Source organism: Dermacentor andersoni, chromosome 7 (assembly GCF_023375885.2).
Source record: "Dermacentor andersoni chromosome 7, qqDerAnde1_hic_scaffold, whole genome shotgun sequence".
Lineage (NCBI taxonomy): Eukaryota > Metazoa > Arthropoda > Arachnida > Ixodida > Ixodidae > Dermacentor > Dermacentor andersoni.
This window is the reverse complement of record NC_092820.1, coordinates 77,799,531-77,871,619: the sequence shown is the minus strand read 5'-3', so window position 1 is coordinate 77,871,619 and position 72,089 is coordinate 77,799,531. Positions and strand designations below refer to the sequence as shown.

Below are 72,089 nucleotides of genomic sequence, written 5' to 3'. Positions count from 1 at the left end.
CACTTCAGAATGTATGTTGAAGCAGTGCGATAAGACGAGGACCAGAAAAACAACCGCAAGAGGAATAGGGCTGTGGTTGTTTTCTTGTTTTTCTTGTACTCCTCCGGTCGCGCTGCTTCTATATAGCACATTCAAGATGGACCAACTGAACCAGATCAAGTTGTCGCTAATAGAGTTTAGTTAATATTTACAGAAACAAGCAGTACACGCAACTAAAAACTACAAACACGACCAACAAAATGCACACAGGTTGTAAAGAAATCTGTATGTAAAAGCAATGTAATCACATTCAGGTTGTCTATTGCTCACGAAAACATGAAATAAGCGCAATTACAAAACTTACAAGGTGCAGTAATCAGCATCATTATACATCATCTACTACAACTGCTTGAAAACACAAGTCCAAGATTTATATCGAGTTTACAGGATGATACAGGGTTCGGACACAGGAATATATAAGCAGTAAACAGTAAAGTTATACGTAGTAAGCAAATACTTAGCAAAAAAAAAAAAAAAGACATTGAATGGTCACTGTGAAGCGCTTAATTGTTTTTCATAAGTCTACAAAAACGATTTAAGAATGGATTGGGAAGAATACGTACAGGTAAGTCTTGAGTTGTCTAAATGGTAGTGGACACAGAAACGACAATAAATACAGCAAAAGTGCCGTGTTCACCCATCTCGGCATCACTCAATGAAAAACAAGTTTTAAATATTGACTACAGAGCAACGGTTTCTTATACAAGGTTTTTTTCACTAAGACAATCCGTATGTCATCCTCTCACTATGTGCAAAGTTTGGCTTAAGTGCAATGAGCTTTCTCGATTCAATTACAATTTTTTCTTGTACCATTGGAAACACCAAGAGCGATGTTTAGAAATTAGTACTAGAGAAATGCGCGTTCATCAGGCCTAATCACTGAAAAGACGCAATCACCATAAGTCGCTTTTCGCACGTGTGAAGTTTTGATTAAATCTGCAAAGTTTCTGTGGTTAAAATGGCACGTTTGTAAAGCTGTACTAAAGTGAAGCCACATTATCTGGGCTTGTGCATATTATGAGAATATCCAGACGCCCCAAAACAGATGAAATTTGCAGCGTTATGTAAAGCAGCATTTGTGAACGGTGGAAATATATATCTAAAACACCACAGCGTAAACAAAGTCGTCCCAAATTCCTGGTTCTGTATTGTTTTAGCGTTTCAGAATGCCTAAAACGACTTTGTCTTGTGTTTGGTTTTAATATACTGTTTTCTTTACTTTAACATTAACAAAATTTTTATCAACGCCTCTAGCATATAACACAAAAGAACTTATTGAGCTGAATTACTCGAAGAGGCTGACTTTACTTACACTTCAACTCAATATGAATCAACTTTAGTTGATTCAAAATTAGTTGCTTCAGCTACTGTAATACACGATTTGAAGACAAGGATTTCTCAAAGCACATTCACCTTGAACGAATTTCAGAATTACCGCTAGTTTTGAGGTAGAGGTTGTCAAACTAGCGGTAAAAATGCGCTGTTTCATTTATTTCTTAAAGAAAACGCCTTTTTAAGCAATGATGCTCAAAAATTAGTGGAACGCTATTGCACTTACTCGCAAACTTTGGGAACGCGTATCCTGAAACTGCTGTTGCCCTCAGAATTAATTCTAAGCGGAATGAATTCACTGCCTACAAGGAGTCACTGGTTACAATTTGTAAATTCTAATGATTGGCTGCCTCATTGAGTATTTTCGCTCAAGGTTTAGAATTGTGCTCTGTGTCACAGGCACTTTAATTTAAAGATTTGGTGAAGTTAAAAAAAACTTCGTCCCCCCTTCCACACTCTGTGAAGAGGAGCAGCAAATGTGTGGCGTGTTTTACCCTAATCAACGCATCTACGTATATATAGTTGCCATAATAATAATAATAATAATAATAATAATAATAATAATAATAATAATAATAATAATAATAATAATAATAATAATAATAATAATAATTGTTGTTGTTGTTGTTGTTATCATTTTTCTTCTCCTTTTTCTTCTTCTTCTTATTATTGATGGACAGAGACGAGGAATACAAATTTCGACTGAGGAGTGATTCATACTCATTCTTTCATGAGGTATTGACGTGTGCAAGTACCGCCGCATGGCAGACGGGAATTCCCTAATACTTTCAGCTTCACTGTGAGCTACGTAATTAGGAAAACTCGGTGTTATTTTAGAGTCGTATTAGTGGCTAATCGTCATATAATTTGTTTCGACATAGCTTCGATAAAACAAGAGCTACAGCCGTTTTCCGTAACCATACTCCCTACGTAGACGGCCACGCATTGACAGCAGACGGGAATCCTGTAAGGTTTAAACTTCACTGTGGACGAACTAATTATGGCAAGTAAATGAAACTCGGCGTAATGATAGAGTCGTCTTAATGGCCAATTTCTTTATGATTTTTTCCCCCAAGCTACCTAATCTAGATTGAGAGCAACAGATCATTCACGAAAAACTGGAGACGAAATTTTTTTTTTCGTCAACCCAACGGGTAGGTGGACGCTCATCCACCACCAACGAAGATCGACCACCACCGGAGGGTAGATAAATACAGATTCACTATAAAACACCTTGTATATGACGGTGCGGCCAGGTGAGGTGTCTTTTCCTTGAAAGAGTTGCGGATAGATGTTACGCAACTCTATCTAAGATAATGACATGCTGTGCCGCGACATAAAGAAAAAATGCTTCCATGTGGAAATTTTCGTGATCCCAACGCGTGATACAACCTCGAAAATGTAGCGAATGTAAGGCGCCCAGCTCCCGCGAAACAGACCAGTAAAAAAAAAAAATAAAAAAAAGAAACATTCGTCACCTGAGATGTATGCATCACTTGCGTCAGGCGCAAGGCGGACTGCATTAAACAAGTAGCCAATAAAACGAACGCAGTCCGCGGCCCACTTACATTACAAAACCGGTGAAGGTCTGTCCTGCCGACTACGACAACAGGGGCACCGATGACACGGCATTAAAAAACAAAAGGATCGGATCGGATCGGAAAACATTTATTGGGCTCTAGAAACGAGATCTTCGCGGCTTCAGACGGCCTTTTCCATCTTCTGATGGATTCTTCTGTCTGCAATCACAGGGTTGGTGCCCTAGTCCAAGGCTCCACTGAGTATGGCCAACCCGCGAGCTCGCTCTACTAGGCGCTTTTGGCCGTTCAAGCTTACGCTGGAAAGCATACTCTCCCACTGTGCCGCACTCGGGTGCGGAAAGCCAGCGAATGGCCAGCAACATTACGACGACTGCGAACAGCGCATAACGTGATGGTGACCATACGGCGGTGGCCTTGCGTCAAGATCTGCTTAAAAGGATATCTAGGAAACATTTGATCTCCAATAGTATATGTAACCTACGCTTCGGGAAGAACGCAGGGACCACTCTTGCACTGGGTGGAGGCTCGTACCGACAGAATCCACACAAACACTAAAGACGGGTGTCGACGCCACCCAAAGTTTCTACACGAGCTTGCCGTATGTCATGGATTTTGACAACGCCTACTCGGGGCTGCTTGATAGTTTTTCAGTAACTAATCAAACGCATCCCATTCAAAATTAACTAAAGATTCTGCCTAACTATGTTCTAGGGCCCGTGCTCGCGAAAACGTTCTGGCACCAGAACTCCTCGCCCGCCAAACGCTCTGCTCAACTATAAACAAATGCCGCGGCGTCCGCATTTCGATGTAAGCGAAACGCGAAGACACCCGTGTTAGCGTGCACATAGTGCACGTTAAAGAACCCCGGGTAGCCAAATCATTCAGGAGTGTCATCCCGTACGACGTGCCTCATAATCAGATCGTGGTTTCGGCCCGTAACACCGCGGCATATAATTTTTCTGACTACTAGTCAAGGGTAAACATCAGCTACGAAAGAAAACGGTATGAATTCGGCTTCGGAACATTCACTGCGCCAAACCACTTTAGATGCGATAAAAACACATTGCAATCCCAAGACGTCACGCTGACATACCTGCACTGACTTTCGAAAGCGATTTTCAAGAATGCAAAGCAGGATATTGACTTTTTTAAAAGGAATTATTTACTTTGTTTTATCATCAAGTAAAACAACGTAAGATCCGGGAGAAACGCTTTAGCCAAACTAACTTATTGTTCAGTTTAGTCACTTTTTAGGTATGTATAGGCTTGCGCGACTCACCGCTCTCTTGAAGCCGAATGCCGAGTTGGAGTCAGCTTGCGGCACGCCGAACCTTTGGCTTACGGCTCTTGGAACACTGAGCGCAGTCGTGAAGTAGCAGCTATGACCAGAGAGAAGACCACATCTTTCAGCCAGAATATTCATCGCCGTTCTACCATTCAACTGATAATTCAGTGCTACACAAATAAAAAGGCAAACCATTGTCACTTTGTAAGTTCCACGCTGTAGAGGGCGATCGCTTGAACTACGGCGAAGGTAAGCCGACGTCGGATGCGACGGCAAACGACACCTCTGCCACAAGCTCTCGCTGGCCTTGGCGCACACTTCCTTGTCCACTCAACCATCACAGTGACTTCTTGAGCATCGCAGTCACGGCTGCCGCTCCCCGAGAACTGGCAGAGAAAAGCGCCGATAAATTCTAACATACGAGGAACTTGTAATAAGAGAAGTCGTTCCGTTACAGCCTTTAAAGCCAAGGAAATTCAAAGCACGACGCCGTCAGCCCGGTGGTTTTGGCACGAGTCCTTCTGGCAGCATGAAGCAGTTTCAAGCATATCGTTCGCAGACATCAAGTGAGAAAGCGTGTTGTCGAAGTGGAACCGCTGTGCTGTACTCTGTACTACAATGAGCACGAAAGAAGCAGGTGCCACTTCAAGAAGTTTATGACAGGTCAGCGCGACTGCGTACTGCAGCTTGCGGCGGTCACGACGTGCGAACAGAGTGGTAGCTATGACTGTGTGCTATTTTGGGGCGCCTTTAAGCGCTTAAACAGATACCGCGAACCACTGCAGCTCGGCGATGGAGTGACGACGCGTTGCGGACGTGATACCTTGTGTCACATCAATCACGTGATGACTGAGGCGCCCGGTACGCAAAGCAGCTGTGTCGCCTGAAGGAAACACCTGTGCAGTGCGCCAACGCAACAGCAGCAGCAGTCGCAGCAAATGCGCCGGAAGCGCCAGGTCGACAGCGCAAGTTTTGAGGAAGGAATCGCGGGTGTGCTGAAACATACTTACCAACTGGTTGAACGTGCATGTGGGATGCTGAACACGTAAAGCGGGATGTCGCTTACTTGGCTAGTAAACGCCTAAGTGAACTAATCGGTCCTTGAATCTACGCTCAGGTGGAATACAGGTGCCGAGCCGAGAAGCGTTCTGCAAATATGGGGGATAACCTCGCTTCATTTGCGGATTCGTTTGTGATATACGGTGTGCGGAGCACTCGTGAATCATTAAAATTATGGGGTTTTACGTGCCAAAACCACTTTCTGATTATAAGGCACGCCGTAGAGGAGGACTCCGGAAATTTGGACCACCTGGGGTTCTTTAACGTGCACCCAAATCTAAATACACGAGTGTTTTCGCATTTCAACCCCACTGAAATGCGGCCGCCGTGGCCGGGATTCGATCCCGTGACCTGGGGCTCAGCAGCCCAACGCCATAGCCATTGAGCAACCACGGCGGGTACCCGTGAATCATAACCGGCGTGCAACACTTTATGGCCCGTTCGAAGGATCGCTTCTGCGCGATCTTGCAATTCTACGAAAGTCGTGCAAGATCACCTTGAAGCCCAAGTACTGGAATGAGCGGTAATATTACAGCGAAAGTAAAAGCTCCTTTTAATCCGTTAGAATTTTTCAAAGCTCGCACTGAAGCTTATCGTTACTGCCTCACGCGAATTTGATGGCTCTCTAAAGCGATCTGCACAATAGGCTACTAGCAAAATATATCTATTTAAAGAGGAAAAGATCAGCGACTTCAGACGGGACGTAAGACGAAGGAGCGGACAGTACGAGCGGTAGCTAGCAACTGAGGTTTGTTACTATGAAACACAGCATCAAAACGTCTCATCCGCGCGCAGCGTGCCTTGACATACTGAAGAACTAGGTGGAACACAGGTGGCTAAAAGCACCCTAGACGAATATGGAAAGTCCCAAGGGGCAAAAAACGACTATCATAGGTTCATCAAAAACCGGGTTTCTTTATCTGGGAGAGCCACCGAAGGCTAACTTACAGACGTGTCTAGGCCAAGTCTGCGCATGTATGCCACTTCCATAATTTCTCGTCTAGTCTAGAGTCTCCCCGTCCTGCAATGATGGCTCGATTGCATTTGGGGTAGCAACCTTTGCATTCCCTGGTGTGTCTGGGGAGATTGGTGCCGCTATCACCCTTCAAGGAGCCGAAATGCTGTCTCAGTCTATCAGTGATACATTGGCCAGTTCGGCCAACGTAAACACTGCCCCATCGCAGCGGAAACTGGTACACCAGACTAGGGGCACAGTACACGTACTGGTGCTCGTGCTTAATAGTACGGGCGACCTTGCGCGGACCATTTGCCACGCGCCTACATAGTGGGAATAACTTGCAGGGGGCTGAGAACATGAGCCGAATGCCCTGTTTGTTCATTCATTCATTGTTTGGTGCTAACACAAACATGAGCATATGCCATGTCTATATTTTAATGTGCTTCTTACCATTCCCTTTTCATTCCAGGGAGAGAGAGAGAGAGAGAGAGAGAGAGAGAGAGAGAGAGAAACTTTATTTGGTTCTTTCAAGGATTTAGCGTCTCGAGGTCTCCGTCGTCTTCTTGGGCGCCGGCGACTTGGAGCCTCTTCCGGCAAGGGTGGGCCCCTATTCCAGGGCTCCACTGAGCCTAGCTACCTCACTAGCCCTAGCTACCCTTGGGCCGTGAGCTCGCAGCTGGTAAGCCGACTCTCCCATTGCTCCGCACTCGGGTTATTGTGTTGGTGGAATGATTGATTGTGTTTACATTCCCATGTGACATGGTAGAGTGTGGGTGCGGCCCCGCACCATGGGCAGGTGTCTCTGTATTGTGTTGCGTACATTTTGTTTAGGATGTATAAATTTGGGAAGGAGTTTGTCTGCAATCTGCGCCAACTCGTTGCTTCCTCCTTCGTTAGAGCTTTGTGCGGTGGGGGATATTTGGCTCTCGTCCCTCTGTGTAAGTTTAAGATTTCTGTGTATCCTCCTTCACAAGCGTGTGGGTGATACTCCGGGGCGTGCGACTGCTCTGCTCGGTAGGTGGTCTCTCGAGCTAGGCTATCTGCCCTTTCGTTACCCTCTATGCCTGCGTGGGCCGGAATCCAGATTAACTTGTGCGTAACGTTCCTCTCGGCGAAGTTGGCTCCGCCAAGAATTCTGAGGGCGGCTTTGCTAATCCTGCCCCTCGTGTAATTTCTGCACGCTTCCTTCGAGTCTGTTAAGATGTTTAGAGGCCTGCCTGTCCTATATCTCTCTACTGCCGCCAGCGCCACGGCAATTTCTTCGGCCTCCGCTGTGCCGGCTGCCTTTGCCGTCGAACATGTGATCAGATTCCCGTGCCCGTCCACCACCACCGCCGTGGCCGTGCGCTTCCCTTCTCGCGGGTACGTGGCAGCATCCGTGTATACCGTGTTGTCTAGTCGCGCTAGTGTCTTTTCCACGTATTCGGCTCGCGCCTGCCTTCTGCTCTCGTGGAGGTTGGGGTCCATGTTCTTAGGTACTGGCCAAACGCTTATTGTTTTTCTTAGGCAGTCGGGCACATCTGCGTATCTATCTACGTGTCCGCTCGTGTCCCGTCCCAGCCTAGTCAGGAGCGCTCTCCCTGCAGGGGTGCTTTTGAGTCTGGCTTTTTGCCTTTCGAGCAGACTTCCGCCAGTTCGCTGAAAGTGTTGCTGATGCCCAGCTGGAGCAGTTTTTCGTTTGACGTGTTTTTGGCAGATGGAGAGCCGTCTTGTATGCTTTCCTGAGTATCGTGTCCGCCTGTTCCCTCTCTCCTTTGGTCATCGCGTGGTACGGTAGCGAGTAGATGACTCGGCTGACGACCAGGCTGCCGACGAGTTTGAGTGTGTCTTCCTATTTCATGCCGTATCTTTTTTGGGAGACCCTGTTGATCATCCGGCCCACCTGCTCCGTCGCTTTGCTCAGCAGGCTGATGATGTGGCTGCATTTTCAGCTGCCCTGTAGCCACATGCCCAGGATTCTGATCGTGTTCTTTTCCGTGATGTTTTGACCGTCAAGCGTTACTTCCAGTGTTGCTTGGGTGGGGTGTCTACCTACTCTCAGTAGTTCGGATTTTTCTGTAGAGCATACTAGTCCCCCCTCTCTGGTGTACTTGCCAGTATCCAGCATCGACAAGTTCATAGACCAGAGCTTCATGACATTAGCCGGGCAGCGCACGCGGGCGAGCGTCTCAGTGCGCGCTTTCTGCTGATCACCGAACATCGCAGCCCCAACGCCGTAGAAAAAAATCTTCCTCGAGGAAGTGCTTGCTGAACACCCGAGTTGTAGCAGGCGGCTGCTTGTCGGTTCTAAGTTTCGCGATCGAAGCTTCACGCAGCTTCTTGTCCTGCGGGTACGTGTGAAGGCTGACACCGGGCTCCGTTGCGTAAGTCCGGCACTGTGGTACCGAGCAGTAGCCTACCATGCTGTAGGCCTTCAAAGGCAGCCACTAACTATTATAGGGCTTTCCAGTGTTGTTAAGCAGACGCCAGAAGCGGGCAAACCTTCCCATTTAATCAGAACCGTAGTGCAGGTGGGACTTTGAACTTTCGTTTTTAGCTCGCTTCGGCGCTTCCGAAGCACCCGATGAGGGGCACTGTGTCCACGTGATCCCTCATACCAAGCCACGCCGACGGCAGCGCCAGCTTTTTCAGTGGTGGAGCTCGCACGATTTAGCGTGCGAGCTCTACAGTATGAAATGTGTGCTTTGAGAGCGAGCGCATCGCGGAAGCACGTTCAGGGCAGTTCATGCTTTGTACCGTAATAAACCTGGCACAAAGCGGATATGTAAAGCAGGAGACATTTCCACGGCGCACAGTTGATTTGCAACGAAATCTCGGTATAATAAATACGCCTACACAAAGTCTTATCACAAGAAAGAAACTTTGAAAGTTGTCAAAGCTCCAACCAAACGAACATGTTTTAACGCTCATTCTGGCGCTCTTTAATGAAGTCTATTAGACAGGCCTGGTGCCTGGTGGCAAAAGAAAAGAAAAATTTTTGCGAATGTCCCTTATATTCTGGAAGTCAATCTTATGAGGAGCACAGAGCTGGTAGCTGGCTATCTATCACTGTTTAGAGTTCTGCAAAACATTACCACATGGACCAATGACTGAGTAAGGCGGGAAATTGTGTTTGTGATGCGAAGATAGTACGACGGGGACGGCATGAGGAGCGAGTTTTTTCGTTGTAATCCGGCGAAGAAAAGTTAGACCTGGGTCCATGCCGATGGCGCTACTATGTCGGACAGCGTCTACGTTAGAGTGTTAGCTGTGAAAATGAAAGAATTTAGGTATGTGGGCCGATCCGGAAGGTGCTAAGACAGCATCGCAAAACATTAAGTGCCAAGCGGCAAGATTGGGAAAAAGTGGCACCCTCCCGCTAGTGCAACGCTAGTGAAGGCAGTAGCATACTAGATACTATGCGTACGAGTTGGTCGTCTCTCAAAGAGATAGTTGGCAGTGGCACGGAAAACAGTACGCGTACGATTGTGGCCCAATGGTTAGGCCATTGAACTGTAGTGCGCCAGAAGGTGGAAGCCCAATGCTACCATTGGACAAATAAATTTCCTTTTCTAATTGAAGTGACCCGAAACTCTCACCCGCGACCAGAAGCCACATACTGCCAAGAGGCCGGAAAGAGCCAAAGAAACCTACGCGTAAAAGAAAAGAAAGAAAAAAGAAACCAGTAGATTTTCTTTGTACGTCACAGAGGTGGTGCCAATGGTGACGGTGAGAGCGAGAGGAAAAGCGCGGTCCAGTCATATCAGCGTCATAGGCGCTCTCTTTTGTCGCTTTCCATTTCGGAAAGCCTGCGATGGTGAAGTAATTTTTCGCGTAGCTCCCCCACGATGACTTTTATCATAAATCTCATAAGTTTCTCAATAGAAAAAAGAAATGACCGCTGCTAAACGCGAATAAACAGGCCCTCTATTCTGAGCTTCTCAGTAAGGAAAAACTGAGCAAATTGGTCAGGCTTCGCTACTGAACAAGCACAAGGCACGCAGACATGGGAGCGCAGCAGGAGCGCATACGCAGAACACGGGCGCCGTGTTTGTTGTCTGCCTGTCAACACTGGCGCGTGGAATAGCACCTGCTTCCAGTAGCGCGGCGTATAGGTTGAGCCCCGCAGCTTGCGCTCCGTCGCCACCGTTTCTGGGCCGCAGGCCAAAACAAAGGGTCGGCTGCCTGGCAATTGCACCGCAAGTTCAGGCCCGCAGGCGACACAGTACGTTGAAAGAGATGAACCAGCAACTGCACCAACTGAACAGTAAAGGACGGCTTCATTTTCATTATTACAATAAGCGGAGAGCAACGTCTGCTCGTCTAGATTCTGCATTGTGGGACACTTTAAACGCATATACAGATCTTGTTATGCGATCGCCGTTTAGTTTTTACTGTTTGCCGAATTCAAAACAAAATGCCGAAAACGATATGAAAAGAAACGGAGAGGAAGGGTGTTGGCATTTTACAAAACTTTACGTAGAAGGAGGTCCTCATTGGCCACCGTTCGGAAGTCTGCCCGTAAGGGCAGTGATGGTACATGTACTACAATGCGCATGCGCAACAAGAACAGAAAGAGATAGAATAAACACGGAAGGCACAGCAATCTGTTTAACACCTGGGCGTGTTTCTGAAGAATTAGATGACCTCATTGCTTCATGAGATAGAAGGCTGACTGACACGCTGCGCGCCTGTTCCGGTTAAAATGATACTCCTTGAAAATTATTATTTTCGTCGTGTCGCGGTGCCAGTCTAAGGTTACCGCGTTACCTAACACTGGCTCGCATTGATGCTTCGCGTAGTACGCTACAAGATTTGAGAGTATATTTCTCTTCTCGCTACACATGCACATTCCCTTTGCGTTCGCGCCTTTTTGTTCAATAAACATATAGTTGAGAGTCAGCGCTCTCCGTGTCTGCTTTCTTTTTTTTTGTCGCCTGTGTCGTTTCTTGAAATGGAAATACTGTCTGCAGATGAATTAAGACACACTGGCCTGACTTTCAGTTATTCTAAGCGATTGTCGAATTATGCCCCCAAGTCTGTCAAAGATTGCGAAAAAAGAAACAGCGCTTGGAGTAAACTGAGGAAGCGTGTAACTCATACTGTGCAACGATAATAAATGTCGCTGCCACTATAAGAAGTTATGAGCGGCCAGGTTTATTACCACGTGATTCAAGCGTGACTTTCGAAGAATTTATGCGAACGGTGAGAAAATACTTGTATAGTGTAAAGTGCTTTCGTAATTTGGCCCATACTGCAAACTATACCGTCAGTGACATTTAGATGACTGGGATATACTTGTTGATTCAGTTAAGGGACCTAGACTTACTATATATATTGAAACAGTTTTGCAAGTTCGTCCTATCGCTGTACACCTTTCTAGTGCTTAGATCAAGATTATGCGACCGTGACTCACAATCATCTGACTTTTTCCTGTACACTAGGACACGCTTCATTCACACACGAACAAGGTATGATGTAACAATCATACTCGAATCTTATTCATTTTCACGCTTCGTCAGAAGTTCGAGCGGCGCACAGTGAACGTTATCACCGTGATCAGCTTGTCGCGAAAGGCATAGAGTTTCATACAATTATTATAGTGAACTGTGGCACCAGTGTCTACACGGGAGCTAGAAGTATACATAGGACGATTCACCCGGCGTGGGAGAAGGATCGGTTGTACATGCATTTGCCTACACTTCGTCCTCCTGGCTTTAAGTGGCTTGGTGACCTTGCAGAGTGGTCATATTTAGGAAAGTACTGAGTCATAAATAATGAAGAAAACATTATTAACATTGCCCGATGGCAGGATTCGACAACAGGACCTCTAGCGCAGAAGCCCGATATTGAACGATTACGCCACGGACTGGCGGACAAGCGAAACTACTGCAGTTAGACGCGATTATGCGTGCTTGCGGAGCCTTATTATCTTTTGCACTAAAAAATGTGCAACCTGCTTTGAAATTTAGGCTACTTTAGGCTCAGACAATGCGTAATAAAAGAAGCCAGAAGAACGTCTTAAGCCTCAAGCACGAAGTCGAGACAAATCCATGTACTACCCATCATAGGCATGGTGGCTGAATGATCGCAGCGCCAGAGTTCGCTCTAGTAATTGTAGGAAACTCCACGGTGAAAGGTGAGTGATCAGAAAGAAATGCAATAGACGACGACGACTACGACGACGACGACTTCTATTGGCATCACCTTCGAAACGGGGTGGCGACTAATAGTAGCCTAGCCTACTTGAGCTAATGAGGTGTTATATGCATGCATGCATAGCCGTTCAGCATTTTGACTTTGTCTCCTAGATATGTCTGTTCTCACTAAAACGAGTTGCGAAATACTGCGCTCCCTCTTCCGCGCGGCAGCCGTACTACGAAATCTTGTTGGAAAAAGAGGCGCATCTCCGCTGTCACTATCGGTGATATTTGACCGGTCGTCCAGGAGTTGAGTTCGGGCAAGTCACTTGCGTTTTGACGAAATAGCGATAACGCAGCTTGGAATACGCGCTCTTCAGCACAGGTCACGAATGCACTCAATCTGTCTCAAGAAAAAAAAAAAAATGACGAGCGCGTTGGCGCCCATCTACGTTGACTAATTCCGTTTCTTAAAGGGACTGACAACTGGGCGGAATGTGTTGTGAGAAGTTGATGGAAATTAAATGACCATAATTTATAGTGACAGAATCCAGCACGCTGTTCGCGATTTAGGTAAGAATTGTAATTTGAAACTGGCAAAGAAAGTCTCAGAAACCAGTAGGTGGCGAGACCTGGCGGTGAAATCTCGGTACTTCGGATGTATTCCATGAGATTACTGTAAGTAAGTCGACTATTATTAAGTACATCACAATTATTGCTTAAAATTGCAGTTGGTATATTATTACACACTCGAGCATTATTCTGTGTTTCAGAACAGAAACGCACGTGTGGCTGCGGCAACACGCTGAACTCCGTATTACGTGTAAAGGCGTCGTTATGTTTTTGATCCAATTGGTTTCGTTTTGACTGCTTAAACACCAAAGCAGTTGGACATGAAAATATGAAAACGCGTAGCTACTATCGCGGAAATAATTTAATTATTCGGAAAACATGAATAGCAGGAACAGTGACTTGATAAACAAAATTATACTTTGTCACAGCACGGCCACACTTGGGGTCTGCCTCCCACTAATGCCGGCGTACAATCGCTATCGCGCTCACCTATCACCGTTTTCAGCATGCTTCTAGTGAACGACTACATCCTGACTGCAGATTGAAAAATTCTGATTAAAATAGTGTCACGGCGTTTTCGCGTTAGCAATTCATGATTAAACACTCCGACCAGCAGGCTTATCATTCCACTAAAAAAATGGGTACCACGAAAATTGGTTGTCAGTCCATTTAAGCAACTCAGGAACGTCCCTGCGTATCGCCTTTGGTTGGAAATATCGTTATCGTGCATGCGAAGAACGTTTTGGCAGATAGTCCTTTGAGTGAAAGGAATGTGCAGATTACACTGACCTAGGTCCAGCAATTCTTGAATTTTTTTTTAAGCAGTTCAGCAGTGAGGTCATTAGCTCAACCCTGCCCCAGCATGCATCTGCTGCTGCATGCCAGCTGCATTCTTCTTCAAATTGCGGATATTTCTTCCAGCATCGCTAAATTATGGGTTTCAAAGACGCACTAAAGCGAAATTATAAATAAGTTGAAACCAATAAACTATTGTCTCAAAACTGTTTACATTTATTTCCCGATAGTACGTTGACGATTAGTAGAAAAAATCTAGAAGTTAAATCATTTTTTTTTTGTATTTCCTGTCCTAACGCTAGTGTTGATACGTCCCTGTGACGTAACGGATTTCAAAATATTTTTTTTTCAGTATTTGAGCCATTGTGGCTCCATAAAAAGTTTTTGAAACTTGCCAAGTTCAATCTTTGGCTTCTGTAGAATAGAATGTGCTCCTCCGTCCTTAAGAAACATACCTAAGTTCAAGCATTCACCATTAAAACCAGTGACGTCATCGCAAGCCCGTTCGCGAAGTTAAAGCTGGCGTCACCACAGTTTCCTTTTTCGCTTTTTGCGCCACTTCCGGTTTAAGCCTCCTCTTGCGGTACGAGGGGCATTTGCGGTTTTGTAGAAAGGCAAACTACTAATACTGCTCAAATGATTTTTTCCTTGTTAGTGAAGCTTTAACGTACGTAGAGACACACTGGCTATGAGGGACGCCGTGCATACTGGGAGATTTCGGATTAAATTTGACAACCGCACCCGGATAAAAGATCTCACGACAGGATTGTTCTGAAGAGCAAGTTTATGCCAATCCTGACGCTGGGCACACGTTTAGCGAAGACGGCAGGCCATTGAGAAAGAACACTGACAAAAAGAAAACACATTTGCGAAACAAAAAGGGGGTTCATTACCGTGCACCTTCCTGACTGAATATGGGCACACGGGCGTGTTTCGAATTCGGTCTCCTAGCGGAATGTGCTCGCCTCGCCAGGGAAACGCATACGCAACCTCGTCTACAGCAACACGGCCCTAATTAGTCCAAGAATCACCCGCTGTTCTGTACAGGTGGCACTGTAGAGTTGCATTTCTGAAGCCTTCTGAAGATCATGTGCGACTCTGTCAATGTGTTTACATCGAAGAGTCGGGGGCACCTGAGTGTTCTGCGCAGTTGGAAAATCACAGCAACATGAAAAAAAATCAGTGGAGCATGAAATTTTTTTTTTCTACACATGCGCAAACCTCATTGTTCATAACTTACCGTTGTAATTGAGCTCAGAATTAGGAAAGAAGCGCCTTATTGACAACGTGTCGAAGGAAAAAAAATGGCGTAATGCAAGAAGGCAGTTTTACTATTGGCAATAAATCAAAAAAGTGTTATATTGTGTTGCGTTATACAGACAAGTAACATTTCGAACAAAATATGTTTACGCAAGGTGGCAATCTTCAGCAGCTCTTGACACGGTGGCGAGCCCCTGGAACGAACAACAATGGTGTCAGGGGGAATCTAAACGTATCTGCAGTGAGAGAAAAAATGTCGCCTAGAGTTACTAACCGATTCGCTATGGGGCTTGAAAATCAGAGCTTTAGGGTTAGGTCACTAAATGTAAAATGCAGAGTGCGCTCACGCCCTGACCAATAGTTTGTGCATCATGCATGACGTGATTAAAGACGTGATCATGTTTTAGGCCAGGTTTACGTTACGTATTGATTGCAGTATTTTGTTTTGCCGTTGCCTAATGTTATTATTTTATGCTGATTAAATTCATGGACCCTTGTTACTGCACACTGTTCTCGTTGAGAGATTTTATTTGCAAATAGGTTTTAAACCCACGAGTAGACTACCCCTCCCCCCTCTCACCCTCCTATGAGAAGTTAATTTTATCTCGTATGTCCACTGTTTGCTACTGTGCATATACGGAGGGATCATATTTACGCTTTATAGAAAAAAAAAAATATCGCCTGCGGCAGATGGCCTAATTATTGTCCTTGAGCTGGATTACTTGAAGAGGCGAACATTACTAGCACGAGAAATCGGAACAGATGTTCAACTAATTAACTAAAATTCCCTAAATAACTTTCTTATTAGTAACTTTATGGCCTATATTGCAATTTACGATTGTAGCCTGCCACTTTTCAACACGTATCCGCTTGAAACAAGTTTCCAGGATCACACCATTTTCGAGATACTTCCCAAGCGTGGGCGTTCCAGTTACTTTTAAGCTTCAATGCATACAAGAGCGTTTTGTTAAGAAAAGTACGTGGAACAACAGTGTATTTTTACGGCGAGTTTGACGGCGCATATCTCCAAACGGATGCCATTCCGGAAATTCATTTCAAATGAGTACACCTTGCAAACTCACCGGTGACAATTCGTGAACTGCAATAAATGCCGTAAAATAATGAATTTAATGAAGTTAATTTTTGTTTATTAGTTGGATGCGTGTTTCGATTTATCATGCAAGTAGGTTCCGCTTGTCTGAGTAATTCCTTTCAGGGATTAGAATTATGTTACCTGCAACAAGCAATTTCCGAATAATCCGTCACGACTTAAAAATGATATCCGCGTATTGTGTAATATAACACATATATATGTGGAACGTTCACACTAACCTTTCCCCTCCTACCTATAGGCTAGTGTTGTAGCGTGACTCCCTTATAATCTGACTGTGGCCTGATGTTATATTCACGAAGCCACGTGATATTTGCTACCAACAATCGCGAGAAGATAGCGCAGTTTATTTCCTACGAGCCAGCCAGAGCGTTCAGCAGAAAGCAGAATTTTCTGTCGCGAAACGTTCTCAAACTTGTGACGCTGCGCAGAACTGGTCTCAGAGAAGGAAAATTTTCGCCGTAGGCGTAAAAAAAGGAAAAAAAAAAAGAAAAAGGAAAGGCAGAGTGACAGGAAGACAGAAAACTCACCGAAACATTCCGACGTGGCGATAGCTGCCACTACTGTTGCCACGCCTAAACTGAATACGGAGAGAACTGAGAGCGGACCCAGCGTCGACCCTGCACCAAAGCACAAGAATACGTGACGAGCTCGAAATAGGTGAGCGTAAGAAAGCAGGTAACAAGAGAAAAGCTGACCAGCAATGTAAGTTAAACCGGTTAAACCGACGGGAAGCGTACCGTTGAACGGATACAAAATTTAGTATCCCTGAATTTCCGAACAGAAAAGCTTGGCTCGGAGTGTGTATATGTAAACCACATCTAATTGGCCTTCGAGTCAACCTTTCGAAACCCCCCTTTAATAATAATAATAATATTAATCATCATCATCATCATCATCATCTTAAGATATGGGAACAGAGAATGTCTTACGCTTACCAATTACTGAACCAAACTTTTTTTTTATTTGAAAACAGAAAGCTAAAGTACGGACACTGCTGAGTGAAAATCTTTATCTCAACCCTTCAGTTTCTGTTAGCACATATTGCCGGAAAGGCGAGAATTTCGAAGATGGAAGCGTCCGGCTGCAACTCTGTAACGGCGCAATGAAAGCTGAGATCCCAATAGTGCGAATTGCGTCAATTAGGACGTTTGAAGTCTGCAATACTGATTAATGCATGCATACCTTTCTGAGGCATGCCACAAATTTCTCAATTGGTAATAGGGAAAACTTACAAGGTCCATCTAAATAGGCCGTGAAGCTTGGAACAAAAAGCGTGAAAAAACCTATCGCCAATGTTATCAGTCAGCGGTGCACAATTCAAGTGCGACTAGGTGAGGGGGAGAGCGGTGGGGTTACAAACACTGAAACTAGAAAACGTATGTGAAAAAAAAAAATGTTCGAAATCTTTTGATCAGAGAACTGTCATACGCATAAATATACCGTTTGAAATATTTCTGCGGTACAAATACAACAAATGTTAATTCTTTTATACTTCACAATTTATTATTTCTTTCTTGGTGACCCCTATCGACAAGTGACCCCTGTTGACCCCTATAACGGCTTAGCAAGACTGTGCAAAAAAGCTATGCGGAATGGCGTTGCTCACTTCAACGCGACGGTTTCGTTCGAGTTTTTCATTTCCTTGCGTGTTTGTTCAAAGTGTGGCGTGCACGTCACTTGAAATTTTCCGTGACCTAGCACACGACATTCATTAGCGAAACGTGTGAGTGCAGGTTTTTTGTTATCGTGCAAAGTTCACGCTGCGGCATCCGACGCGCTTGTCTCGTCGTGACGATAAATGCAGAACGCTCCGCAAAGAAACGTCGCGCGCTGTTCGTATAATCTCCGTAACACAGGCTCTGAGTGTCGGACGGGCAGCAAAATTAATTAATTAATTTAATTATGGGGTTTTACGTGCCGAAACCACTACCTGATTATTGGGCACGCCGTAGTGAAGGACTCCAGAAATTTTGACCACCTGGGGTTCTTTCACGTACACCTAAATATAAGCACACGGGTGTTTTCGCATTTCGCCCCCATCGATATGCGGCCGCCGTGACCGGGATTCGATCCCGCGACCTCGTGCTGAGCAGCCCAACACCATAGCCCCTGAGCAACCACGGCGGGTGGGCAGCAAAATTAGTAAGTCGGATGTTCTCTAAATGATATTGTGGGGCAAGTTTGTCTTGTCTGATAACTGTTGCATATGAATGCATTGTGTCGCAAAGAATTACGAATGATTCAGTGTAAAATATCCGCATATGTTACTATACATTACGACTGTCTGCTGGCCATAGTACTTTTCATTCATTGAAACATGTTTTGTTTGGTCAGTTATACTGGTTGCATTATTCGAGACGAATAAAAGTGAAGTTGCTTTTTGAAACCTCTGTGGCAGTGTCTCTTATTTCCATCCTATTCGCTCACATTCCTAAGGAAGCCACTGGAGCAATTGCCGTCAGTAACAGCCTAATTATGTTCACATTAAGACATACGCCACTACTAACAGTTAAAAGACACGCTGGCGTTTCAGCTGAGGCGAGTCGCAAGCTCGCCTGAATCTCAAGAGAAAAATAACTGCTGGCGTAGCGGTCGAAATGCCGGACGCTAAAGAAATTCAAACGTTCGCGCCAGGCAGCACGAGATCTTGACGTCACTGCCATTCACGGGGTTGACGTCACTCCTTTATTTTTTATTTTTTTTATTTTTTGCTTGCTCTTGTCCACGCGATAAGTAGATGGCGACGGTTGCAACGAGCTGCCATTTTCTTGACACGTGGGCTTCTATGGAAGCTTCGCTATCAGTTTACACATACCGTGAAACTTGCGCAAACAATCGAAGTTTGACACATGCGCTGAAAGCCAACTTTGCACTTTCAGCAGCCATTGGCACTTTAGGCGACGCAGTTCACAGAAAATAGAAATATTTCTACGAAAAGACCGAGCAGCGTGAGTGGTGCTTCAATTTTTATGGAACTTCAGCGATTTTCGCAAATCTGGCTCAGTCGTTCATCGCATCATTGCTTAACCACTACGTAGGTTAAAATACCAAACTCAGGAATTGCTGGAACGTCTTTTTACCATAGATATATCTGAAACTTGCCGCGTAAGCCCTTACCAGCGTTCGGACTGTTGTCGGGCGAAGCATGAGAGGCCAACCTGGAAACGTGCAGGGGAACCTTTTCGGACAACGCCGGGTCGATCGCGATGTCGGCGTAGCTTTGCTTGGCGTCGATGCAGTAAACCGAGAACCACTTGAAATCGTTCCAGCTCTGGCTATCAGGGAGCGTGACGATCACATCCTTCTTGTCGTATCGCTCCAGCTTCGTCGTCCTGCGTGAAAAAAAGGTGGCGTGGCGCGGAGCATCGCTCCTCACTCAGCGTAACCCATGCCACCAGTTAACGTTAAGACGCAAACTGACCTGAAATGAACATTTGTTTGTCTTCCAATCCGTAGGCATAAAACTTCATGGCGTTAGAGTTGAAGCAAACCAAAGTACCGGTGACGTAACTTTTTCTAAGAGCTCTTAAAGTGAATAAGTGCTTGCCCCTTAAGGTTGAGTATGTCATATACGGGAGGACAAAAGGCACGTTAAGGGTGCGAGAATTATGACTGCGTTCATCGCGACAGGCAGCACTTGCATGTAAGAAGTCCAGTAACCTAGACGACGCGTACGTGTTAATTGTCGTCGATAACTTGTACGTGTATTGGCTATGTACAGTCGAGCGCGATTTGAAGGTTATCGCGCGAGCGTCAACCAGCCCAGCACTCCAGGCACCTGGCGGCCGGTTTCGGGTGAGGAAAAATCATGATTTCGCACTCTTCTCTCCCTCGTTCGCTGTTACATACAACAACCATCACCCCGCGACAAACTCACCGCCCTTTCTCTCTATTCTAAGCTTTCCATTTGTTGCGATAAAGTGTGGAATTGGTTACCTCGTATCTTCGCGGGCTTAAGCTAATGTTCTTGGTCACCCATTCTTCCTGGCTCAGCAGCAATGACGTTACATAGGCTAGATACAGCTTCGTAACGTTCAATTTCAGATAATACCGAAGAATACGTCGTGCCCACTGCGATCACAGCCTGTTCGCAGAACCAAAAAAAAAGAAAAAGAAAGAAACTTATAGCCCAGCAGGGAGTGACTGCTGCTGAAGGAACAGCAAAAAGAGTGAGGGAAGCAGGCCTGATAATTCCCTCGCCTCGGCAGAGAATTCTGGGCCATGGCGCTGTACTCGTTCCCGGTCGACGCTCGCGCGATAACCTTGAAATCGCGCTCGACTGTACATGCATGCCATTGCTTAGATATGAATAGAAAAGATCGCGTCCTGGCGCGAAAAAAAGTGGGTGTGGCATGCGCATTGCAGGCACTCCGAACTAATAATGATCGGGAAGCTTGTCGTTATCAGCCGCAAGAAGGCTATACACCAATAGCTTGATTTCGCTCAGTTGGTTCACCTTGACGGGGTTCGCATAACAGCGCTAAGGAAGAGAGCGAGAGGAACGCGTCTGACACGGTGGGCTTTCTCTGCACTCTTTCAGCACCCGTCTTGTGGTACGCGTCCTTTTCGTTGTCGTTGACAGCACTGTAATATGAACACTGCGCAAGTTTATACAGCCGGTCCATTCGATATGCCAATGCCAGCCAACAGGGCCGGAAGCTGAGAGGAAACTAAGGACGACGAAACGAGTTATGGAACGAAAAAAAAGGGATAGGTGTTACGTTAGGAGGCAGAAAGGCAGCGGTATGCCTTAACGGATAAACAGACGTGGCTGATACTCTGCTTCAGAATTAAAACTCGCAATTGGCTTGGTTTGCATTATACTTATTGTCACAAGCAAAAGAAAAATTGCCCTAGTCTCTTTCAGAGATTACGGTATTTTGGAGGAAAAAGAAAGTGAACGCACATGTATGCACAGTCGTAGCAAAGCTGTCTGCTATACCATCTTCGTCATAACTTCGTCATAACTTTATTTATGCGATCTTTTTTCATAGCTACTCGGATCTCTACTATCAGATCATAGCAGGTTCTTGCATTACCTATAGTACACGTACTAGAAATATGGGTACACATATAATCACTGTAAGTGGACCCCAAAGAATCGCAACAGGTTGGTGAGAGTGAGTGGTAAATAAGAGAATTTAAAACAAGTTGCTTTTTTTTTTAGCGGGGGGGGGGGGGGGCTGTTATGAGCATAATAGTCCAAGAATCTACTTTTCTCGCGGCGTAACCAGTTGGGTAAGTGAACACTTTCAGAATTGCAAACAAACCATAAGATGGCCGCTGTCCGCGTAGCTGTCTATCCCACGAGTATTGCAATACAGGCCGAGTGTCCAGAAAGGCTGCCTTGTATAGCTTCGAAGCTTGCTCGACTTAAACACTGCGCTGCCAGTAAGGATTGAAACATCTTGCTTGGAAACGGCCGCACCACTTACTTTCCGTTGTCGTACGACAGGCGCGTGAGCTGATCCGGTGGTGGGTTGTCACTGGGGGCCGATACGAAGAAGGCGGCTGCGAGCAGTCAAAACAAGAACCCTGCACTACAGCGCTTGCACACTATAGGGAGGAGGAGGAAAAAACTTTATTGGGTCCTGAGGAACCCCTTCCCACCCACTCTTGGTTTAGTGGTCGGCAGGGGTCGCGGGCCGCACCCACGTTGGGACGGGAAGCCCGTGAGCCTCCGCCCTTTCGTGAGCCCTCTGGAAGGCCCGGAGCTGGGTCTGGTGGTCGTCGCTTCGCAGGGCGTCCATCCAGTCTTCTTCTTTGCTGAACATGGTGCCGCTTAACGCGGAGCATTGCCAAAGCATGTGCGATAGCGAGCAGTACGATTCGCCGCAATCCGGACATTGCGGCTCTACGTCCGGTGAATAAAGGCTCATTCTGCCTCTCGAGGGGAACGACCTTGTTTGCAGCATTCTGAATATAGATGACTGTGGTCGAGTAAGTTTAGCGTGGGGGAGCGGGAAGGTCCTCCTCGACAGCTGATAATGTGTTGTTATTTCGTTGAAGGTGAGCAGCGGGTCTCGGTGCTCCCCTCCCTCCCCGTCACTTCGCTCGCCACGATCGCCGCGGTGCGTGAGTCCTCGCGCGCGTCCGTGTGCCAGCTCGTTGGCGTTGGGAAAGTCGGGGTGCACGTCGGCTCCCATGTGGGCTGGAAACACTATAGGGAAACGAAAGCAAAGATGACGCTGGCCGTCGCATTGACACACAGCGGGCAGACATAAATAATAGTTGCTGGATACCGGCGGGCGTCGATGTACTGTCGGGCCACACACGTTTACGGGAGACGGGATTTGCGAAGAAACCGAACCCCCTTAGAACCCTGGACGCATAGCCTCGAGTTCAAAGTTTCTGCCTGTGGAAGTTCTTCGCGACTTACAGCGTGAACACCAACGCACGACTTTTGTGGATATGCAAAAAAAAAAAAAAAATAACCATCGAACACGTGTAGTGCACTTGCCCTTGATACGGCGCCCAGCGGATATCTTTGCAGACCGCACTAAACTGGCTAGACTGCGGAGGATTTTCTGAGACGAAAATTCTAAGACCGCTGCCACATAGGTTGCTGGCGATGGAAGCTATTCGTGCGCTAGCGGAGTGTTCGAGGAACACCGGCCCAGGTGAACGACTGTTTTTTCACAAATCTCGCAACTTTCAAGCACAAATTCCGGGTCCTGGAATTTGTGCTTGAAAGTTGTGAAATTCCAGGACCTGAAAGCAGTGCTTCGCACAGTCACCGGAACTTAACTTTATCAAATGCAGCAAATTTCACCCAAATCTGCCCAACGGTTCCCTCATAACAGTATTACTTCTTTTTTACATGTATTTGAGCAGGGGGCATCGGCGTTGGCCCAGAGCTTCCTTTTAAGGCTCATGTCTATACTGGTGCTTAGCCGTTGCTTCGCATTTGCGTCAAGAATCACGTGCGCCTTGCAAAGGTCCCACGCAGCGTACAATTCCGAAGGCGTAATATAGGGTTCGGTTCCCACCGGCGACAAGTCGTTCTTTCTTGTTTTCGTCCAGCTTTATTTCCCTCTACCTTATTATTTATCATTACTAAACTTCAATCAACAGAAACTACAAATCACTTCACTGACGCTTTATTTGCCCTTCATTATCTGTTAGCTTCATATGGTTGCGACTGGCAAAAAAATTGGACCCTTCGGCTTCCCTCCTCCTCCGTCTGGTGACAGTGTGTCTAATAGGGCACACGCAAAATTTGGAAACTGCACGCTTCCCCACACACTCCGTTTGACCCACTCACGGCGACGGACGTCCCCTTGGGAAATAAAGCAGCAGTGTTCGAGCCGGAGCCACAATCATCTAGCCGCCATCTTTTCCTCACTACGTCCTCGCTTCTGGCGCAAGCCTACGCTCGGCTCAATACTGCCGCGTTGAGTCCGAGGTCGCCCATCTTGGGTAGGGTAACCTGATGGCGTTAAATAGCCTGCTTCCAGTAGTTTCCGTATCCTTCATTATTGTTTGCATGTGTATAGGCATGCCTCGCCCAGTGACAGTGGTGATTCGTCCGGAAGGCACTGACCACCAGGTTCGGTAGTCACAAAGTTGCCGCGCTAGGAATTCTTGTTAAACGAGATGGGTGCCAATCGTGATGCTAGACACATCGCTAGTGAAGGCTACCGGCGAACGGTAATCGTATTTTACAAACGAAAATCTTTGTAAATTCAGGCTGAGTCGACATATTATTGTGTGCATGTGTAAGCACCATTTCAATAAATGTGAACTACAGTAGATAGGGGAATTTCTTTGCATAAGGTGGATACTTGAAGGGGAGGACGTTGCTTGCCCTATATATCGCAGCATGACGTCGGCTTATAAAGAAAAGAAAATTCGGTTATTATCAATTTATTTATTCAGTTTATGCAACATGTTGCAACATGTTACAGTCGAGAAGCAAATGTAGTTTCGAAAAAAAAAAAAAGATATGAGATTATGTGGCGAAATGCATTCTTGTCGCTGTGTCACGGTGTTTCGGTAATCGATCATTACCGTCCACATCGGCAAATCGCTCTTGCTGTACGTAACACGCTACAAATATTTCTCGCTAGTGAGCTTTGCACAAGAATTGGGTACTCGAACGCTTGATGAAACCGTCGCGAAACTGAAGTGATTTGCCACTGCGGCCTAATGCCACGCTGCAAGATAATTTGCACCCTTGAAGGTGAATATAGGTGCAAATGGGTCTATAACTCACCCTTTCACACCCTTTTTAGGTGTAAGGGTGTGAGTCGTAGATAAATTTACACCATTCGTCATCTCATTTCTAGAAGATATCAGTGAAGCTCGGTGTGCTCTTGTGCAAGAAAACAACAACAACAACAACAACAACAACAACAAAACGTCCTTTCGCCCTCTGTAAGCACAACTTGCTCACGTTACTCACATCCAGAGCATTTGGTGTCGTCGTACTCGAACTGTTTAAGTACCATGGTAGAGCTGTCCTTGAGGATGACCTCAGCCGCCATGGTGTTGTGCTGTTTGGGGGACAACTTGCCGAGGCTCTGCTCCTTGGGCAGCTCGTAGCCGTCCGGAATCTTGACGTTGCCGAAGTCGGCCTGCATTGAGTTAACAAGAGAAATGACATACCGGGACGCTATTAAATGGCTAGCGCGAAGTCCAGTGGATTTATTCATTTCCTATGTCCCTGGCGTTATCAGGCAACAAAAAAGAAAAACTGCTTCGTATATTTGCAATAATCGGCTACTTTTTTACTCGCTTTCTTATGAATGTTACTGTTTGTATTATTACGTAATGCAATGGTAATCGAGTTGCACCCGTGTCCTCGCTGATATTTGTGGTGTAAGATGAAACCCTGTTCTTTGTCCAGTCGTAACAATATAAAGTATATCTGGCGTTTACAGAATTTAAGATGTATCAATGGTTTTTCTCCAAGTGCTGTATTGTTTGCACTGTGTAATCCAGTATCATTTTTCTCTGAATTTCTACTGATTGCCCTGAAGGAGCAACAGGATTATCGTTTATTGTAAAACAATTACGTTTGCTCAATTAGCAATTTACTTTCTGATTGTGAGGCATTCAGCGTCTTTTATATGCGAACGTGCATCCATGTTTGTGCGAAATTGCCTTAGGAGGGTTCACTGGCCCAGCCAATCGGTTGATTCAGCCTTTAGCGCATATTCCTTTGCCACATGTATTAAAGAAAAAGACAAGCATGAAATAAACGTAAATGTCTCTCTTACGCAGAGCGTGGCGTTGTTTTTCGGCAAGTGGTTCCATGCGATATACGTGGGTATACGCGCTCTTTGCAGCATGTTACATGCGATCGTGAACTCCCCCCCCCCCCCCCCGGACACATGGCGTAGTGGAAATAACGTTTGTATTTATTTATTTATTTAGTTATTTGTTTATTTATTTATTTATTCAAATAACCTCACAGGCCCGTGCATAAGAGTACTTTGCGAAGTGGGTATTGTACATGAATTGCTAAACATTGCACAAGTTGCACAAATTACATCGGTCAATCGTATACGGGTACATGAAAGAAGGAAAAAAAGGTGGAACTGAACGCATGAACGTAATGCAAGCAGAACTAGAGACAAGCATTAGTTTTAAGTGAAGGCGTATGAAAGCTACAAGCCCAAATAATTTACTCAGTGATTTCGCAAGTGCGCCACAAAGAACTAGAAAATCGAAAAGAAAATGTAATGAACACAACTAAGCAATACCAAGGTCAGAAAAAAACGTTAGATCATAACTAGGGATAGAAAGAATGTTACGAATACAGCTAAGGCAACGGAGCGATCATGTAATGACGCAATAGTAGAATTAGGGGGTCACGACGCATACTTCGGCGCGGAACATCCGGGCACCGAACGGTGCTTGTGTCGTCGAGCTGCAGTTTATGCGACAGCACTCAGCAAGATATTTGCTTCTTTCTTGATAAGCATTATTATTGCACTTATCGTAGCAAGCGGACGCCTTGCATGACGCATGTCGGGGCACTGGCAAAACAACAACAACAAAAAAAGAACAATCGGGGGGACAATTTGCGAGCAACTCCTCGACGAGTGTGTCGAGCGTTGTGGTGCGTGTTGACGTGCTTGTCACATTGCTATGGGACCTGAAATGTAACTGACGGCGGCACATCGGCGTATTCCGACAGTTTGAGCAATATGACAGGCATTTTCTTTTTGCGAACATTGGCCGATCAAAGTGATTATGTCTTTAACGCGCGTCTACCCCATGGCAATCGCTTAAAGCAAACATAATGTATTTTCAGCTATAGTTTCCTTGCTTTACTTTAAAGTCAACAGCGGTGAATGTCTGCAGAGGAAAGAAACTATTTCGGGCAGCTGACGCAAAAACAACGCTCTTTCGTATCAGCGACCAATCTCTAGGCAAGCTCCATTATTTTTTTTTAATCTATCATTACGGTTACGAACCCCCACTAAAAGAGGAAAGTTGTATCAGTCAAGGAAAGCAAAAGGCACAGTCTTATGTGGATCTCTTGTCCACTCGAAGCAGACACTTCGTCATTTATTCATGCGTTACCGGTAGTCAATTGTATTGCTCAGCACCAATCCAGGGTATATCTACATGACTCGGTGATGACCTTATCTAGAAGGACTTTGTTATGGGCATCCGACGACAATGTGGTTTATCTGTGCGGACCATGCGACGCCACTTGTAACCTGTGAAGCAACACCGGCTCCTGATCTCGGTTACCCTTACCTCATAAGAAGGACTAATAAGGGCTAGCACCACTATTGAAACAACAACAACAACAACAACAACAACAACAACAACAACAACAACAACAACAACAACAACAACAACAACAACGACGACGACGACGACGACGACGACGACGACGACGACGACGACGACGACGACGACGATGACGACGACGACGACGACGACGACGACGACGACAACAACGACAACAACAGCGACAACAACAGCGACAACGACGACAACGACGACGACGGCGAGGCAGATCCTACACTCTGCGGGGAGTCCGTCTGAGCGCAGATGCGGTGAGCTGTGTGTATACCACTAGCCTTTGTGAGAAACAATTCGTGCCATGTGCAACGACCCGAGCCCGGAATAAGGACGCCGAGGACCTCAACGAGTACGCAAATTTGAACCTGTGCGCCAACGACCGTAGGCGCCTGTGTCTGGGTGTGTGCGAATTAGCGCTTTTTTTTTTCTCTTTGAGACTGCTCACATTGTCGGCACCGCCTAGGCAGAGAGCAAGCACCGATATGTACCGACGTTCCGAGCGTCGGCCGCAAGCAAGGCGAGAGTCGATTCCCTTCCTTTCCCGGGCGAGCCTTCCTAAGAAGCAACAACACAGCGCCCCTCGCCGACAGCCTTTAACCCACAGTGTAAGAATGCTTTAACCATAAGGAAAACTATTTAGATGTGCCTTAGCCTACAGCATAAGCTTTGAGTGCTCGCTGTCGCTGTTCGTAGAGCAGATTGTCGAGCAGACCGCTTTTTTTTACGCAGGGATGTAATTAAGCGCTTTGTTATTTCGTGTGTCGTATCCTCTCCGCCTGGAGCCCTCAAACTGTTGGGCCAACGCCATCCTCACGCTCCCGTACGCTCGTTGCAACATGGGAGCCAGAGTTACGATGCAACAGTGGTGTAGTGGCGAGGTCCGTTCCAAATAGCCGTCAAGATGTGCTGAAAAGATGCGTAGTCGCCGCAGTTTGGCTTCGGCGCTTCGGTGACGAACGCGCCTGTCAAAACATCGAAGGAACAAACGCGAGAGAGTGCCGGCCCCGACATCATCATCATCATCAGCCTAGTTACGCCCACTGCAGGGCAAAGGCCTCTCCCATACTTCTCCAACTGCCCCGGTCATGTACTAATTGTGGCCATGTTGTCCCTGCAAACGTCTTAATGTCATCTGCCCACCTAACTTTCTGCCGCCCCCTGCTACGCTTCCCTTCTCTTGGAATCCAGTCCGTAGCTCTTAGTGACCATCGGTTATCTTCCCTCCTCATTACATGTCCGGCCCATGCCCATTTCTTTTTCTTGATTTCAACTAAGATGTCGTTTACCCGCGTTTGTTGCCTCACCCAATCTGCTCTTTTCTTATCCCTTAACGTTACACCCATCATTCTTCTTTCCATAGCTCGTTGCGTCGTTCTCAATTTCAGCAGAACCCTTTTCGTAAGCCTCCAGGTTTCTGCCCCATATGTGAGTACTGGTAACACACAGCTGTTGTACACTTTCCTTTTGAGGGATAGTGGCAACCTACTGTTCATGATTTGAGAATGCCTGCCAAACGCACCCCAACCCATTCTTATTCTTCTGGTTATTTCAGTCTCATGATCCGGATCCGTGGTCACTACCTGCCCTAAGTAGATGTATTCCCTTACCACTTCCAGTGTTTCGCTACCTATCGTAAACTGCTGTTCTCTTCCGAGACTGTTAAACAGTACTTTAGTTTTCTGCAGATTAATTTTCAGACCCACCCTTCTGCTTTGTCTCTCCAGGTCAGTGAGCATGCATTGCAATTGGTCTCCTGAGTTACTAAGCAAGGCAATATCATCAGCGAATCGCAGGTTGCTAAGGTATTCTCCATCAACTTTTATCCCCAATTCTTCCCACTCCAGGCCTCTGAATACCTCCTGTAAACATGCTGTGAATAGCATTGGAGATATCGTATCTCCCTGTCTGACGCCTTTCTTTATAGGGATTTTGTTGCTTTCTTTGTGGAGGACTACGGTGGCTGTGGAGCCGCTATAGATATCTTCCAGTATTTTTACATATGGCTCATCTACACCCTGATTCCGTAATGCCTCCATGACTGCTGAGGTTTCGACTGAATCAAACGCTTTCTCGTAATCAATGAAAGCTATATATAAGGGTTGGTTATATTCTGCACATTTCTCTATCACTTGATTGATAGTGTGAATATGGTCTATTGTTGAGTAGCCTTTACGGAATCCTGCCTGGTCCTTTGGTTGACAGAAGTCTAAGGTGTTCCTGATTCTATTTGCGATTACCTTAGTAAATACTTTGTAGGCAACGGACAGTAAGCTGATCGGTCTATAATTTTTCAAGTCTTTGGCGTCCCCTTTCTTATGGATTAGGATTATGTTAGCGTTCTTCCAAGATTCCGGTACGCTCGAGGTTATGAGGCATTGCGTATACAGGGTGGCCAGTTTCTCTAGAACAATCTGACCACCATCCTTCAACAAATCTGCTGTTACCTGATCCTCCCCAGCTGCCTTCCCCCTTTGCATAGCTCCTAAGGCTTTCTTTACTTCTTCTGGCGTTACCTGTGGGATTTCGAATTCCTCTAGGCTATTCTCTCTTCCACTATCGTCGTGGGTGCCACTGGTACTGTATAAATCTCTATAGAACTCCTCAGCCACTTGAACTATCTCGTCCATATTAGTAACGATATTGCCGGCTTTGTCTCTTAACGCACACATCTGATTCTTGCCTATTCCTAGTTTCTTCTTCACTGTTTTTAGGCTTCCTCCTTTCCTGAGAGCCTGTTCAATTCTATCCATATTATAGTTCCTGATGTCCGCTGTCTTACGCTTGTTGATTAACTTAGAAAGTTCTGCCAGTTCTATTCTAGCTGTAGGATTAGAGGCTTTCATACATTGGCGTTTCTTGATCAGATCTTTCGTCTCCTGCGATAGCTTACTGGTTTCCTGCCTAACGGCGTTACCACCGACTTCTATTGCGCACTCCTTGATGATGCCCATGAGATTGTCGTTCATTGCTTCAACACTGAGGTCCTCTTCCTGAGTTAAAGCCGAATACCTGTTCTGTAGTTTGATCCGGAATTCCTCTAGTTTCCCTCTTACCGCTAACTCATTGATTGGCTTCTTGTGTACCAGTTTCTTTCGTTCCCTCCTCAAGTCTAGGCTAATTCGAGTTCTTACCATCCTGTGGTCACTGCAGCGTACCTTGCCGAGCACGTCTACATCTTGAATGATGCCAGGGTTCGCGCAGAGTATGAAGTCGATTTCATTTCTAGTCTCACCATTCGGGCTCCTCCACGTCCACTTTCGGCTAACCCGCTTGCGGAAAAAGGTATTCATTATACGCATATTATTCTGTTCTGCAAACTCTACTAATAATTCTCCTCTGCTATTCCTAGAGCCTATGCCATATTCCCCCACTGACTTGTCTCCAGCCTGCTTCTTGCCTACCCTGGCATTGAAGTCGCCCATCAGTATAGTGTATTTTGTTTTGACTTTACCCATCGCCGATTCTACGTCTTCATAAAAGCTTTCGACTTCCTGGTCATCATGACTAGATGTAGGAGCGTAGACCTGTACAACCTTCATTTTGCACCTCTTATTAAGTTTCACAACAAGACATGCCACCCTCTCGTTAATGCTATAGAATTCCTGTATGTTACCAGCTATTTCCTTATTAATCAGGAATCCGACTCCTAGTTCTCGTCTCTCCGCTAAGCCCCGGTAACACAGTACATGCCCGCTTTTTAGCACTGTATATGCTTCTTTTGTCCTCCTAACCTCACTGAGTCCTATTATATCCCATTTACTACCCTCTAATTCCTCCAATAACACTGCTAGACTCGCCTCACTAGATAGCGTTCTAACGTTAAACGTTGCCAGGTTCAGATTCCAATGGCGGCCTGTCCGGAGCCAGGTATTCTTAGCACCCTCTGCAGCGTCACAGATCTGACCGCCGCCGTGGTCAGTTGCTTCGCGGCTGCTGGGGACTGAGGGCCGGGGTTCGATTGTTGTATTCATATAGGAGGTTGTGGCCAAGTACTGCACCAGGGTGGCCAATCCTGCTCTGGTGAGAGAGTGCGTTACCGGTTCTGGTCACCGGGATCAGGCCGCACTCCAGGCCTGTTTGTGCAATTTTCTCAACACACGGTTTTTTTTTTTTTGTATTTTCCGGTGGAGAATAGCGCGGCACCGGGATTTGAATCACGGTCCTCTTGCACTGGAGACGGATACTCTACCGTCCCCGTAGGAGTTATATTAAAAATTAATTTATGGGGTTTTACGTGACAAAACCACTTTCTGATTATGCACGCCGTAGTGGAGGACTCCGAAAATTTCGACCACCTGGGGTTCTTTAACGTGCACTTAATTCTAAGTACACGGGTGTTTTCGCATTTCGCCCCCATCGAAATGCGGCCGCCGTGGTCGGGGTCCGATCCCGCGACCTCGTGCTCAGCAGTCTAACACCATAACCACTGAGCAACCACGGCGGGTCCCGCAGGAGTTGTACGCCTCATTTAACCTACAGTGGTGCCCTACTTGGTCAGTCAAGGTGGACCAATCTGAGCTCGGTTATACCGCATGGATGGCACTCGGCTAGAGAACCTCGTATTTATGACCTGCACATGTGAGGCCTTACATATTTGAAGATATATATCTTTTTTTTTTTTTTTTTTTTTTTTTATAGGAGGGTTCCCGTACAGTGATAAAATAAAGGAAAAGACATTAAAAGAAAGAAAAAAAAAGAAAGAAAAAGGGGATAACAGGTGATTTGAACTCGTGACCCTTCGATGTTGCCCGGAAAGATAGCTCAGTCGGTTGGTTCGTCAGGTCCCAGGCTACTTTCAAGCGCCACAGCTCCTCCTCTGAGCCTCACACTTACGTGGGAAGAGACTCATTCCGAGTAGTTGGAAGGCATACTTTCTAAGAAAAATGGCCGCTCAAGGAGAAGAGCGAACTCGAGCGGCTTTAGAGGCTAGGAAAACTGCCTTAAAATATTTAGACTTGAGGGAAAGCTTCGTTAACAAACTATAACACGGCAATCAGCACTCGAATACGACGAGAGAAATTACTGAGACGTGGAAAATTCCCTTGAAAAAAATCTGGTTTGCTAGACAAATGCTCGTATGTATTGGACCTCTTAAAAGATGAGGGGTGAAATATGCGCTCACCGAGAGGGCATCTTCAGCGCGAGACATCCACAAGGCACCTTACAGAGATGTGGAGAGCTTCGCGGCCGGAACGAAGCATCCCTTCTCCGCCGGCCAAGAGGGGGAAACGTGCTTTCCGATCGCTCAAGGTTGCGCGGACAACGCATAGCTCTAGCGTCTAGGAAAAGCTTAACCAGGTGCGATGGCGGCATGCATAGCGTGGGAAGCTAGCCGCCAGAATAACTATACCAAGGACTGCTGCTGATGAGGGCGAAGTACCTTCGTGTAATTATAATAACCCTAATAGGACTACTTTCGAAAAAAAAAAAAAAAAGGAAACGGCCCAGAGGGCTATACTACGAGAGCTATGACTGATAGTTTTCTATATATATATATATATATATATATATATATATATATATATATATATATATATATATATATATATATATATATATATATATATTCATCTCATCTATGGGATCGCATTCGCGCGCTGTTTCTTTGTCTCTGCGTGTAGTACAGTTAAGAGAGCCAGTTTAAGGGCGGAGAAGAAGAAAGAAGAGAAAAGCAAAAACTGCAGCGCCGTGGTTTTAAAGCGCACCCGTGGTAGAGAAACGGAATGCGATATAAGCGTGCGTAGCCATGATACGCACACGACAAACTGCCTTAAAATATTTAGACTTGAGGGAAAGCTTCGTTAGCAAACGATAGCACGGCAATCAGCACTCGAATATAATTATAACCCTAATACTAATTGTAAATTCATCTCATCTATGGGATCTAATGCGCGCGCTGTTTCTTTGTCTCTGCGTGTAGTAGTTGAGAGGGCCAGTTTAAGGGCGGAGAAGAAGAAAGAAAAGAAAAGCAAAAAACTGCAGCGCCGTGGTTTTAAAGCGCAGCCGTGGTAGAGAAACGGAATGCGATATAAGCGTGCGTAGCCACGATACGCACACGACAAACTGCCTTAATATATTTAGACTTGAGGGAAAGCTTCGTTAGCAAACGATAGCACGGCAATCAGCACTCGAATATAATTATAACCCTAATACTAATTGTAAATATTCATCTCATCTATGGGATCTAATGCGTGCGCTGTTTCTTTGTCTCTGCGTGTAGTAGTTGAGAGAGCCAGTTTAAGGGCGGAGAAGAAGAAAGAAAAGAAAAGCAAAAACTGCAGCGCCGTGGTTTTAAAGCGCAGCCGTGGTAGAGAAACGGAATGCGACATAAGCGTGCGTAGCCACGATACGCACACGACAAACTGCCTTAAAATATTTAGACTTGAGGGAAAGCTTCGTTAGCAAACGATAGCACGGCAATCAGCACTCGAATATAATTTTAACCCTAATACTAATTGTAAATATTCATCTCATCTATGGGATCTAATGCGCGCGCTGTTGCTTTGTCTCTGCGTGTAGTAGTTGAGAGAGCCAGTTTAAGGGCAGAGTAGTTGGAAGGCATACTTTCTAAGAAAAATGGCCGCTCAAGGAGAAGAGCGAACTCGAGCGGCTTTAGAGGCTAGGAAAACTGCCTTAAAATATTTAGACTTGAGGGAAAGCTTCGTTAACAAACTATAACACGGCAATCAGCACTCGAATACGACGAGAGAAATTACTGAGACGTGGAAAATTCCCTTGAAAAAAATCTGGTTTGCTAGACAAATGCTCGTATGTATTGGACCTCTTAAAAGATGAGGGGTGAAATATGCGCTCACCGAGAGGGCATCTTCAGCGCGAGACATCCACAAGGCACCTTACAGAGATGTGGAGAGCTTCGCGGCCGGAACGAAGCATCCCTTCTCCGCCGGCCAAGAGGGGGAAACGTGCTTTCCGATCGCTCAAGGTTGCGCGGACAACGCATAGCTCTAGCGTCTAGGAAAAGCTTAACCAGGTGCGATGGCGGCACGCATAGCGTGGGAAGCTAGCCGCCAGAATAACTATACCAAGGACTGCTGCTGATGAGGGCGAAGTACCTTCGTGTAATTATAATAACCCTAATAGGACTACTTTCGAAAAAAAAAAAAAAGGAAACGGCCCAGAGGGCTATACTACGAGAGCTATGACTGATAGTTTTCTATATATATATATATATATATATATATATATATATATATATATATATATATATATATATATATATATATATATATATATATATATATATATATTCATCTCATCTATGGGATCGCATTCGCGCGCTGTTTCTTTGTCTCTGCGTGTAGTACAGTTAAGAGAGCCAGTTTAAGGGCGGAGAAGAAGAAAGAAGAGAAAAGCAAAAACTGCAGCGCCGTGGTTTTAAAGCGCACCCGTGGTAGAGAAACGGAATGCGATATAAGCGTGCGTAGCCATGATACGCACACGACAAACTGCCTTAAAATATTTAGACTTGAGGGAAAGCTTCGTTAGCAAACGATAGCACGGCAATCAGCACTCGAATATAATTATAACCCTAATACTAATTGTAAATTCATCTCATCTATGGGATCTAATGCGCGCGCTGTTTCTTTGTCTCTGCGTGTAGTAGTTGAGAGGGCCAGTTTAAGGGCGGAGAAGAAGAAAGAAAAGAAAAGCAAAAAACTGCAGCGCCGTGGTTTTAAAGCGCAGCCGTGGTAGAGAAACGGAATGCGATATAAGCGTGCGTAGCCACGATACGCACACGACAAACTGCCTTAAAATATTTAGACTTGAGGGAAAGCTTCGTTAGCAAACGATAGCACGGCAATCAGCACTCGAATATAATTATAACCCTAATACTAATTGTAAATATTCATCTCATCTATGGGATCTAATGCGCGCGCTGTTTCTTTGTCTCTGCGTGTAGTAGTTGAGAGAGCCAGTTTAAGGGCGGAGAAGAAGAAAGAAAAGAAAAGCAAAAACTGCAGCGCCGTGGTTTTAAAGCGCAGCCGTGGTAGAGAAACGGAATGCGACATAAGCGTGCGTAGCCACGATACGCACACGACAAACTGCCTTAAAATATTTAGACTTGAGGGAAAGCTTCGTTAGCAAACGATAGCACGGCAATCAGCACTCGAATATAATTTTAACCCTAATACTAATTGTAAATATTCATCTCATCTATGGGATCTAATGCGCGCGCTGTTGCTTTGTCTCTGCGTGTAGTAGTTGAGAGAGCCAGTTTAAGGGCAGAGTAGTTGGAAGGCATACTTTCTAAGAAAAATGGCCGCTCAAGGAGAAGAGCGAACTCGAGCGGCTTTAGAGGCTAGGAAAACTGCCTTAAAATATTTAGACTTGAGGGAAAGCTTCGTTAACAAACTATAACACGGCAATCAGCACTCGAATACGACGAGAGAAATTACTGAGACGTGGAAAATTCCCTTGAAAAAAATCTGGTTTGCTAGACAAATGCTCGTATGTATTGGACCTCTTAAAAGATGAGGGGTGAAATATGCGCTCACCGAGAGGGCATCTTCAGCGCGAGACATCCACAAGGCACCTTACAGAGATGTGGAGAGCTTCGCGGCCGGAACGAAGCATCCCTTCTCCGCCGGCCAAGAGGGGGAAACGTGCTTTCCGATCGCTCAAGGTTGCGCGGACAACGCATAGCTCTAGCGTCTAGGAAAAGCTTAACCAGGTGCGATGGCGGCACGCATAGCGTGGGAAGCTAGCCGCCAGAATAACTATACCAAGGACTGCTGCTGATGAGGGCGAAGTACCTTCGTGTAATTATAATAACCCTAATAGGACTACTTTCGAAAAAAAAAAAAAAAAAGGAAACGGCCCAGAGGGCTATACTACGAGAGCTATGACTGATAGTTTTCTATATATATATATATATATATATATATATTCATCTCATCTATGGGATCGCATTCGCGCGCTGTTTCTTTGTCTCTGCGTGTAGTACAGTTAAGAGAGCCAGTTTAAGGGCGGAGAAGAAGAAAGAAGAGAAAAGCAAAAACTGCAGCGCCGTGGTTTTAAAGCGCACCCGTGGTAGAGAAACGGAATGCGATATAAGCGTGCGTAGCCATGATACGCACACGACAAACTGCCTTAAAATATTTAGACTTGAGGGAAAGCTTCGTTAGCAAACGATAGCACGGCAATCAGCACTCGAATATAATTATAACCCTAATACTAATTGTAAATTCATCTCATCTATGGGATCTAATGCGCGCGCTGTTTCTTTGTCTCTGCGTGTAGTAGTTGAGAGGGCCAGTTTAAGGGCGGAGAAGAAGAAAGAAAAGAAAAGCAAAAAACTGCAGCGCCGTGGTTTTAAAGCGCAGCCGTGGTAGAGAAACGGAATGCGATATAAGCGTGCGTAGCCACGATACGCACACGACAAACTGCCTTAAAATATTTAGACTTGAGGGAAAGCTTCGTTAGCAAACGATAGCACGGCAATCAGCACTCGAATATAATTATAACCCTAATACTAATTGTAAATATTCATCTCATCTATGGGATCTAATGCGCGCGCTGTTTCTTTGTCTCTGCGTGTAGTAGTTGAGAGAGCCAGTTTAAGGGCGGAGAAGAAGAAAGAAAAGAAAAGCAAAAACTGCAGCGCCGTGGTTTTAAAGCGCAGCCGTGGTAGAGAAACGGAATGCGACATAAGCGTGCGTAGCCACGATACGCACACGACAAACTGCCTTAAAATATTTAGACTTGAGGGAAAGCTTCGTTAGCAAACGATAGCACGGCAATCAGCACTCGAATATAATTTTAACCCTAATACTAATTGTAAATATTCATCTCATCTATGGGATCTAATGCGCGCGCTGTTGCTTTGTCTCTGCGTGTAGTAGTTGAGAGAGCCAGTTTAAGGGCAGAGTAGTTGGAAGGCATACTTTCTAAGAAAAATGGCCGCTCAAGGAGAAGAGCGAACTCGAGCGGCTTTAGAGGCTAGGAAAACTGCCTTAAAATATTTAGACTTGAGGGAAAGCTTCGTTAACAAACTATAACACGGCAATCAGCACTCGAATACGACGAGAGAAATTACTGAGACGTGGAAAATTCCCTTGAAAAAAATCTGGTTTGCTAGACAAATGCTCGTATGTATTGGACCTCTTAAAAGATGAGGGGTGAAATATGCGCTCACCGAGAGGGCATCTTCAGCGCGAGACATCCACAAGGCACCTTACAGAGATGTGGAGAGCTTCGCGGCCGGAACGAAGCATCCCTTCTCCGCCGGCCAAGAGGGGGAAACGTGCTTTCCGATCGCTCAAGGTTGCGCGGACAACGCATAGCTCTAGCGTCTAGGAAAAGCTTAACCAGGTGCGATGGCGGCACGCATAGCGTGGGAAGCTAGCCGCCAGAATAACTATACCAAGGACTGCTGCTGATGAGGGCGAAGTACCTTCGTGTAATTATAATAACCCTAATAGGACTACTTTCGAAAAAAAAAAAAAAAAAGGAAACGGCCCAGAGGGCTATACTACGAGAGCTATGACTGATAGTTTTCTATATATATATATATATATATATATATTCATCTCATCTATGGGATCGCATTCGCGCGCTGTTTCTTTGTCTCTGCGTGTAGTACAGTTAAGAGAGCCAGTTTAAGGGCGGAGAAGAAGAAAGAAGAGAAAAGCAAAAACTGCAGCGCCGTGGTTTTAAAGCGCACCCGTGGTAGAGAAACGGAATGCGATATAAGCGTGCGTAGCCATGATACGCACACGACAAACTGCCTTAAAATATTTAGACTTGAGGGAAAGCTTCGTTAGCAAACGATAGCACGGCAATCAGCACTCGAATATAATTATAACCCTAATACTAATTGTAAATTCATCTCATCTATGGGATCTAATGCGCGCGCTGTTTCTTTGTCTCTGCGTGTAGTAGTTGAGAGGGCCAGTTTAAGGGCGGAGAAGAAGAAAGAAAAGAAAAGCAAAAAACTGCAGCGCCGTGGTTTTAAAGCGCAGCCGTGGTAGAGAAACGGAATGCGATATAAGCGTGCGTAGCCACGATACGCACACGACAAACTGCCTTAAAATATTTAGACTTGAGGGAAAGCTTCGTTAGCAAACGATAGCACGGCAATCAGCACTCGAATATAATTATAACCCTAATACTAATTGTAAATATTCATCTCATCTATGGGATCTAATGCGCGCGCTGTTTCTTTGTCTCTGCGTGTAGTAGTTGAGAGAGCCAGTTTAAGGGCGGAGAAGAAGAAAGAAAAGAAAAGCAAAAACTGCAGCGCCGTGGTTTTAAAGCGCAGCCGTGGTAGAGAAACGGAATGCGACATAAGCGTGCGTAGCCACGATACGCACACGACAAACTGCCTTAAAATATTTAGACTTGAGGGAAAGCTTCGTTAGCAAACGATAGCACGGCAATCAGCACTCGAATATAATTTTAACCCTAATACTAATTGTAAATATTCATCTCATCTATGGGATCTAATGCGCGCGCTGTTTCTTTGTCTCTGCGTGTAGTAGTTGAGAGAGCCAGTTTAAGGGCGGAGAAGAAGAAAGAAAAGAAAAGCAAAAACTGCAGCGCCGTGGTTTTAAAGCGCAGCCGTGGTAGAGAAACGGAATGCGACATAAGCGTGCGTAGCCACGATACGCACACGACAAACTGCCTTAAAATATTTAGACTTGAGGGAAAGCTTCGTTAGCAAACGATAGCACGGCAATCAGCACTCGAATATAATTATAACCCTAATACTAATTGTAAATATTCATCTCATCTATGGGATCTAATGCGCGCGCTGTTTCTTTGTCTCTGCGTGTAGTAGTTGAGAGAGCCAGTTTAAGGGCGGAGAAGAAGAAAGAAAAGAAAAGCAAAAACTGCAGCGCCGTGGTTTTAAAGCGCAGCCGTGGTAGAGAAACGGAATGCGACATAAGCGTGCGTAGCCACGATACGCACACGACAAACTGCCTTAAAATATTTAGACTTGAGGGAAAGCTTCGTTAGCAAACGATAGCACGGCAATCAGCACTCGAATATAATTTTAACCCTAATACTAATTGTAAATATTCATCTCATCTATGGGATCTAATGCGCGCGCTGTTTCTTTGTCTCTGCGTGTAGTAGTTGAGAGAGCCAGTTTAAGGGCGGAGAAGAAGAAAGAAAAGAAAAGCAAAAACTGCAGCGCCGTGGTTTTAAAGCGCAGCCGTGGTAGAGAAACGGAATGCGACATAAGCGTGCGTAGCCACGATACGCACACGACAAACTGCCTTAAAATATTTAGACTTGAGGGAAAGCTTCGTTAGCAAACGATAGCACGGCAATCAGCACTCGAATATAATTATAACCCTAATACTAATTGTAAATATTCATCTCATCTATGGGATCTAATGCGCGCGCTGTTTCTTTGTCTCTGCGTGTAGTAGTTGAGAGAGCCAGTTTAAGGGCGGAGAAGAAGAAAGAAAAGAAAAGCAAAAACTGCAGCGCCGTGGTTTTAAAGCGCAGCCGTGGTAGAGAAACGGAATGCGACATAAGCGTGCGTAGCCACGATACGCACACGACAAACTGCCTTAAAATATTTAGACTTGAGGGAAAGCTTCGTTAGCAAACGATAGCACGGCAATCAGCACTCGAATATAATTTTAACCCTAATACTAATTGTAAATATTCATCTCATCTATGGGATCTAATGCGCGCGCTGTTTCTTTGTCTCTGCGTGTAGTAGTTGAGAGAGCCAGTTTAAGGGCGGAGAAGAAGAAAGAAAAGAAAAGCAAAAACTGCAGCGCCGTGGTTTTAAAGCGCAGCCGTGGTAGAGAAACGGAATGCGACATAAGCGTGCGTAGCCACGATACGCACACGACAAACTGCCTTAAAATATTTAGACTTGAGGGAAAGCTTCGTTAGCAAACGATAGCACGGCAATCAGCACTCGAATATAATTTTAACCCTAATACTAATTGTAAATATTCATCTCATCTATGGGATCTAATGCGCGCGCTGTTGCTTTGTCTCTGCGTGTAGTAGTTGAGAGAGCCAGTTTAAGGGCGGAGAAGAAGAAAGAAAAGAAAAGCAAAAAACTGCAGCGCCGTGGTTTTAAAGCGCAGCCGTGGTAGAGAAACGGAATGCGACATAAGCGTGCGTAGCCACGATACGCACACGACAAACTGCCTTAAAATATTTAGACTTGAGGGAAAGCTTCGTTAGCAAACGATAGCACGGCAATCAGCACTCGAATATAATTTTAACCCTAATACTAATTGTAAATATTCATCTCATCTATGGGATCTAATGCGCGCGCTGTTTCTTTGTCTCTGCGTGTAGTAGTTGAGAGAGCCAGTTTAAGGGCGGAGAAGAAGAAAGAAAAGAAAAGCAAAAACTGCAGCGCCGTGGTTTTAAAGCGCAGCCGTGGTAGAGAAACGGAATGCGACATAAGCGTGCGTAGCCACGATACGCACACGACAAACTGCCTTAAAATATTTAGACTTGAGGGAAAGCTTCGTTAGCAAACGATAGCACGGCAATCAGCACTCGAATATAATTTTAACCCTAATACTAATTGTAAATATTCATCTCATCTATGGGATCTAATGCGCGCGCTGTTTCTTTGTCTCTGCGTGTAGTAGTTGAGAGAGCCAGTTTAAGGGCGGAGAAGAAGAAAGAAAAGAAAAGCAAAAACTGCAGCGCCGTGGTTTTAAAGCGCAGCCGTGGTAGAGAAACGGAATGCGACATAAGCGTGCGTAGCCACGATACGCACACGACAAACTGCCTTAAAATATTTAGACTTGAGGGAAAGCTTCGTTAGCAAACGATAGCACGGCAATCAGCACTCGAATATAATTTTAACCCTAATACTAATTGTAAATATTCATCTCATCTATGGGATCTAATGCGCGCGCTGTTGCTTTGTCTCTGCGTGTAGTAGTTGAGAGAGCCAGTTTAAGGGCGGAGAAGAAGAAAGAAAAGAAAAGCAAAAAACTGCAGCGCCGTGGTTTTAAAGCGCAGCCGTGGTAGAGAAACGGAATGCGACATAAGCGTGCGTAGCCACGATACGCACACGACAAACTGCCTTAAAATATTTAGACTTGAGGGAAAGCTTCGTTAGCAAACGATAGCACGGCAATCAGCACTCGAATATAATTTTAACCCTAATACTAATTGTAAATATTCATCTCATCTATGGGATCTAATGCGCGCGCTGTTTCTTTGTCTCTGCGTGTAGTAGTTGAGAGAGCCAGTTTAAGGGCGGAGAAGAAGAAAGAAAAGAAAAGCAAAAACTGCAGCGCCGTGGTTTTAAAGCGCAGCCGTGGTAGAGAAACGGAATGCGACATAAGCGTGCGTAGCCACGATACGCACACGACAAACTGCCTTAAAATATTTAGACTTGAGGGAAAGCTTCGTTAGCAAACGATAGCACGGCAATCAGCACTCGAATATAATTTTAACCCTAATACTAATTGTAAATATTCATCTCATCTATGGGATCTAATGCGCGCGCTGTTGCTTTGTCTCTGCGTGTAGTAGTTGAGAGAGCCAGTTTAAGGGCAGAGTAGTTGGAAGGCATACTTTCTAAGAAAAATGGCCGCTCAAGGAGAAGAGCGAACTCGAGCGGCTTTAGAGGCTAGGAAAACTGCCTTAAAATATTTAGACTTGAGGGAAAGCTTCGTTAACAAACTATAACACGGCAATCAGCACTCGAATACGACGAGAGAAATTACTGAGACGTGGAAAATTCCCTTGAAAAAAATCTGGTTTGCTAGACAAATGCTCGTATGTATTGGACCTCTTAAAAGATGAGGGGTGAAATATGCGCTCACCGAGAGGGCATCTTCAGCGCGAGACATCCACAAGGCACCTTACAGAGATGTGGAGAGCTTCGCGGCCGGAACGAAGCATCCCTTCTCCGCCGGCCAAGAGGGGGAAACGTGCTTTCCGATCGCTCAAGGTTGCGCGGACAACGCATAGCTCTAGCGTCTAGGAAAAGCTTAACCAGGTGCGATGGCGGCACGCATAGCGTGGGAAGCTAGCCGCCAGAATAACTATACCAAGGACTGCTGCTGATGAGGGCGAAGTACCTTCGTGTAATTATAATAACCCTAATAGGACTACTTTCGAAAAAAAAAAAAAAAGGAAACGGCCCAGAGGGCTATACTACGAGAGCTATGACTGATAGTTTTCTATATATATATATATATATATATATATATATTCATCTCATCTATGGGATCGCATTCGCGCGCTGTTTCTTTGTCTCTGCGTGTAGTACAGTTAAGAGAGCCAGTTTAAGGGCGGAGAAGAAGAAAGAAGAGAAAAGCAAAAACTGCAGCGCCGTGGTTTTAAAGCGCACCCGTGGTAGAGAAACGGAATGCGATATAAGCGTGCGTAGCCATGATACGCACACGACAAACTGCCTTAAAATATTTAGACTTGAGGGAAAGCTTCGTTAGCAAACGATAGCACGGCAATCAGCACTCGAATATAATTATAACCCTAATACTAATTGTAAATTCATCTCATCTATGGGATCTAATGCGCGCGCTGTTTCTTTGTCTCTGCGTGTAGTAGTTGAGAGGGCCAGTTTAAGGGCGGAGAAGAAGAAAGAAAAGAAAAGCAAAAAACTGCAGCGCCGTGGTTTTAAAGCGCAGCCGTGGTAGAGAAACGGAATGCGATATAAGCGTGCGTAGCCACGATACGCACACGACAAACTGCCTTAAAATATTTAGACTTGAGGGAAAGCTTCGTTAGCAAACGATAGCACGGCAATCAGCACTCGAATATAATTATAACCCTAATACTAATTGTAAATATTCATCTCATCTATGGGATCTAATGCGCGCGCTGTTTCTTTGTCTCTGCGTGTAGTAGTTGAGAGAGCCAGTTTAAGGGCGGAGAAGAAGAAAGAAAAGAAAAGCAAAAACTGCAGCGCCGTGGTTTTAAAGCGCAGCCGTGGTAGAGAAACGGAATGCGACATAAGCGTGCGTAGCCACGATACGCACACGACAAACTGCCTTAAAATATTTAGACTTGAGGGAAAGCTTCGTTAGCAAACGATAGCACGGCAATCAGCACTCGAATATAATTTTAACCCTAATACTAATTGTAAATATTCATCTCATCTATGGGATCTAATGCGCGCGCTGTTGCTTTGTCTCTGCGTGTAGTAGTTGAGAGAGCCAGTTTAAGGGCAGAGTAGTTGGAAGGCATACTTTCTAAGAAAAATGGCCGCTCAAGGAGAAGAGCGAACTCGAGCGGCTTTAGAGGCTAGGAAAACTGCCTTAAAATATTTAGACTTGAGGGAAAGCTTCGTTAACAAACTATAACACGGCAATCAGCACTCGAATACGACGAGAGAAATTACTGAGACGTGGAAAATTCCCTTGAAAAAAATCTGGTTTGCTAGACAAATGCTCGTATGTATTGGACCTCTTAAAAGATGAGGGGTGAAATATGCGCTCACCGAGAGGGCATCTTCAGCGCGAGACATCCACAAGGCACCTTACAGAGATGTGGAGAGCTTCGCGGCCGGAACGAAGCATCCCTTCTCCGCCGGCCAAGAGGGGGAAACGTGCTTTCCGATCGCTCAAGGTTGCGCGGACAACGCATAGCTCTAGCGTCTAGGAAAAGCTTAACCAGGTGCGATGGCGGCACGCATAGCGTGGGAAGCTAGCCGCCAGAATAACTATACCAAGGACTGCTGCTGATGAGGGCGAAGTACCTTCGTGTAATTATAATAACCCTAATAGGACTACTTTCGAAAAAAAAAAAAAAAAGGAAACGGCCCAGAGGGCTATACTACGAGAGCTATGACTGATAGTTTTCTATATATATATATATATATATATATATATATATATATATATATATATATATATATATATATATATATATATATATATATATATATATATATATATATTCATCTCATCTATGGGATCGCATTCGCGCGCTGTTTCTTTGTCTCTGCGTGTAGTACAGTTAAGAGAGCCAGTTTAAGGGCGGAGAAGAAGAAAGAAGAGAAAAGCAAAAACTGCAGCGCCGTGGTTTTAAAGCGCACCCGTGGTAGAGAAACGGAATGCGATATAAGCGTGCGTAGCCATGATACGCACACGACAAACTGCCTTAAAATATTTAGACTTGAGGGAAAGCTTCGTTAGCAAACGATAGCACGGCAATCAGCACTCGAATATAATTATAACCCTAATACTAATTGTAAATTCATCTCATCTATGGGATCTAATGCGCGCGCTGTTTCTTTGTCTCTGCGTGTAGTAGTTGAGAGGGCCAGTTTAAGGGCGGAGAAGAAGAAAGAAAAGAAAAGCAAAAAAACTGCAGCGCCGTGGTTTTAAAGCGCAGCCGTGGTAGAGAAACGGAATGCGATATAAGCGTGCGTAGCCACGATACGCACACGACAAACTGCCTTAAAATATTTAGACTTGAGGGAAAGCTTCGTTAGCAAACGATAGCACGGCAATCAGCACTCGAATATAATTATAACCCTAATACTAATTGTAAATATTCATCTCATCTATGGGATCTAATGCGCGCGCTGTTTCTTTGTCTCTGCGTGTAGTAGTTGAGAGAGCCAGTTTAAGGGCGGAGAAGAAGAAAGAAAAGAAAAGCAAAAACTGCAGCGCCGTGGTTTTAAAGCGCAGCCGTGGTAGAGAAACGGAATGCGACATAAGCGTGCGTAGCCACGATACGCACACGACAAACTGCCTTAGAATATTTAGACTTGAGGGAAAGCTTCGTTAGCAAACGATAGCACGGCAATCAGCACTCGAATATAATTTTAACCCTAATACTAATTGTAAATATTCATCTCATCTATGGGATCTAATGCGCGCGCTGTTGCTTTGTCTCTGCGTGTAGTAGTTGAGAGAGCCAGTTTAAGGGCAGAGTAGTTGGAAGGCATACTTTCTAAGAAAAATGGCCGCTCAAGGAGAAGAGCGAACTCGAGCGGCTTTAGAGGCTAGGAAAACTGCCTTAAAATATTTAGACTTGAGGGAAAGCTTCGTTAACAAACTATAACACGGCAATCAGCACTCGAATACGACGAGAGAAATTACTGAGACGTGGAAAATTCCCTTGAAAAAAATCTGGTTTGCTAGACAAATGCTCGTATGTATTGGACCTCTTAAAAGATGAGGGGTGAAATATGCGCTCACCGAGAGGGCATCTTCAGCGCGAGACATCCACAAGGCACCTTACAGAGATGTGGAGAGCTTCGCGGCCGGAACGAAGCATCCCTTCTCCGCCGGCCAAGAGGGGGAAACGTGCTTTCCGATCGCTCAAGGTTGCGCGGACAACGCATAGCTCTAGCGTCTAGGAAAAGCTTAACCAGGTGCGATGGCGGCACGCATAGCGTGGGAAGCTAGCCGCCAGAATAACTATACCAAGGACTGCTGCTGATGAGGGCGAAGTACCTTCGTGTAATTATAATAACCCTAATAGGACTACTTTCGAAAAAAAAAAAAAAGGAAACGGCCCAGAGGGCTATACTACGAGAGCTATGACTGATAGTTTTCTATATATATATATATATATATATATATATATATATATATATATATATATATATATATATATATATATATATATATATATATTCATCTCATCTATGGGATCGCATTCGCGCGCTGTTTCTTTGTCTCTGCGTGTAGTACAGTTAAGAGAGCCAGTTTAAGGGCGGAGAAGAAGAAAGAAGAGAAAAGCAAAAACTGCAGCGCCGTGGTTTTAAAGCGCACCCGTGGTAGAGAAACGGAATGCGATATAAGCGTGCGTAGCCATGATACGCACACGACAAACTGCCTTAAAATATTTAGACTTGAGGGAAAGCTTCGTTAGCAAACGATAGCACGGCAATCAGCACTCGAATATAATTATAACCCTAATACTAATTGTAAATTCATCTCATCTATGGGATCTAATGCGCGCGCTGTTTCTTTGTCTCTGCGTGTAGTAGTTGAGAGGGCCAGTTTAAGGGCGGAGAAGAAGAAAGAAAAGAAAAGCAAAAAACTGCAGCGCCGTGGTTTTAAAGCGCAGCCGTGGTAGAGAAACGGAATGCGATATAAGCGTGCGTAGCCACGATACGCACACGACAAACTGCCTTAAAATATTTAGACTTGAGGGAAAGCTTCGTTAGCAAACGATAGCACGGCAATCAGCACTCGAATATAATTATAACCCTAATACTAATTGTAAATATTCATCTCATCTATGGGATCTAATGCGCGCGCTGTTTCTTTGTCTCTGCGTGTAGTAGTTGAGAGAGCCAGTTTAAGGGCGGAGAAGAAGAAAGAAAAGAAAAGCAAAAACTGCAGCGCCGTGGTTTTAAAGCGCAGCCGTGGTAGAGAAACGGAATGCGACATAAGCGTGCGTAGCCACGATACGCACACGACAAACTGCCTTAAAATATTTAGACTTGAGGGAAAGCTTCGTTAGCAAACGATAGCACGGCAATCAGCACTCGAATATAATTTTAACCCTAATACTAATTGTAAATATTCATCTCATCTATGGGATCTAATGCGCGCGCTGTTGCTTTGTCTCTGCGTGTAGTAGTTGAGAGAGCCAGTTTAAGGGCAGAGTAGTTGGAAGGCATACTTTCTAAGAAAAATGGCCGCTCAAGGAGAAGAGCGAACTCGAGCGGCTTTAGAGGCTAGGAAAACTGCCTTAAAATATTTAGACTTGAGGGAAAGCTTCGTTAACAAACTATAACACGGCAATCAGCACTCGAATACGACGAGAGAAATTACTGAGACGTGGAAAATTCCCTTGAAAAAAATCTGGTTTGCTAGACAAATGCTCGTATGTATTGGACCTCTTAAAAGATGAGGGGTGAAATATGCGCTCACCGAGAGGGCATCTTCAGCGCGAGACATCCACAAGGCACCTTACAGAGATGTGGAGAGCTTCGCGGCCGGAACGAAGCATCCCTTCTCCGCCGGCCAAGAGGGGGAAACGTGCTTTCCGATCGCTCAAGGTTGCGCGGACAACGCATAGCTCTAGCGTCTAGGAAAAGCTTAACCAGGTGCGATGGCGGCACGCATAGCCCCGACATCGGTATGTAAATCTTCCGACGCCACAAAGACTGCTGTGCGACAGCACGTGCGGCTCAAAGAGCTAGTTGGGCTTAGCCATAGAGTTTCATGCAATAGTTACTATAGGAAACTCTGGCGCGAATGTCTACGGCAGGTGAAGTGACCGAGCGTGAGAATTATATGGGAAGCGCGTGGATTTGCCGAAACATCGTCTTTCTGGCTTCGAGCGGCTTCGTGACATGGGCAAACTCGTCATTTTCTACAGTGTATTGCGTAATAAAAAGATAAATAAACATTATTAAAATTGTCCGACGGCAGTATTCCAGCACATAGCCTCCGCACAGAAGCATGATATTGAAAGCATTGCGCCACGAATGCATGCATCGACGAGCGATATGAAACGCCCTTATGAATTTATCGCGAGCATGGCAGTGCCTTGAGATGCTTGGCGCGTTTCGATTTGGCCACCTCGACAAGTTCAATCGTTGCAATTAGTACCGATGGTGCGTGTTCGCAGCATCTTCTGCACTTCGAAAAGTATAGATTGGTCTGAAATGTATGACAATGAAGGCAAATAAAGCATACGAAGCCGCAAGAACGTCTGAATCCACAAGCAAGAAGATTAGATAAATCCACGTATTTGCATCATTGCCGTGGTGGGTTAACGACTGCAGCGCCATTGTTCCCTCTAGCATATTGTCGGAAACTCTACGGCGTGAACAGAAGTACATGTGCCATTGAGGCCACGTATTCCTCCGACTACAGAAATAGAAAGACCATGCAACAATATACGCTTCAGTGAAAGAAAGAGGCGCTTGAAAGCGTATATTTTTTTTACCAAGGATATTTAGGCTACTTTCGCTGTTTCATTTCGGCAGAGACCAGAGGCTGGTGATCAGGAAATCTGCAGGCTTAGTAAGTATGCTGTCCTGTTTCGAGCTATTCGGCAAAACAACAACGGCCACAACAAACAAACAAACAAACAAACAAACAAACAAACAAACAAACAAACAAACAAACAAACAAACAAACAAACAAACAAACAAACAAACAAACAAACAAACAAGTAAGCAAGCAAACAAACAAGCAAACAAACACCAAGAAAAGGAGCAGCAGAAACACCACATTGGCGCAGCACCACTTACCCCAAACTGTTTGCAGTAGATGCCCAGGGACTTGTACGCAGTGATCTTCTTAGGCAGCGTCAGTCGCACCTCGGCGTTCGTGTAGGCCTTCAATACTTTGTCGCTACGAGGTGACCATGGGCAATCAATCAATCAATCAATCAATCAATCAATCAATCAATCAATCAATCAATCAATCAATCAATCAATCAATCAGTCAGTCAGTCAGTCAGTCAGTCAATCAATCAATCAATCAATCAATCAATCAATCAATCAATCAATCAATCAATCAAGAAATCAGCCAGTCAGTCAATCAAGAAATCAAGAAATCAATCAATCAATCAATTAAGAAATCAGTCACTCAATCAATCAATCAATCAATCAATCAATCAATCAATCAATCAATCAATCAATCAATCAATCAATCAAGAAATCAGTCAAATAATCAACCAATCAATGAAGAAATCAGTCAGTTAATCAATCAATCACGGTCTGCTTGCTTCCGCTTAGCGTGTCTGCTCCCTCGCAGGGTAGTCAAGAAAATAATTTTCCACTGAAGCTGGCGTCTTCATTATTTCCGTGGCAGCTCCTTGACATTATTCTACTCCAGGTTTACGTACGAGCCAAAACATCCATACGCACCTTCCGTGTTCGTCGAGCAGCTTGTCCGCGTTGTTGTCCAGATCAGTATTGAAGCCGGCCCAGAAGTACGCCGCTGCGATGGCCAAATCATGCGATCGTGTCGAAAGGATTCGTTGGGGCTGTGCGGCAGGTGCAGTACTAGCACAGAAACTATGCTTAGAGGAGCACTGACATGCAGATTTTGGGCCCCGATGAATTTTTTTCTGCCCTTTTAGATGGCTATCTAACGAATATTTACGGCACGAAGCATGAATTTAATGAAACAGGCAAGAAATAAGTAATGACAAAATCCTTAGCGACCCGCCCGAAATGCGTGTCCGGTCAACACCACCTAGACAAGAGAAGGCCTGAGCGCTAGGAGAGTGACGTCACGGAGAAGAGGCCGGCGGTGTGCTCGGGGATACGGGTTGAATGAAGGGATCGCGCCCTTGTTGGCAACGTTAACCAGAGCGAAGTTATTGTTTTTTTAAGCATATTTGAGCAGATGGCCTGCAGCGAACAAAGGGTGTTCCAAGATTATTTTATTTATGCAAAACTATTTACGCGCTGCATTATTAAAGAAGCCCGTCCATAAAAATTGAAATGGTTCAACCTTAGAACTGAGAGCGAATTTCGGGTAAATGATGACAGCGAGCATGGCTTATATTGAAAAGTCACAGTGCTGCCCTCTTCTTCAGAGTAGCTTCTTTGCCTTGATTTATCGTCGGCGCCAAAGAGTTTGCCGTTCATGCGACCACAAGAGTTCTTCAACAAAATGTTAGCACTGCACCATAACACATATCTCATGACAACTTCACTGGTGTGCCCTTCTTCCCATTCGGGACACACGTATTTATTCCAGTCTAGATTAGGCTCTAAACGAATAATCTCGCTTTCGAGGCATCATTACATACAGTACCGCAGTCCACATATTTACAACACCTCAAATGAGTTTAGCAAAGTAGATGCAAAATATTCGTGCAACTATTTACAAAGAAACCGCTCCCTTATTCCGCAGAATTCCGGCTTTTCTCTTCTTTGCCTTAGTACTGGTACCCAATATTCCGTCATTGATCTTGCGGAAACATGACTGCATCATTTTTCGGCCCCGATTTGTAATTGCTCCAGCAATCGGGCACGCAACACTTAGTAGGCATATCCTGGCATGAACGTAATCCACATTCCGCGGCAATGAAGGCTTGCCGGACACACAACCGCAATCGCAGCACAAGCGCAGAGACTACATGCACGGTTAACCTCCAGAAAAGCCGCCGTGGTTCCTCAGTGGCTATGGTGTTGGGCTGCTGAGCACGAGGTCACGGGACCGAATACCGGCCACGGCGGCCGCATATCGACGGGAGGGGGAGGGAATGCGAAAACGCCCGTTTACTTAGATTTAGGTGCACGTTAAAGAACCCCAGGTGGTCGAAATTCCCGGAGTCCTCCACTACGGCGTGCCTCATAATCAGAAAGTGGTTTTGGCACGTAAAACCCCATAATTTAACGTTCAGAAAGAAAGTGCGCTCGGAAGCATGTCGCAGCATGCCATGACTCTTCCAACCCCGAAGTTATCCAAGGAGCGGCAGGGTTCCCGCAACTAATCGAATTGTTATCGCCGTCGTCGCCCACTCGGTCTTCCGCGTCTCATTTTCAACACAGGCTCGTAGCTTCGTAGCACGCTGCACGGAACTTGTATGTGGGTGTCTTGCATGACGCTGCTCAAGAGGAGAAGATACAGCCAGAAGGCCTTAAGTTCTCTAGAGGGTGTTGGTCCGGGGCAGCGAGGCTTCGGACGCGAAAAAAAAAAAAAAATAGAGAGAGAGAGAGAGAGAGGGAGAGGGGAGGGAGGCTCATCACCTGCACGAAAGCGTACGTGGCGGTGTCGCAAACAATTCTAAGGGATCCTGAAGCAATTTTGAGGATTTTATACAAACGCGCTGCGTCGTTAGGGTAGGTCCGCCTAATAATTATGCGGCGCATTTAAGCGTCACGCGTTAAGCATGCTATTTGCCATAAAATTTCAACGTTCATCGCTACCAATCTTAGCGCTACCATCTTAGCGGACAAGCGTGACGTCAGTCGGGTGGGCTATCCGTCTGGCTGCCCACGTTAGAAAGTATAGGAAGCTGAAGTTGCATGCTGAAATTCAACAGCAAGAAACTTGACTCGTTTGATGAGGAAGGCAAATAGCCGTGTTACGAAAGCACTTACGCCCTGATAAGTGGCTCAATAAAATTCCTACAGGTGCTTTACAGAGTCTGCGCAGCCCGAGTCCATGGACTGCGCTAAGTACCTTCCATGCCACGCAGCTGTTCGCCTGACCATTGAACCCGTCATACAATCAAAATATTGCTTACAGAAACAATTTTCGAGATTAATCTTCCCATGAATGCCTCCCTGCACAGCTGAGTAAGTATTGCCGCTTTCTGAAAGTACGCAAATTCAGTCGCCAAGTGGCAGTTCTGGTTATCGGTGATCGCATATAGATTACGAGATAGCGCTGCCACACTAATGTGTCACTCCGATCGTTTCGTTCTGAGTAGATTTAGAACAGCGACGTGTTTTGTACAGTACTCTTCTGTAAACGAAAAGAAAGCCTCATATCTTCCTCATACTTATTGAAGAAAATTAACTTAATTCCTGAATAAATAAATAAATAAATAAATAAATAAATAAATAAATAAATAAATAAATAAATAACTTCCTCTCTCTCGCATTAGTATGTGTCGTAATACTTTTCCTTTTCTTGGTCGTGACTGCAGGCTGTGCGAAAAGTCACTCTAGCCATCGTCGCCTGTCTTGCGATGCGCGAAACGGAAAATAATCGCGGGCGGAGACAATTAGTGAGATACAAGGTGGCAAGTACGAGCGATACCCACCGGGTCCTTTGCCATCGTAGTTGAGGCCGGTGATGACGACGCTGGTGTCGTTGGCGGCGTACACGGTGCCCGTGAAGCTGTGCGCGTTCGTTTTTACGGGGCCGATAGTCTTGCCGTAGTACACGCTCGAGACGACTGCGAGGAGAGAGAGAGAGAGAGAGAGAGAAAGAACATTTATTCGGACCATCGAGGTGGTTGCTCTTGAGGTCGAGTGGGTGGTGTCCTCATTCCAGGACTCCACTCGCCATGGCTGCTCGGCGTACTTGCTGGACGAGAACTTCTTGACCCGCCAGGGTATCGCCGGTCAGCTGTACCTACCACCGCTCAAATGACGTGCTAGGCATCTTTAAGTGTTGAGGTTTGCCCCCGCACCCCCACGAGATGTGGAAGAGTGTAGGACTGCGAGGATAAAGCGGGGGAGCCGGGCCCATCAGAGGCCGCGTACTCACGCAACAACTGACCACGCACGGCCAGGCCAGCAACACTGTCCAGCAACACTGGCCAGGCCAGAAACACAGCCAGCAACATTGTCCAGGAAGCACCTGACGGTGCTTCCTGGACAGTGTTGGTAGCCTAGCGAAAAAGTCGCAGTATTTAGCGAGTTTTTTTTTTGTCACCTAAACGACAACATTGCTTTTTGGCTTTGTAGCCGTGGCGATTTCAATAGCGACCTTGTTTAGTGATGTAAATGGCCAGTAAATTGCCCGGAATGATAGCTCAACGGACTTTCGTTAATCTCAATGCGCTACCAATCTTTTATTTCAAGGGACATTCAGGCAGCTTCATTAATCTCTACTTTTAGGAGAAAACAAACCGAAGAGCTAGTCAGAGAGCCAACTGGATCCATCAAAGCTATACTTTTCTAGGCTAGACACAATGTTGAGATGATGCCATAATATATACATGAAGTTTTTGTTTCCCCTTTTTCCAGTGCCGTCAATTACTCACCGGCTCAACGTGTAATCTAAAGCTGTGGTTTGCAATGTAATCAGCAAGTAGGCATGGCAGGATTAAAGCACAGAAAAGGCAAAGTTTCCACCTAGCCATCATCGTAATCATCACTTGGCAATTTTACGTCAAAAACGCAATATTTGGGGGCGCAAGCCAGTGGCCTCGTACATATAGTATTTCCAGATGACTCTGCTAATAGATACTGCTAGCGCAAGGGACAAACAACTCGGTCGAATATTAAAAAAAATAAATAGAAGTGCATATCCCACGCACTCCTGGAATTATTGTTGCGCGATGCCGGTAACTAGCTATCAGCACCGCTTGCAGTTCCTAAATGGGCCACCAGATGGCGCACAATGTCCACACAAGGTAGAGGTACTGTACATGCTGCCGAAGGTAAGCACATACAGTACATCTAGTATGAGGTAGGGAGCCGTATGAGGCGAGCAACTCTGTATTGACAACGTGAAAGTGACGGCACAACGGCGACGAAAGTGTGGCGGCTTTATGCATGACACCGCTTCATTGTACTGCGGCGAAAGGACGTTACAACCTGTTTCGTTACGACATGGACCCATGCTCATTGTCAGATTGCGTCTCGTTGAGGCACTGCATACCGTAGGAGAAAAATGGGGGAAAACTGGAGCGCTGTGGCATTTATAATCAAATTGTTGCGACACGACACGACGTACGCGCCAAGCGATTCAAAGCACCAACTTACACTCGGCAAGGAGAGTGTTGAGATTCTTATTCACATGTTCGCATGGTGCATTCGTAACCTGATGGGTAGAGCATTGAATTATTGCGCTGGTGCCCTTTAGTTGAAAGCACACAATTGGTCAAGTGATTTTTTTTCTTTATTGACAGGCTCCAAACGAAGCGACGCAGGATCCTACCTACTGTTAAGTGTACCGTAAGAAGCAAACTATGGTTCCTATTTATGGAGAAGCCTGCTTACAGAATGTTCTTTGAAAAATTCGGAAACTGCTTTCTGAAGGCGAATGCCCCTCGAAGTGGCCCCAAGTCAACGAAAGAATGGCATGAATACCGTGATTACTACAATAAAGGCTACCAGCTATGATAGCTCAGTTTCTGTGGCGTTATACGTGCAGGGCAGGGGTTCGATTCCCCATCTCGGCTGCCTCATTCCTCCAGAAGGCGACCAAGCGCAAGGGTAAGGTTAAGTAAGCCTCAGTTCGTCGAGAATAATCTGGAACCTTCTATTACCGAATACGAACATAAAAGTAATTTCCCGTTTATTTTGCTAGAAGTACTTTCCTGCTACTAACTGCACACGTGGCTAATGAAGAAATACGCATAGATGAAACAAAACAGAACTTTTCTCTTCTGATGACGGCTTTCCACTCAACGAAAAATAACTGAATATTCCACTTTGTAGTCTTGGACTGAGTGGATCTACAGCTATTGTACGTTCACTCGGAGACATGGTGATCCATAGGAACGTTTGCCGAACCGTATATAATCGCGTTTGCTAAAGAAAAAAAAAAGAACAGGAATATCTAACCATTGTTCAATTATTTATTCATTCGTTATCATATTTCCATCCTTCGATTTCACCTTCACATATAATAAAATCATAGTACTCAAAAGTCCAACTTGATATGTTATAACCGCAGATTGAGTTTAAGATGGCTGAGTTACTCTTTAGCTCGACCAGATCATTGCGTTATTATTATTTTACCTTCTTATTTCTTGTTGTTCATTAATGGCCTACTACTGCAAAACGCATTGCCTTAATTTATTTATTATAGTTTATTTAAGTATTTCAATTTATATTTTCTTGCAGTATTCTAACTGGTTCATGCACTATGCCTCGCATGGGGCGTGTGAATCGTTAAAGATATCATCATCATCATAAAAAAATGCATAGGCATAGGCATAGGCACCTGACAAACGAATGTTCTGGTTGCGCTCCTGCCGAATAAGTCAGGTTCGCAAAAGATGTATAGAAAGGCGAAAATGGCATCAATGTGGCGCACTGCATGAGGAAAGAGGCAGATAACATTCGGAAGTACACGTGGATTGGCTCGTCTTGCTTTTCTTACAGCGTTTTCCCGACGCCGTGACACACGGGGAGGCGTAATGTATCAGAAGCGTACCTTGCGGATTGGTGCACAGCAAGAGGCTCACGAGGAGTAGCCAGCGAGCCACGGTGTGAGGCATGGCCGACGTGAGTGACGGGAGCATGTTGTGAAGAGGGAGCAGGAGACCGTGCAGGCTGGTTTAGTTGTTGTTCTTCTTCTTGTATTGTCTTGCTTCCAGATGCTCGCTCATACCCACTACGGTGGATTGGCCAAGAAGCAGTGTCCTGCCTGGCGAGAAAAACTACCCCCCTTGCAAAGCAATTCTTGGTAGTCTTCGTCGAACGCGGTCTGGAAACGCGAGAACAGCTTAGAGAATTTCTGAAGCAGGCGATGACGATGGCGATGGTTTTGAAAATTACGAAGATGCTATGCCCTCTCGTGGTGAAGAGTGAACGGATGTTTCTTTAAAAGTGCAAGAGTCTTACAGACATTTACTTTTTCCGGTGTATCATTGTGTTATGTTTATCAGAAACTCGAAGGGGCAACTATTGGCGTTTTTTTTTGGTTTTGTTGCATGGAAAGTGACCGCAAAGTTCCTATTGAGCGTAGTGCCAACGCTTAACGTAGAGCGCCAATGCATTTTTTTCGTGTAAACCAATGGGACGCAATTTATGCCTAGGGGGACGTCACTATGTGCTAGAAAACCTAGGAAAATAACAGTGCTGGCGCACTCTGTGACTTCGAACAACCTGATAAAAAGAAACCTAGAGGAAGAAAGTTACACTAGAAAAATGAATATTCTTCTGAATGGATAAGTGGCACTCGTGGAGAGTGAGAATTTCATTTACAGAAAGGCAGGGTGGTCGGCCTGAGCCACAGCTTGCTCGGGCCTGTTACTCTACGCTGGGGAAAAGGGACGGAGAGGATAAGGGCTGATGAATGATGATGATGATATGAGGAAGTGGTGCGTATATACAAGTTCACAACGTTGTGACATATCGAAAGCCGTGCGTATAGACCAGTGGCTTGTAGAAAGCTTATATTGGCACTTGTAATCAAGTCTGCGCTGTTTTCATTAGGCTATGGACCTAAAGAAACTCGTCCGATAGCGGCCTCTTATCGATGTTTGCAATGGAAGAGACGAATTGCTGTTCTTCTTGCGCGTACACAGAACATACGCAAACTATGTGATCTAGTGTTTCTGGCACCTGCTAGTATTCACAATTTAGGCTAGTCTAACTGCAGTCTTTTAAATGTCTACGAAAATTCGTGAACGAGACACCAAGCTAATCCGGTGCACCATGCTTGCTTGGCTCCTTTTTAGCTTGCGAAGCATACGGAATTTCATTTTTTTGGTCCCAGTTATGCATTCACGTGTGTCGTCGATGCGGTTGGGTCCAGTGCTCCAACGTAGAGTTGCGTATTATGCAATAAAGTAGGGCGGCTGTGTCTTTTCGTGAGAACGGAAGGCGTACCTCAGAAGCCTTACTTAAAGTAGTTCTCGCTTTAGCGTCGGCCTGTTCATTCCCTATCAAGCAACATTGTGCAGACATGCACTGAAAGGTGATATTGTGGCCATTTCTATTTGCACGGTTGAAGTGCTCTGCAATTCATAAAGCTATTGAATAATACGAGCGCGGTCTGAGGAACAGTGAGTGGTTCGAAGAGCTGGTTTGGAATCCCAAAATATTGTCCATGCGGGAGAAGGCTCCTCGGAAAGAAATCGGAGTGCCTCCCAGATTGCAACAAGTTCGGCTGCAGTTGATGTTGACCTATGTTCAACATCAACTGTAGCATCAACATCAACATGAAACCGCCGAGCGACGATCATATGTGGAATGATCAAAGCTGCAGTGGTGGCGTATGGTGTGACAAACACATTGGTATACACGGGCACAGCACCAACGTACTCTGCATAAATGTGAAACATGGTAAGTTGCTTGAGTCAAATGGATGGAATATATGGCGTCTTTGTAATTCCAGGGATCTGCAGCGTAAGGAAAGGTTTAGGCAGGAACTACGGAGGTATTCTCGGAGTATGGGCAGGAGAAAACCTTGGCCGCAGAATATTTTGATGGCACGATAATTATAGTGCTTGAAAAGCTGCAACCTGGGTGGGTGGCAGGGAGCGATGACAGAGGGTGGTGTCTGTCAGCTCAACACGCGAAGGTACATTCTATGAGGCTCGTAGAGCAAGTATACAGCAATAGGACAAGCACGAGCTTCCGCTATTGTTCCATTGGTTGACGTGCATCGTGAGAGGCCCAAACATGTGCGCATTGCTTGAGCTTGAACGCTCTCCAGCATGCGCACACAGCTAAGTTCCACCCTTGAGAGCCACCGGCATGCTGTACCGCATTTACCCTACGGATAGTGCTTGGTACAATTGGAGTAATGGTGACTCCAAGGGACCCCATCTTGTTCCCGCAGCGACGCGAAGGACGTGAAAGAAACTGCTCAGTTTTGACTTCCCTGCGGTGACGTGTCTTGACCAAGATAATCCCCGGTCTATGACTAAGCCAAGGAATCTGTGGTGTGTAACCGTAGGTATCGCTACTCTGTTAACAATTATCGGATACCTGGTCACTCGTTTTCGCGTGAATGTAATCACGGAACATTTTTCTGTTGAGAGTTGGAGACCTTGACGCCTCAGATACTTAACTGCGATTGTCACTGCACGCTGAAGCCTAGCACGCATTTGGGGACGGGTGGCTTCAGATGTCCACATGCATATGTCGTCCGCATATGCGCTAATCTTCACCGTGCCAGGAAGTTCGGATGCAAGGCCAATCCCCCTTGTGGAACACCTCGATGTATATGGTACTGTCCGGTGTCGCCATCACTTGTCGACATATACACCATGCGGCCACTGAGGCAGCTAACAGTCCTTGCATATAGCCGGCCACCGACGTCTCAATCTTCCAATGCATCAAGGATTGCATAATGGGGTACATTGTCGTAAGCAGCCTTAATATTCAGAAAAACAGCTCCAACTAACCGACGGCGACTTCTTTCCTGTTCAACAGTGGAGGCCAACTCGATAACACCATCAATGGAAGAACGGCCTCTTCTAAATCCGTGGATAAAATCAGGAAAGCAATTATTTATCTCTAGAAACCATTCCAGCCTTCACAAGACCATTCTTTCCATTGCTTTGCTGATGTAACTGGCTAAGGCGATCGGTCTGTAGGAGGAAAGCTCGTTAGGGCACTTCCCCGGTTTAAGCAGCGCTACAACACGACTGCATTTCCGACAATCTGGAACATTTCGTGTCTCCCACGTGGGGGACAGCAGTGTCCCCCCCACGTCCCACGTGGGGGACGTGGGGGGATAGCAGTGGGTTTGAGCCACATCTGACGTGGTTCGCTCGGCTCCCGCTTTTTGCCAACATTTTCGGATGTTTTTCGAGTGTGTACACCTGAACTTTCCAGATTTTCGGATCCGTGAAGTCAAGAGGAACACGCCGATACCCGACTTTTGTGGGTGGGTGGACTTTTGTGACATTTCTTGCCGTTTTTCTTTCGACTACGCCGTGACCGTGTGCTGTGCCTAACCGTGTTAGGGTTCGCGAGGCGAGGCATCGCTCGCCCACCTCTTCTCGTCGTAGGCTTTTCCACGGACTTAGTAATGGAGTGTGAGGTGGAAGGGGAGTTTTTATCCCCCGAGGACTTCACGAAAGACTCCGGTTGGCAGCTCGTTGCCGCCAGACGTTCTTCAATGAGCAAGAGAAACGCGGCCAATGCCAGTGCGGCCGACCCTCAGCATAACACCGGTTTCAACGCTCGGCATAGCGCCAACCGCGTGGGCATTAAAAGCAAGATAATTCGAGGGGCCAGGATGCCTCCGCTGCCCAAAGAAGAGGCAAAGATCGTCGTGCGGCTCAGGGGAGGCCTGTGTATCAGCAAGTGTGGACCTACCGCAGTCGCCGACGCCATATGGCAGGCTGCCGGGCTCGATTCGACGTCGCGGGACACCGACACGATGTGTCCCAACTTTCAACAAAACATAATTGTGGTCAGCACACCAAACAGGGACAACGCTGCACGCTACGTCGGCATCGAGGGCATCTCCGTCGCCGGCCAACGTTTCGAGGTGAGCGCTTATGAGGCCGCCCCCCACTACACGTGCAAAGGCGTCATCCGAGGCGTCTCCCTTACCGACGGGCCCGTGGCGATCGACAAAAAACTCGTCAACCCGAGAAATCCCACGGCGCTGGGCGCCAAAAGAATCAAGAACACCGGCACCGTGGTGGTCCTGTTCGAGGGGTACCGGGTGCCAAATTTTGTCTCCTACGGCGGCACTGTCGTCAGGTGCACTTTATTTCGCAAGCAAATGGACGTGTGTTACAGCTGCGGGAGACTCGGGCACCGCTTTGACGTCTGCCCTTCGCCCAACGACGCCATCTGCAGAGGATGCGGAGAAGCGAACCCCGACGCCCAGCATAGGTGCGATCCCAAATGCAAGCTGTGCGGAGGCGACCACCTTACCGCCGCCAAGGAGTGCAGGCGACGGTTTCAGACGCCATATCTCGTCAGGCGCAGACGGGGGCAACGCTCCCGCGCCCTCAACGCCGAAGATTTGCTGCCCATGGAGAGCGCGAATCAAGGCCGGCAAGCATCGCCTGAACGCCAATACGATCGCAGCCGCTCCCGGTCCAGGGGGAGATCCAAGTCTCGTGGCCGCTCTAGCGGTCGCACAAGGAGCCGCTCCGTCTCCAGGGCCAGGTCGAGGTCAAGATCTCTGCTGCGATCCAGATCCAGGTCCAGATACGGTTCCAGGGGCCTCCCGGGTTCCATAACCTAGCCAGCATCCGGGCCTCAGCCCGCCTCCACACGTTGTGGAAAGCAGCCTACACTTCTTTGGGCCGATCTGGTACGACCCAAGCCCGGCGCCAATACCCAGGCTGCTCCGACATCTCGTAGCGACCCGCCCACAGAGCAAGCTAGAGACGCGGAAGTCATTCGCTTACACAAAGAAAACGACGACCTCAAGAACACAATCAAGACACTAGTTAGCGAAATGGCAGTGATCAGGAAACTCGTTTCGAATGTGTCGGGTAACGGTGCGTCAATCACGGCCACCGAGACTCCAATCCCAGCTCCGGTAGACGGTACTGCGACGTCCTCCAAACGCAGGGCAGTACTCAAACAAACATGTGAATCGGGAGCGTTGTCTGCAGAAGTCAGCGAGATTAAGCAAAGTCTCATTGGCCTGGCAGACGGCCTCAAACAGGTCACCGCTAGCGTCGCTTGCCTCAGTGATAACGTTCGCCAAATTCAGGTTGCGCTCGGGGACCCCAACAGGGGCCTCGGAGCTCTCGCAGATCGCATCGACGTCATTGAGGCGCGAATGGCTTCATCCGCCTTCGTCGTACAACCGCTTACCGTTCCCGCCATACTAAAGGAAGCTACACTTCATTATCCCACCAGCGCGGCGACAGGAGGACCCATTCTTTGCGCAGGCCTAACTGCCCCGTTAGATGGTAGTCCGTCAGGTCAGCCATAATGGATAGATTCAAAGAGAGTTTTCGCATTTGGGAATGGAACTGCAGAGGGTATTCTAACAAAAAAGTCCCTCTGCAGCAGTTTTTCAGGTCTTTCTCTGCGAAACCTCAGGTCATTGCTCTCCAGGAAACATTAATCTCCGCGGCCTCGCTCCAGGGATACAGGGCCGTGTCGGGCCGGCCCGGGGGGCGAGGGATTTGCACCTTGATAGATAAGCGGCTAACTCATATCACCCACGACCTCAAGCTGGCGAGTGGTAGAATCGAATATGTCATGGTTGAGATCCTGCTCGACGTTCCGCAGCGGAATCAGCGCAGAAACAGCGTGTTCGTCCTCAATGTATATAGCAACCCCAGAGACTCGCGCCAGCAGTTCAAGACCATTCTCAAGAAGGCGACCGACTTGGCCGGCCCTCGACCCTTCGTCGTCGTCGGCGACTTCAACGCACCATATGGCATCTGGGGTTACGTCTACGACACTACCAAGGGGCGAAACCTGTGGCAAGACGCCAACGAGATGGACCTCACTCTGGTCACTGACAAGAATTTTCCTACGCGCATTGGCAACTCCATCACCCGGGACTCGACACCCGACATCGCCTTCGTGAGGAACGTCGAGGACGTGGGTTGGGAGAACACCGCCATGGAGTTCGGCAGCGACCACTACATTCTCGAGACCAACTTCAAGCTGTCTCGTAGTAGGGTCAGGGAATTCACGTTCATTGATTGGGACCATTTTCGCAAGATTCGTGACGAACCCGGGAAAGCCAGGGCACCCGCCACTCTCGAAGAATGGTGTGAAGGCATCCGGAACGACGCTTCCGCGGCCACCAAGAAAGTGGAAACAGATCTCGACGTCGAGCGGATAGACAGCAGACTCGCCCACCTGATCGAGGCCAAAACCGCCATGCTCCGCCGATGGAAGGGTCAAAGGCTCAATCGCAGACTCCGAAAGAAGATTTCGGAGCTCAACAAGGTCATCGAAGACCACTGCAAGGCGCTATGCCAGCAGCAGTGGGACGAGCTCTGCGAATCCATCGAAGGACCGATGCGCAACGGCAAATACTGGGGTATGCTGAAGCACCTTCTCGATGAAAGCGGCTCGAAGTCAAATCAAAGGCATACGTTGGCCCGGGCCCTTCACGAAGCCACCAGGTCTAACACGGTCGATGAGCTCGTCGCAAAACTCATACAGAAGTACCTGCCTGTCCGACGGGACGGAGATCCGTCGACCCAACTCCCGGACTACCGAGGCCCTCCACGCCCCGAGCTGGATGAAGACTTCTCCATTGCCGAGGTCAGACAGGCCATCTTCGCGCTCAAGCGCAAGTCTGCGCCGGGTCAGGACGGAGTCACCAACAGAATGTTGAGAAACCTCGACGACACGTCGATTGTCTTTCTGACCGACAAGATAAACGAGTCCTGGAAGAGCGGCATTGTACCTGCAGAATGGAAGACGGCCTGCACGGTGCTCATTCCCAAGCCCGGCAAGGCCCCGAACATCGAAAACTTGAGGCCGATTTCTCTGACCTCCTGCGTCGGCAAGGTCATGGAGCGCGTCGTCCTAAACAGGCTTAACGGGTACCTCGAAGACAACGAGGTTTACACGTACAACATGATCGGCTTCCGCGCCGGACTCTCAACGCAGGATGCCATGAAACTAATCAAGCATCAGATTGTGGATGGCCGTTCCAGAGACGTCAAGGCTCTGCTCGGTCTGGACCTCGAGAAGGCTTTCGACAACGTGCTCCACACCTTCATCGTCAAGACCATTTCAGACCTGGGTCTCGGTTCCAGATTCCACAACTACGTCAGCTCTTTTCTAACTGACAGGAAGGCCAAGCTTCGCATTGGAGACTTCCGCTCCGAAGATGTGCCTCTCGGAGGGCGGGGCACACCTCAGGGCGCCGTCATCTCCCCAACATTGTTTAACATCTGTATGATTGGTCTTTCCGAGAGGTTGGCGCGCGTCGAGAACGTCAAGCACACCATCTACGCGGATGACATCACCTTGTGGTGCTCCCGCGGCTGCGAGGGCAGAGTCGAAGAAGCCATGTAGGAGGCGATTGACGTGATCGAGTATCTCCGCCCCACCGGACTTCGAGGCTCCCCGCCAAGTCGGAGCTGCTACTTTACAGAAAACAGAAGGGAGACAGACCCAAAGATTGGAAGCCAGTCTCTGAAAGCAGCATCAGACTTCGCACTTGTGACGGGGGGGTGGTACCCAGGGTCGACGTTATTCGGGTCCTGGGCATGTTTGTCGAATACAACGGCGGAAACGGAACTGCTCTCCGCAAGATTATCGCAAAGACGGACAACGCTTTCCGCCTCGTTCGCAGAATCGCAAACCGGCATCGCGGCATGAAGGAAAGCAGTCTACTCAGGCTGATCAATGCCTTCGTACTCTGCCACCTCACGTACACGATTTCTATGCAGAACTGGCTCAGAGCGGAGCGAGACAAGCTCAATGTTCTTATCCGCAAAATAGTGAAGAGGGCTCTCGGGCTACCCATCAGGACTCATACCGAGGATCTCTTGAAGCTGGGGGTACATAACACCGCCGAGGAGATTGCCGAAGCCCAAGAACGCGCACGACTCACTCGCCTGGGCACCACAGCAGCAGGTAAACGCATCCTCGAAGAGCTGGGTTACCACCCTGCGGGATTCCCGATGGTCAGTACCCCGATCTCTAGGTGCATTCGAGACAAGTTCGAAGTGGCCCCTGTGCCCCGAAACGTCCATCCCGTCCACAACGAGGGCAGACGCAAGGCTAGAGCAGCCGCCATCCTCAAACAGATCAAGCGACATGACATTAGCGCAAGCTTCGTCGACGCTGCGGAGTACAGTGACGAGAAGACCTTTGCCGTCGTTGTGGTCGACTCGGGCGGCAACATTTCCAATAGCGCCTCGATTCGCACTTCAGACCCCGGAGTCGCCGAGCAAGTCGCCATCGCCCTCACCCTGCTAGACGGTCGTGGGTCCGAAATCTATAGTGATTCCAAAACGGCAGTTAGGGCTATTCAAAAGGGTTGCATCGCCAAGGAAGCTGTTCGTCTTCTTAGCGGCTCGAGTCCACATGCTCTCACAAACCATTCAATTCACTGGTTTCCCGCTCACGTAGGATCGGTCGAGGGTGCTCCCCCGAACCTCAATGAGTCTGCCCACGAGGCTGCGCGTGACCTCACCGACCGCGCTTCCTCTATAAGGAGCACTGACTCCCCTCCTCTCTACGGTCACAGGGACGCTCCCGCTATTCACAACGAGATTATTAAATATTTCTACATGTCCCGAAGGGTCTTTCCACCCCCTCACCCCAAGTTAAATAGGGCGCAAGCCGTTTCGCTTAGGCTCCTACAGACCAGCACATATCCGTGTCTGTCCGCTCTCCACGAGGCTTACCCCGACGTCGCCTGCCCGTCCTGCGGCCAGACCTCCACTCTACCTCACATGCTCTGGGAGTGTGGGTCGACATACCCCATGTTCATCAAGGAGGAGTGGGACTCGCTTTTGCGTAGCCCCGCTCTAGAAAAGCAAATCCTGGCCGTCCGGCGTGCTCGCGACCGGGCCGGTGGGCTGGACCTGCCGGTCCCGACGTGGGACTAGCTGGGTGCGCGACGAGTTCGCGTCCTCGCCGGACCTACAATAAAGTTTATTCACTCACTCACTCACTCACTCACTCACTCACTCACTCACTCACTCACTCACTCACTCACTCACTCACTCACTCACTCACTCACTCACTCACTCACTCACTCACTCACTCACTCACTCACTCACTCACTCACTCACTCACTCACTCACTCACTCACTCACTCACTCACTCACTCACTCACTCACTCCCACGTGGTATTATAATAAGATAGAAGAAGACGTCGTGATTCGGTGCCAAGATGGCAGAGTGCAGCGTATGTGATTCCGTCTGGTCCTGGTGCCGATGAGCGTCGAGAAACCGAACACATTTCTCAAACATTGCAGCTATCCATTTAGAACATCTGAATATGTCTTGTTTTGTCTCCCAAACACTGGCGCATATCAACTATGGGGGATTGCCCATGAAGCAGGCGGTTTCCCGCATATTTAAAATTAAAGCCAAACTAGATTTGAATAGTAATCCTTCAATAATCGTAAACTTCTTTCTTTGTCGTTGACAACTTTTCACATCCCACAGATTTTTTTTGTGTACCAAAGCAATCGGAGAGTCCAAGCGTTAACATTCGCGACGTAATTCCTTCATGTGACCCAAATTAGAATATAAAAATTGAATTCGATGACATTTTTTTCCGAAATGCCATTTCATTCAGCTAGCTTTTTAAATACCCGGCTACAAGAATACCTTGCGCACGTACAAAAAAAAAAAAATAGCCACAGACGCCTCTGTGAACGACGAGAAGGCGGGCCTAAGCTGGTCTCGATTTCGTTTGGCTGGCCATTCTCTTTGACATTGCCACATTTCACTCCCGTCTTTCAAGCTGGGTCCTTGGAAATAATCTAGCGCTACAGAAAGTCTCATCGGATGCAATCGTTGTATTTATCATCAGAGATTCCCTCTCCGTCTGTAGTTTGCTTACGGGTTCAACCAGTTCACCAGCCATAAAAATGTTCCTAACATTAGTTCCGCCACAGCTGAATCTAGTCAAACTATAATGGCTGGCAGGTCACTGTGGATTACATTGAAATGAAATGACCAATTCAATAGACGGACTATCCCTGATTGGACGGATAATATCGGTTCGCCCAGTACTGACACACATAACAGCGATTAGACATCGAAACTTTTCTTTTCGTTCTGATTTCACTGAAACAATAACAACATACAAAACATTTCAGCACCTAAAACTTCCATGGAAAATTTGTTGGTTTCCATCAAGAAAAACAGAAGTAGTGATCACCAGATTACGCTGCCGTGCACCTCTCCCACTCCTCATAAGAGCTGCGCTTGTTATATCGCCCCTATCTCAATACTGCCATGAAACGGAATCCATAGAACACTATCTTTTAATACGTCCTCGTCGCTACATATACCTGAGAAAATGACATCTTGAAATCGCCCTTTGTTAACTAGGGGTAAACTTGACATCAGAAATAGTACTAACTTTCTCTGTCTCAGTACTGGGTTCTAGCCACAGCGATTTCTTTGATGCGGTTTGTGGTTTCATTCATCAACAAAAGGAATCAGGTTCTAAATTTCTGCTTTTAATATTTATCATAGAGGTAATTTGGGGCTAAATCCTGGCATTACTCTTAAAGATTGTTCTGTTCAGGAAAATTGTTCATCTCTCTTGTTTGATTGCTGAATTGCACATTACTTGTGGTTTCTTGAAATATTACATAAAGGTTCAGTAACCCAATACTTGGCCAATCCCCTAGGAGGGGGGAGGTATGAGCCATATTATAGGGTCATCATCACCTTCATGAGAGGAAGAAAATGAATCGTCCTGAGGTGCCAGACTGCTGGACTTCTTCGCCTGTGTTCCCTGCTTTTGGCGAGAACTTCAAGCCCTCAGTGAGTGTGATTTAACTATCTTGATTCTCGCTTCCGCTAAGCGTAACGTAGAGTCTGAGCCTGACCGTAATCATTGTTTATTAACAGGTGGTGAAGCACTCAGCCAAGGACATATAGATACATATACATTCTTGCTAAGCTGGAAGCAATAAATTTGCACGATAACTAGCCATTCCAACAGCGTGCGTAGTGCAACTTTCTAAGGCATTACTTTGTAAGGAATGCATCGTGGCAGCGATGAATGTAAAGCACTATCTTTTCCACGAGTCGCCATTAGTGGCTGCGTACTCGACGTCCAAGCTCTCCACTCCTTTTTTTCTTTGTGTTGCTAAGCTTTTACAGTTAGCTTTACCGAGAAACGTCCTCTCTTTGTTAGCATCACTGCAGCATGAAAGGCTGCAGTGGTGGTAATGCTGCAATGCCTCCGTAGCAGCACGAACCATACAATCCGGACCGAGCGGAGCGTTCGTTTGACCTTTTAAACAGGTGAACAATTTTTAACGTTCCCATAAACTATCCCATCTATCGTTCCCATCTATCGGGCATACCAATTGAAATCTGTTGTCCGGCGTAGAGCTCCGCAGCGCTACTCTGTCATATTGAACCTAATATTACTGGCAAGCGTTCCATATTTGACCTTGGAATTGTGTATTATAAATTATGAGTAACTGGCCGTTTTGCATGTCTTCGCTATCCCTGTGGTGGCCCAATGCACATATTTGTATTGTAACTTTGAATGCTGACTAACTGCCCATTTTGCATAAATGTTTCCTTTGTCTACTGCGGCTAAGTGTAGACGTCTTTACTGCCATGAAAAAGCCGAAAAAAAGTTGAAAACGCTAACTGCGAGAAAACAGTGAAATGTAATGAAATTGAAATACAGGTTGTGTTACTTCTTTTTTGTACCATTGCTGTAAATATTGATGTATTACGCTTGGAAATACGATCGGTTTGTCCGTACGTTTGTCCGCGAGGTTCAACCTGATAAACATTCCGAAAAAAATTCAGAGCCATTCCCCTTTGTGAAGGGGGATGACCAATGGAGCTGCATCTATCTATAAAGAAAATAAAATAGAACAACCAAACAATTTGACTCGAATATGCGCGCTGTTAAGTTTAATTTTACGTTTTTTTTAAAATATGGACGCTGTTACTTATATATATATATATATATATATATGGAGGTTGTAAATCAGTCGACGACTGCATTTACTCGCGCATAATAAACGAAAATTTGAAAAAAAAAACGCGTTTAAAAACCCGGGGAGCAGGTTATCTGCAGCATTTTTCCTCTTTTTTTGTGGAAGGGGGGGAGGGGTTCCGCTTCACGGCAATGCGCGGCTGCCTCCCCGCGTAGTCAAGCCGATGAGGGGCCAACGAAAGGCATAGCTAAATCCACATTCAAGGTCCGTTTACTGTTCCCCACACCATTGGCCTCGTTTATTTCAACCAGCGTGTTAAGCCTAGTGTCAGGCGCTGTTTCGTGTACTACACCCCAGTTTCCACTGTTTGCCTGCTTTGTTTTGGCGTCATGAGTGCGACTCGGCGGCAGTTTTTCGCAGCTAAAGAGAAGCCAAAGATTATAGCTACTGCCGTAGAAATCAGCAGCAGAGCTGCTGCGAGACAGCATGACATCGACGAGTCGTGCATTCGTGCCTGCAGGAAGAAAAAGGAGAGTCCTGAAACAACGAACCGGTACGGGCACGCGCTTCGTGGTCCGAACACTGGCGCGTACCCCACCTCGGGACGCAGCTTGACAAGTTCGTTGACAAGCATAGAAGTCGTAGCCACGTAGTTTCGTCTGAGACGGCGCAAATGGAATACCTGAGGTTGGCCTGGGAAATGAACATTCCACGCGAGTTTCGTCCAAGCCGTGGATGGCTTCAGCGCTTCATGCGAAGACATGGATTTTCTATGCAGCGGCAAACAACCATGTGCCAGTGGCTTCCTGATGCCTACGAGGAAATATTGCTGAACTTTCAACGATATATCGTCGCACTTCGGAAGGAGCCCAGCTATTTGCTCTCTCAGGCGGGAAATGCTGATCAGGCACCTGTGTGCTTCTAGATGCCGGTGGACGTGACCCTGGAAAAGAAAAACGGTTCCAAATCAGTCGGCGTGCTGACCGGCGGAAATGCTAAGCTGCGCTGCACAGTTATATTATGTGCTTTGGCTGGTGGCACGAAACTGCGCCCCTATGTCATTTTCAACCGCAAGACGTTACCTAGCACCCCACTGCCCCCCTGGAATCGTTGTGTGTGCGGAAGAAGATACCTGGATGAGCAGTGGCCTAGTTGGTGACTGGCTTCGAGTAATCTGGGAAGGAAGACCAGGTGCCTTGCTGGCACGCTGGTCGATGGTCGTACTAGATTCCTTCCGAGGCCACTGCACTGATGCGGCGAAAGCTCGCCTAGCCGATTCCGGCACCGACCTCATTATAATACCCATGACGTCCATGCTACAGCCACTCGACGTCTACCTGAACAAGCCGTCAAAGGCACACGTGAAGGGGCTGTATGCCCAGTGGATGGCCGAAGGCCTTTACGCACTCACACCGACGGGACGGGTGCGAAGGCCCGATATTCCATTGCTGTGCCAGTCTAACGTGGATGCGTGGAAAGCGATACCGGCCGACTTGGTGCGTAAAAGCTTTTAAAAAAAGTGCCATCAGTAAGAGCGTGGATGGTTCCGACGACGACTAGGTCTTTGAGAGTGGCGACGATTGAGAATCGGATAACCAGTGACGTGGTGGCGATCCTTTGAATAAATGTTCTGAAAACAAAATAATCACTGAGTGTGCAGTTGTATCTTTCTAGCGCTGTATTTTTTTTTTATTCAGGTAAACGTGCCGGTTATACGCGAGATTCCTTTTCTTCGTGGAGTTCATAATTAGAGGTGCGGGTAACACGCGAGTAAATATGGTATATATATATATATATATATATATATATATATATATATATATATATATATATATATATATATATATATATATATCAAGAAAGAGAGAGAGAGAGAGCTGGAGGGGAAGGAGGGGAAGGAAGGGTAGTTGAGGGTGGAAGTTCCCCGCTAATTCTAAATAAATTTCTGGCTTCGCCACTGTCCACATTCTTAGTAGACTGGGAGTGAAATGACGATCAACGACTGGGTTTCTATAGTAACCATTAACTGTGAGGATATTTCAAGCCTTCGGCTTCGAGCGGCGTGGTGCTGGCGTGTGGGGGAAGAGGGGAAGCGCTCAGCTCGGCTTCAATCGGGACTCGAAAAAACAGTCGACAGTCGGTCTACCACGGCCGCATAGTCACTGGTCGAGATCCACCATTCTAGCCCGATTTGAAAATTGTCACGCCACCCTTTTCGAACTATAGAGAACAACTAATAGAATATGTCTAATCGATTAAGTCAATTAACTTAAATGGGGACGTCAACGATGAATAAACGTTTTGCGAGACACTTTTACTGGATCAATGAATTAATCGTTCATCGATATTACCAACGCTAGTTTGAAAGCTAATGGACCTGAGATAGCTGATGCAATCCACGTGCGCCGTCTTCTCGCACGCCTTCTTCGCGTTGAAGTGAGAGGCAACTCGAAGGGGAATTCGCTCGGCGCTGGAGCGGCTCTTCATCACGGCATTCTTGTGACGTCGACAGTATGCGTTCTCAGAGTGAGGTGCGTTTGTGTCGGCCTGTTCTCTCGTGGCAACTTGCTTTAGAGCTCGTTGTCGAGACTATAAATTCACTACTTCGCTAGTTTACAGCTCTTAACAATCGATCGAATAGTTAGGTGGTATTATTAAGATAATGCTTAGTGCTAATTGTGGATGTCATTTTTATAACTATGATCGTGAAAATCAGCACATACCCAATGAAACGTTCACAAGTTTTCTTTAGAGAGGTTCATGGAAGAGTGGTAGATTCTCAATGGCAAATTAAAATATGAACTAAGTTGACTTCAAAGCCATTTATTTAAGAGCGGCGCATTCCCGGTGACTATAGTTCATCCAACCGTTGGTTTTGAAGTCAATTCGATCAGCAAAGCAGCTTGGCGCTCTACCACTTGACAATGGGCTGTCCAGCCCAGCGACTAAGTTGGCAGGAAAGAGGTTACGCGCGAGATATATATCTACACATACATAGATACATACGTACATACATACATACATACATACATACATACATACATACATACATACATACATACATACATACATACATACATACATACATACCACAATCTGGGGGAAGTTCTGAAGAATGCTAACATTAAAGAAAGCAAACGTGTTACAGCACACCTCGTGAGAGCCAGTTTTTTCTTTTGCACTTTGTTCGCGTTCTGCTTCGGTTATGAAACGGCGCTTTAGAAACATGGGTGCTGTTATCTAACCGCACCGTTCGTTTATTTCAGAAATGAGTGAAAAAGAAATGTCCATGGTTGAAGCGGAGTACTCCGGTAAGTAATCGTGCGTATATATATATATATATATATATATATGATAGTAATTCACTTCAAACGAGAAGAACGGGAGTAAACCGAGGGTCGCGATTTTTATTAGTCATATCATAGGACGCCAACGAACATTGACACCAAGGACAACATAGGGGAAATTACAACTCCCCTGCGGCGAGCTGTTTCTTCATCCACTTTTATTTCCATTAGTTTATGCTTTCTTTATTTTATTTATTAGGCCCAAGTTTTTTCCCCTATGTTGTTCTTATTGTCAGTGTTTGTTGGCTTCCTATGATATGACTAATAAAAATCGGACCCCTCGGTTAACTCCCTTTCTTCTGGTTTATCGCATAACGAGGATCTCGAATCCGGCAACAGTGATGCCGTCAGGCATCATGTGTGAGTTTATTGACCGGTTTCCTTCACCCGAAAAGATCACGTTCTTGTGACGCCTGCGGCAGAGAGCATGTTCCACATCCGCTGCCAATGTGTGAGTGGTGGCGCTGGCTAACACTCCCAGGTTTCTACTAGGAAACATAAATACCCAAGAAAGTGGATGGGAAAACGGCGCCACGGTAATTCAATTGGCAGAGCTTCGCGCGCGAAATGCGAAGGTTGTGGGATTGTTCCCCACCTGCGGCAAGTTGTTTTTCATCCACTTTCAGTTCCATTAACTTATCGTTTGTTTATTTCATTTATTGTGCATAAGTAATTTCCCTTATGTGGCCCTTGGTGTCATTGTTTGTTGCCTACTTATGATATAAGTCACTTTAAGGTATATCGCCGACTGTTGGTACAATTATATTGAGTATGAGGAAGAACGTTTTTAGAAGTAAATAATCATGAGGCCAAAGTTGCGGACTGCCTTTGGCCGTAACATCGGCCTTCCAAAGAATTTTGGGATCTAGCTCATGAGCTATTTGGGCGCCTATATATATATATATATATATATATATATATATATATATATATATATATATATATATATATATATATATATATAAACTCTCTGCAGTGACAGGGAGGCAAGAACTACGGTAGTGTGAGTATACTTTCGCAAGAACGAATGGCTGTGGCCGAAGGCATATTGCAAAAAAAAGAAACCGCTGCAATTCGTGTGCACGGCCCATTGATAGAGATTAGAGTCTCAGCTTTTTTTCCGTTACCACGGTGACCTCTCAATAACAAACCTTGCTTTTCCTTAACAGTTGCGCCGAGCACGGAACAACCCGGCGGTAAGTGCGTACTTCCCAATGCTATACGCCCTACCCTATACGCCTTGCTTTACGAGCGCAACACGGCGGCTGGTAATTTAAATGTACTCAATGTGTCTGCTTCGATTCGATTAAACATGTCTTATTTGCTAGAACAACGGCGTTCCCAAATTTTTCTTCTTTTGTGATAAGGTAACAAAGTTCGAAAAAAGATATGCCATGTTTCTTTTCCGCCGCATAACCTATAATAAGTCAGGAAGGATGACTGAGCTTCTTTATAAGCGCGCAAACAGAACATGAGATCTTAGACTAAACACACTGATACACTACCGCGCTTTTGCCGTGAAATCCTCTTCTCGAATTACACCCGGCTATTGATTCGTTTCGGCATATGATCCGTACTATCAGCCGCGGTATTACCTTTAAAGAAATCATTCACTACGAGATTTTCATTCAGACGCTAACACAAATCGGACCGCTGTGCCGTGGTGTGAGGTGGCAGGGACATCTCTGTGGGCTACCACGATACATGAGTGAAGGCTAAAGAGATGTACTTAATGCGCTGACACTAATAACTTATTCCTCCAGAAGTGACTGGTTAAGAGGTGACACTGGAAGAGAAAGTCAAACGACAACTTAGAGCTCTTTAATTTTCCGCTGAAACAAAAGCACCCGATCGTTGGTGTGACGTCATGGATTTTAAAGAATATTGTAGTATTGGGTCGCGATGGTACACTAAAAGATGTAAAAATGATTGAAATTCAGTCTTTGTCTTTTTCGAAATGCAATTTATGTTGTGGTTACCAATATATAATTAATTGAGCTTGAGCAAACGATGCTGCAATCTATGATTTGACGTCTTAGCAGATAGCAAACATTAAGAAAACGCCGCCGTCTTTTGGTTTTGCGCCGTTTCTGGCTTCACTAAACTCCTCCCACGGCAAGAGTTGC

The 72,089-nt window shown here is 46.1% G+C and overlaps 1 protein-coding gene across 1 annotated transcript; it reads right to left on the bottom strand.

Moving 5' to 3' along the window:
* Positions 1-15,014: 15,014 nt before the first annotated feature.
* On the bottom strand, positions 15,015-52,237 carry LOC129385733 (protein Skeletor, isoforms B/C-like). Its single transcript, XM_072289222.1, has 8 exons — positions 51,473-52,237; positions 48,615-48,687; positions 47,994-48,096; positions 24,480-24,651; positions 21,511-21,586; positions 19,193-19,407; positions 16,603-16,692; positions 15,015-15,155 (listed from the first exon to the last, which is right to left on the bottom strand). Exons 1-8 carry the CDS (start codon positions 51,657-51,659, stop codon positions 15,127-15,129), a joined length of 945 nt encoding a protein of 314 aa, XP_072145323.1. The 5' UTR covers positions 51,660-52,237; the 3' UTR covers positions 15,015-15,126.
* Positions 52,238-72,089: the final 19,852 nt, after the last annotated feature.

Coding starts and splice junctions, on each gene's coding strand:
- LOC129385733 (XM_072289222.1), bottom strand. CDS start 51,659: ATGGTCCGAATAAATGTTCTTTCTCTCTCTCTCTCTCTCTCTCTCCTC. Junction 48,097..48,614: donor CTGCTCGACGAACACGGAAG/GTGCGTATGGAT, acceptor GTCACCTCGTAG/CGACAAAGTATTGAAGGCCT. Junction 15,156..16,602: donor CGCCACGTCGGAATGTTTCG/GTGAGTTTTCTG, acceptor TGTTCGTTCCAG/GGGCTCGCCACCGTGTCAAG.